Source organism: Hyperolius riggenbachi, chromosome 8 (assembly GCF_040937935.1).
Source record: "Hyperolius riggenbachi isolate aHypRig1 chromosome 8, aHypRig1.pri, whole genome shotgun sequence".
Lineage (NCBI taxonomy): Eukaryota > Metazoa > Chordata > Amphibia > Anura > Hyperoliidae > Hyperolius > Hyperolius riggenbachi.
The window spans coordinates 50,490,205-50,562,293 of NC_090653.1; the positions used below are offsets into that span (position 1 = coordinate 50,490,205).

General features: G+C 44.5%; 1 protein-coding gene and 1 long non-coding RNA gene across 2 annotated transcripts; both read left to right on the plus strand.

Annotated features, from left to right (window-relative positions):
* The first annotated feature begins 5,879 nt into the window (after positions 1–5,879).
* On the plus strand, positions 5,880–22,947 carry LOC137528138 (uncharacterized). The gene is made up of 3 exons (XR_011023283.1): positions 5,880–6,011; positions 10,892–10,972; positions 22,804–22,947. It is a non-coding gene; the product is annotated as an uncharacterized lncRNA (long non-coding RNA).
* Positions 22,948–31,878: 8,931 nt separating this feature from the next.
* Positions 31,879–57,142, plus strand: LOC137528139 (uncharacterized). The gene is made up of 4 exons (XM_068249414.1): positions 31,879–31,995; positions 38,988–39,512; positions 46,765–46,841; positions 56,491–57,142. The coding sequence occupies exons 1-3, from the start codon at positions 31,935–31,937 to the stop codon at positions 46,824–46,826; spliced, it is 648 nt and encodes a 215-aa protein (XP_068105515.1). The 5' UTR covers positions 31,879–31,934; the 3' UTR covers positions 46,827–46,841; positions 56,491–57,142.
* Positions 57,143–72,089: the final 14,947 nt, after the last annotated feature.

Here is a 72,089-nt window from a genome sequence, read left to right on the forward strand (position 1 = left end):
CAAAATTAGCATAGCACTGCAACTGCTGCGATTTGTTTGTGCTCTTATGATTTCTACAGGAGCACAAACACACAAAAAATCCAGCAGGGGCAAAGTTCGCAATCAGACAAAATCGAGCAGTTTCCATTGGCTTAGGAAGAACCTATTGCTTTGCGATCCACAAGCGATCAGAATCCTATCGCAAAACATTGCTGGGGGGAAAAGGACCTAAAAGTTCCATTTATGTTAAAGCGGTATAAATCCTGACATAATATTCAATAAAAACACGTTTCCTACTTTTTATATGCCATAAGGTTATCATATTTGCTTATTATTATTAATTTAGAAATTACAAGTTCTCAAAGTACACATTTTTTTTCACTGAGAGCTGCCTTTGCATTTTATTCATAACTGGTTTATTCATCTTGTAATGTATGCAGAAATGATTTCTGAGTGTCTAACTGTGTTCAGAAGTGTCTGCCCAGTCAGAGAAGTATTTACTTAATTGTATCAAGTGAGGAATGTAAACGCAAGATAACATTATCTCCAGTTCGGATGCGTCCAGCTTTGCCTACAGGGAGCTTGTAAGTCCTATGTTTAACTAGTTAAACGCTGTTCTAGTAAATAAAAAAATGGTGGTAGTATATAATATGCTGTAAATAATCTTTTAGAGCAAAGGGTTTACTTTGTTTTCAACAGCATTTCCTGAACAGCAGTTTAACTGCCAAAATAGAAAGATACCAGCCAGCCTCCCTACTCACTTGCATGCTATTTTGTCAATGCGTGCACGGCGGGCAGGTGTGCGCTGTGGAGGCGGTGACAGACCTCCACAGCGGCATCCAAACTACGAATTAACACAATTTAGACAAATGGGTCCTAAAAGTTCCAGCCGGAATCTGATACACCTGTGCTTTTTTACTAGGATGTCTTTTTCCATTTAGGTCCTGGACACTTGGCCTTTAAAACCAATGATATATTTTTCTCCAAGGTTTTTTTGTTTCAATGTTACCTGCTAGGAGTCGCTTCCCCCTCTTTTTGCATTAAGATATTTGATGGATTGCGCACTATCAATATTTTCTTTAGGGGATCCCCTACATCTTTCCATCTGGCCTAGACATGGTGGCACACCTGTGTGTTCTGGTCAATTTTAAATAGATTTACATATATATGTGTTTGTATTTTGGTCATTAATAAAATGTGTACTTTTATATATAATTTATTTCCTCCTGCTTCCTTAGTCTTACGAATTAACACATGTGGAAGTATAGTACATAACCAAAAAGTGTGAAACAACTGAAAAAAGGAGCTAAGTAAAGAAAAACGAGTGGCCATCATTACTTTAAGAAATTAAGGTCAGAGAGTTTGAAAAATTGGGAAAACTTTGAAAGTGTCCCCAAGTGCAGTCTCAAAAACCATCAAATGCTACAAAGAAACTGGCTCACATGCGGACCGCCCCAGGAAAGGAAGTCCAACAGTCACCTCTGCTGCAGAGGATAAGTTCATCCGAGTCACCAGCCTCAGAAATCGCAGGTTAAGAGCAGCTCAGATTAGAGACCAGGTGAATGCCACACAGAGTTCTAGCAGCAGACACATCTCTAGAACAACTGTTAAGAGGAGACTGTGTGAATCAGGCCTTCATGGTAGAATATCTGCTAGGAAACCACTGCTAAGGACAGGCAAGAAGCAGAAAAGACTTGTTTGGGCTAAAGAACACAAGGAATGGACATCAGACCAGTGGAAATCTGTGCTTTGGTCTGATGAGTCCAAATTTGAAATTTTTGGTTCCAACCACCGTGTCTTTGTGCGACGCAGAAAAGTTGAACGGATGGTCTCTACATGCCTGGTTTCCACCGTGAAGCATGGAGGAGGAGGTGTGATGGTGTGGGGGTGCTTTGCTGGTGACACTGTTGGGGATGTATTCAAAATTGAAGACATACTGAACCAGCATGGCTACCACAGCATCTTGCAGTGGCATGCTATTCCATCCGGTTTGCGTTTAGTTGGACCATCATTTATTTTTCAACAGGACAGTGACCCCAAACATACCTCCAGGCTGTGTAAGGGCTATTTGACTAGGAAGGAGAGTGATGGGGTGCTGCGCCAGATGACCTGGCCTCCACAGTCACCAGACCTGAACCCAATCGAGATTGTTTGGGGTGAGCTGGACAGCAGAGTGAAGGCAAAAGGGCCAAGAAGTGCTAAGCATCTCTGGGAACTCCTTTAAGACTGTTGGAAGACCATTTCAGGGGACTACCTCTTGAAGCTCATCAAGAGAATGACAAGAGTGTGCAAAGCAGTAATCAAAGCAAAAGGTGGCTACTTTGAAGAACCTAGAATATGACATATTTTCAGTTGTTTCACACTTTTTGGTTATGTACTATAGTTCCACATGTGTTAATTCATAGTTTGGATACATTCAGTGTGGATCTACAATGTTCATAGTCATGAAAATAAAGAAAACTCTTTGAATCAGAAGGTGTGTCCAAACTTTTGGTCTGTACTGTATATATATATATATATATATATATATATATATATATATATATATATATATATATATATATATATATATATATATATATATATATACACACACACACACACACTGTGTGTATGATATAGATATATAGATGTATATAGATATATACACACACACATATATACATACACCCCCTGGCTTAATAAATGAGATTTGTCTAAATAACTTAATTGATAGCTCCTGAGGTGTGATCAGTAGTTCACCTGTTTGACAGATGGGATCCTTTCTTTGTAGAAGTTGGTGAAAAATATTCTCTTTGTTGGTTCAATTGGATCATTTCCAGGCAATTATTTCCAATTGATCAAATCCATTGTTCGATTTTTGTGAGATAAACCGATATGAGGAGATAATACATGAGATAGAAAAGACAAAGGGAGATGCATCATAAATGAAGATAGATAAAGAGGAGAAAATTCATGTGATAAGACAGACAAAGAGACATCATTAATAAGCAGCTATAGATAAAGGCCCATATGCAATTCACTTTTTCTCCTGAGTTTTTTGCCTAGATGTTATTTTCAAAATTTGCCATAAAATGCATTTCCTACCACCAACAAGCAAGAAAATACTCAAAATAATTTTGGTAGTATTTTTTCTCTTACTTTTAGGAACTTTTTTCATTTGTAAAATGCTTAAAAGTTATTTTAAACAGAATATAAAAATTATCTCCTAGGAGATAAAACGGGAAAAAAGTGAATTGCAAATGGGCAAAAGAGAGATAATTATCAATTAAGACAGATAAAGGAAGATAATTAATGAGATAAAAAGGTAAAGAGCCTGATGCATGAAAGGCCAGTGAATTTTCCAAGTGGTGGCAAATGGCAATGCACAGCAATTTTACTGGTACTAAGGCAAAGGAAACAAACACATTACACTATTAGTATGTTGTGCATTTTACCGGTTGCCATGGTAACAATAGAACAGGCAGTTCCTCCCTTGCCTTAGCACCAGTAAAATTGCCGTGCACATGGTGGTGAATTTACCAGCCTTTCATGAATCAGGCCTGAAGCCTGGAACCCACTACAAAACGCTATCGCTAATTGCAATCGCTAGAGTTTTGTATGAGCGGTTTGCAAGCGATTTCATGAGCGTTTTCAGGAGCGATTTTAAAAAGTGTATTCTGTTTGCCAGCGGTTGTGTAGCGATTAGCGTTTTAATTCTGATTGGTCCTTTCAATTAATTTTACATTTTGTTACAGTGTGCAGTAACTTCAAAACGCTAGCAACATCGCTCTGTGCAGGTTTTGATGAGCGATTACGCCAGTGTTTATATACTTTACATTGCAGAAACGCTAATGCTAGACGCCAAAAATGCTGCATGTCCTGCATTTTGCGATTTGGTAATCGCAATCGCTCCAGTCAGGGCCGGGCCGAGGCATAGGCTGGAGAGGCTCCAGCCACAGGGCGCAGTGTAGGAGGGGGCGCAAAATTCATTCAGCTGTCATTCCTAATTGTGTATGAAGCAGAGAGAAATAAGAAAAGGGGATACATAGCAGTGACTGCAAGCCCGATAACTAGATATTAAGGTGTTGGGGAGGTTGTGGGCCCTGGGGCACCTCTTAGTCTAATAGCAATCAGTGTGTGACGGCTGGGGTGGGAGGGATGGAGGGGCGCACTTTGGTGTCTCAGCCTTGGGTGCTGGAGGACCTTGTCCCGCCTCTGGCTCCAGTGGAATTTGGCTCATCCATTAACATTAGCTGAGCGTTTAGGGAAATCGCTAGCGGTTTGAATCGCTCCTTTAACGCTCATAAAATCGCTCTAGTGGGTTCCAGCCCTAAAGGATTGTATGTCAGAAAAAAAATATATATATATATACATACACATACACATACACATACACCTACACATACATTTTGCTTTTAAGCAGGCAGCATTCAATTATTTGTCTACCTGAGGATGAGTGGATGTTATACGTCAGGTTCCCTACATGACAGGTCACAGCAGAGATCTGATGTACCGCCTGCTGTGCCAATTTTTTATTTCCTGGTGTCCTTGGTAACGGACATACCATATGCTATCTATGACATGCCCGTGCTCCATGCATGTGCACCCTCAGGACTTTGCGTTCCACTTATGCAACAATTGCATAATGGACACGTGACAGATCCTGTAGATAACATAGGATTCGTTGACAAGTCTGTTTGTGCGTTGTGGTCCATAGCAGAAAGCGGTCTGCAAGTGGGTGTCATGTGGACCTAGCTTAACAATAATATGGGGTGTCAAACTTTCATGATCATGACGTTTCATTGTAATTTATCCTTGACTTCAGCCTACTTGATCCACTTCGCCCTTTCTTAAAGAACCACTGTTGTGAAAATCTTAAAATACATGTAAACATACAAATAAGACATTTTTCCAGAGTAAAATGAGCCATAAATTACTTTTCTCCTATGTTGCTGTCATTTACAGTAAGTAGTAGAAATTTGATAGAACCAACAGGTTTTTGATTAGCCCATCTCCCCATAGGAGGTTCTCAGGGCTTTCTTTATTTTCAAATGCACTTAGTGAATGGCAGTTGCTCCGTCCAACTGCCAAAAAAGTGTACAGTGAGCAGGAAGGCTGGCCAGCATCTTTGTGTAACTCTTTTTCAGGTAGTGTCTTTATAAAGAATAAAGGTCATGCTGAGAATCCCCTATGGCAGTGATGGCTAACCTTGGCACCCCAGCTGTGACAAAACTACAAATCCCATCATGCCTCTGCTTCCCCGAGTTATGCTTAGAGCTGTCAGAGTATTGCAATGCCTCATGGGACTTGTAGTTCCACTACAGCTGGAGTGCCAAGTTTAGCCATCACTGCCCTATGGACAGATGGACTAGCCCAAAACCTGTTGGTAATGTCAGATTTCTAGCACTTACTGTAAGTGACAGCAACTTAGGAGAGAAGTAATATATGGCTCATTTTACTCTGGAAGGAAAGTACTTCTTATTTGTATGCGTTTACATATATTTTACATTTTAAGATTTTCACGACAGTGGTCCTTTAAGAAAAACATTTGTATTGGTCCCTAAGCCAACTTGAAACCTAAAGACATTTCTACAATGATAGTTCCCTCAAGGAGGATGTGAAAGGTTGGCTGAGGGATACCAAGAAGAATTCCTTTATTCCAGTGGCATTAAATCACTGTAGGCAACGTTGGCCGAGAGTGTTATATAGTCCAGGGAAATTAAATGATCCTGTTAAAAGAAATGCATACATTTAACATTTTATTATTCTCCAAGCTGTTAAGACGCAAAGCACCACCAAAGGAACTACAAAGCATTCAACTACCACCACAACAAGTACAAAGCATCCACCTATCACCACCACTACTAAAGCCACAACAACAACAAGTACAACGCATCCACCTACCACCACCACTACTACTAAAGGCACAACAACAACTACAAAACCTAAACTCGCCACCAATACTGTCACCAGTGCAGCAACCAAGAAGACAACGGAGACAACCAAGCAGATCAGCACACAACACCATAAAAATAACGCGTCCAACCAAGGTAAGATGAAAGCTCTTCTGATTAGTCTTTCCTAAAGTGCGATACATGCAAAACAGGTGCTGATAGGTGCGAGAGCTTGCGGCCAGTTGTGTTTCTTTACTGAACATTGCTGCACATACAAGAGAACCATGCTACAGTGGTAGCCAATAAAATGTAGGACTCTTTTTTTCCAGAGAAACTCCAAGGCCCTTATTCTTTTTCTGTAAGTTTTCTCAAAGGTGATATTTTAACACATTATCAATAAAATGCAATTTAAGGCACCAGCAAGCAAGAAAATACTCAACTAATTTTGACAGTACTTTTTTGGTAGTGATAAGCACAAATTTTGCATAGTTGTAATTTTGCATCAAAATTGTAGTTTCGTCTGTAATTGTAATCAGGAACCATCATTTCGCATTTTCACTTAATTTTTGCATAATTTCATGCCAACTTTAGCGGTAAATAGCACAGCCTCCATACATGCTATTGTCCCGAAAATGGCTACATTTGTTAAGTAGAATAGTGGTAAGTGGTAATAAATTTTTGAAAAATAAAACTGCAAACATTTTAAAAATGCAAAGGAAAAATGGTTTTTAAACTCAGAAAAATAACAGTTTAAAAACCATTTTCCTTTGCATATTTAAAAAATCGATATTCTCAAAAACGACAAAGTGCTTTAGAAAAAAATATTTTTTTGACTTATTCTCCTTAACATATATCACAATTTTGGTGACAATAGCATTTATGTGGGCTTTGCTAGTAACCACTAAAAACAGCATGAAATGACAAAAATTACGCACAATAACGAATGGATGACATGAAATCAATTGATTTTACACATCTTAATTACGTAGAGGTGAAAGTGCAAAAATCGTAATTCGCTGATTACGATCATCACTATTTTACATCTATTTGTGGTACTTGCAGAGTGCTGAACAGTTATTTTAAACAGAAGATGAATAATTATCTCCTAGGAAAAAAACTTAGGAGAGAAATTTTAATAAGTGCCCTCATTTATAATAGGGGCATGGAATAAAGTAGGCCACATCGATCGATCATTTTGCTACTTTGGCAAGAAATTGAAGCACCTTATGGGTACACTGACATTTTGAAGCTTTTTGCACAATGGCAAAGTAGCTCTTTATAGCAATCCACTTGATCCTTTTCATACAATAGATGATATCAATCCACACAATTTGGTCCTACCAACTCTATGCTACTTGTAGCGCTAAAGCAACTGTAAATGCCTACTTACCACGCAACACCTGGAAGTGTCATGGGGGCATCTTCTAATGGAGGACAGTAGAAACCCACCCAGCACAAGAGTACTTGCCTCAATAGCAGGTTAAAGGGGCTGATTGCTGAAAACCAATGGGGAAGTTACTATAGAACAAGTGGAAAAAAGTGAAGTGTGGTCCGGTGGTAGTCGAGGAGCAGAAATGCAGACATCAAATCAACAAACATTGATTCCGGTAATACCTTTAATGACAAACTGTACAGTACATGCTTTATTGCAAGCTTTCGAAATGTTAAGTTTCTTCTTCAGGCATTATACAGAACTGGATCAGAACCATACAAAAAAAAACTATTACAAATATATTTTTGTATGGTTCTGATCCAATTCTGTATAATGCTTGAAGAAGAAACTTAACTAAACTTAAAGTTCCGAAAATTGCTATAAACCATGTACAGTTAGTCATTAAAGGTGTAACCGGAATCAACGCTTGTTGGTTTGATGCCTACATTTAATAAATGAAACATTTCCAATTTTTTTGGTTTTCTCTAAATAAATCAGCTCTATGAAGTCTTGGACTAAGCAACTAAAATAATGGTCCTCAACCGTTTTAACCAGAGACATCTCCAAGCTTTAGGTACCTCCTGTGTATTTAGGAGCTTGAAATCCTTTTTTAGTGAAATTTGACTTTGTAGACGTCTGCTGATCCCATATTTAGAGATTGACTATCTTCTGTTAAAATGTATCTGAACTTGGTATTGTAACTTACTGGTAATGGCTACAATTTCTTAAGTTATAGCAGCTGTTGCATTGATAGATAACTGTTTCTTTATTGGAATTTTGTGATTTACCCCCCAAATGACAAAGGGATGTGGAGAGCATTGATGTTTGGATACCCCCAATCATGAATTCGAGGGATCACGAATTCGACTCAGCCCCCTTATGAATTGATTCGTCATCACGATCACGAATAGAAACAGATATCTGACTCAAGTGCAGTTTTGAGTCGAATAACTGCATGTAATCACGAGTCGTAATTCGTGATTAAAAACCCGCTGACTTTAACAGTCAATAGCAAAGTCCCCTTAAAAGCTAGAAACACCAAATTTGCCAGATATGTTAAGAAGAACTGTGGGAACAAGAGGAAAAAAGTATACATTTAAATGTGGTAAATACATTAACTGACATTAACAGAGAATCTGTACTCTAAAATTCTTACAATAAAAAGCATACCATTCTATTCCTTATGTTCTCCTGGGCCCCTCTGTGCTTTTTCTGCCACTCTCTGCTGCAATCCTGGCTTGTAATTGCCAGTTTTAGGCGGTGTTTACAAACAAAAGACATGGCATGTTATAGGCTTAGAGGAGCTCACTCTGTGACTCACACAGAGCCTGCAGGGGGCGTGGAGAGGGTGTGTATAGCTTCTACCCTATCACAAGCAGAGCTGCACATTCCAGCCTGAGTGCCTGAGCCCGACAAAGCCGTCAGAGGAAAGAAGATTAGATTATATAACAGAGATAATACAGCCACTGTGCAACTAGATAAGGCTGCAGTAAGACAGACCACATTAGAACAGGTATAGGAAATTATAAGATAGAAGAAATAAGGCTGAAAATTTTGTTACAGAGTCTCTTTACCACATTTAAATGTATATTTTTTTCCTTTGAAACTTTAAAATCAATTTTCTCAAAAACTATAAGGTCTTTTTGAAAAAAAAATGTTTCCTCTTGTTCCCACTGTTCTTCTTAACGTATCTAGAAAATGTAGTGTTTCTAACTTTTAAGGGGGCTTTGCTATTAACCGCTAAACTCGGCGGGTTTTTAATCATGATTTGTGATCACGAGTAACTCATGCAGCCAATCACGAGTGCCGATCATGATTGCCGATTACAACCTCATGATCAGCAAAAACGACTCGTGATCACAAGTTACTTGTGATCACGAGGTCATGATGAGCAACCCTGGTGGAGAGAGAGTGGCTTGAAGCACAGTGGTTGTGCAATCCATCTTTTACAGTAGAGCAGCAGACTTGATTTATAACAGTGAGAAACACACCTAGCAAGTTCCGCCAACTGAAATACCGCCACAGTAGCTTTCTGCCTTGCTCGGGGATTATGGGTTACCCTCATCTGTGGGCGAATTTGGAACTCCCATGTATGGACATTCAAGACATGTTGCATCACCAAGGCGTTCTCCACCCGTCTAATTTTGGTGAGCACCCAGCTGGCTGTCATCAGCTTGCCTCCTTATTCTCCTCGTAATCTGGAAGCAGAGTTTCACCGGCCCTGCATTTCCCCATCGTGCCCCACCCAGCTGGAAAAAAAATTGGGAGAGCGAAAAGGGAAACACTATAATGAACATTATGATGGAAGCATTATTATGGGAACATTTTAATGGTGAGCACAATAATGGGGGTATTATAACAGGGAGCACTATAATGGTAGCATTATAATAGGGAGCACTATAATGGGGTAATATAATGGGAACATTATAATGGAAGTACGATAAAGGAGAGTACTAGGTTTATGGTCTAGCACTGCGTAATATGTTGGGGATATATAAATTCAGTACATGATAATAGTCATGGAGTTATTATAATGGGTAGCATTATAATGATGGGATGATGAAAAGGCACACTATGATTGGGATATTATAATCTGGTATTAATTCCATTTTCTTTTTGACTCCTCTTTTCATCCCACTAACAATCGGTGAACAGTATAGGGCTTTGGGATCACAATTGTTGCTATAATGAAAATGATCCCAGGATGAGGAAGGACTTAGTGAGCAGTGTTGTGCACTAGGAGTAGCAAGGAGTACATAGCTATTCGTAATGGAAATTTAAATTAGACAGCGCAGAGGGAGTGTTAACTTACACATGCCGCCGCTGCCTTAACCAAAGAGCTCCACATCACTCCCATGCTTCTCTCTTCTGGGGTGAAGGCGGAAGCATAGGAGTGACATAGAACACAAGTGAATGGGAAGCATATTGGCAGTAGGAGGCTGCAAGGGTAAGATAACACCCCCTCTACCACGGGTGGGGGTGGGGCTGTCTAATTTAAATTTAAGTTTAAATTATGAGTAGGTACGTCAGGGCCGGATTTACTATAAGGCATTGCAGGCACGTGCCTACAGGCGCATGATGATGGAAAGGCGGCTCACTCCCCCCTCGAAGCGCCTTTCAATCACCAGATCTCCGTTCAGTCAGGGGTTCCTCTAGCTACCTAATATTGAGGTTCCTCTAGCTACCAAATACTTGGTGGCACCTCTAGCTACTTAATATTGAGGGTACTTCTGGCTACCTAATACTAAGGGGCACTTGTAGCTACCTATGAGAGACAAGAAAAGTAAGGGAGAAGTGCCAGCTGGGACAGCCAGCACACATGCAGTGCAGTTAGGAGGAGGTTTGTTGGTTCATGGAGGGCGGAGTCTAGGGTGCCAGAACATCTGTGCCTATAGGCTCCTGGGATGTAAATCCGGGCCTGAGGTACGTCATCGTGAGTACTCATAGTGCACATCACTATTAGTGAGAGAAGAAATTTACATTGTGAGCCCTATTTCCATACAACAGTAAACAACACTTTCCTCTTGATATATTAACAAAAGCAAAACGTGCCAGAAGTTTTCAAATACTGTGAACTAAAGACTCTTTGTAAATTTTCTTTTAGGTCATGGAGCATTGTGGGGGATAATTCTGATGTTTCTGACGCAACTATTTCTCAAATGATTCCGTTGTACCTGCTTTTCCTGTAAGTGAATCAAAATGACATTTTTACAAACAGCTATGGTTTTACAGAATATCATGTTTTCTGATGGTTTGATGGCAAATATGGATGCCGCCATGATTTGAACTTCGTAAGGCATGCTGCGTTTTCTAATAAAAGCATGTATGGAATAATCCTCTCTAACAGTGAAGAGCACATAGTTAGATTCACTAGTAATAAAAGGGAATGCTTTAATGGGTTATCCCTTTGGTATCATTGCATTCCAGCGGATTTGGAGGTGTGTTTAGCTTCTAAAGCTACTGTTGGATTGACTTCTTATCAGTCTTATCAGCTTTTTGAACAATAGCAAGAGACTTTTTTTAGTTACTTTAACTTGTTCGACAACAAAAGTATTTTGACAATTGTGCTGCATAAAAGACCGCTGTTGAGCGTGTGTATGGGGCTTAACCACTTAACGACCGTCTAACGTCGATAGGCGGCGGCTGGTCGTAAGTGGAATTACATGGAAGCCGTTCCATGTCAGTTCACGGAGGGTGTCTCCGTGAACAGTCTGCTAGCCGCCGATCGCGGCTCGCAGGCTAAATGTAAACACGCGGGGAAGAAATCCCTGCTGTTTACATCATCATCTTCTGATTGGAAGATTGGATTGCTAAAGCCTATCCTAGGCGGTGCAGGACAAATATCCGTCCTGCACAGCCCATATCGTGAGGGAGAGGGAGGGAAGGGCAGAGAGGGAGGAAAGCGCTACGGAGGGGGGCTTTGAGGAGCCCCCGCAAATCACAGGCAGCCGGCGGCGATCAGAGCCCCCCAGCAGGACATCTCCCTAGTGGGGAAAAAGGGGGGGGGGAGTCTGATCGCCCTGCTGCAAACCTGATCTGTGCTGTGGGCTGGAGAGCCCACGCTGCACAGATCAGGCAAAGAGAGCCTGGTCCTTAAGTGGTTAAGGACGACAATGGTTAGTTTGCATATTTCAGCAGTGATGTACTGGGAGACATCTCAGAGCTAACTCCAACCTGAGTACTTTCTGTTTTAAGAAAGTGAACTTTTGCCTTCAGTATAGATAAATGATGTAAATGCAGGTATAATCACACTTTTACTATCTTTTGACCACCCTGTACTTGATTGTGGTCAAGTTGGTTATTTAGGGTTCCCATACATCTAGCGATGATGGCAGATTCCACCAAGAGACAAATCACTCACTTATTAGAGAGAGATTTGTCAGCTGAACGTACACCACAGGCCGATTCCCGATTGATTTCAGCATGAAAACTCCCTGGAATTGTCTGCCGCGTCTGCCACATCCACCACCTCGCCACTGCTCCCCTAGTGTATAAATGTACCCCCATATGTGCATTTATACATTACCTGTCCTGTGTCATCCATTGCATGGTGCCCATCCATTAGGGATGGTCAGAATTGCCGATTTCTGATTCCGCAGAAATTCCGCCAATGCAGATTTGTGCTGCTGCTGTATTCTGACGGTATTTAGCAGTATTCTGACGGTATTCCGATTTCTGCAGATTTCCCTTCTCCATGGAAAATTCTGCCTACCACACTACAAATCCTCATTTTCTGATTGGCTTATTCATTCTGAGTCTTCTGATTGGCTTGAAATTACTGACTATCAGTACAGCTTCCGCATTAGTTAGTTCTGCGTGCTAATTTCCGCGTTCTGCATTCCGAAGCGGAAATGTGATTTCCGGTCACAAATGCGGAAGTTTCCCTTTCACGGAAATTGGAATGAGCATCCCTACATCCATCTTCAGAATCCCCCACTCTTCCGTTAGCGCTATACACGTTGCCGACGTGTAGCACATGGCGCATGTGTGATGTCACACACGCGCCACGCCCCCAGCATGTATACCGCTAACAGAAGAGTGGAGGATTTTGCAGTAGGCAACACAGGACAGGTTATGTATAGATGCACACATGGGGGGAAGCACAGGGTGTTCCATTGCGCTTGTTGCTCGTCCCGATATCGCTTGAAATCGCTGCTACCCCCACGCACCCGATTGACCACAATAGCCCGCCATCTTTCAGCGTGTCCAATCAATACATGCAACAATTCGGCTTAAAATTGGTTGGCTCATTGATAGGGCATGCTACTGGCGGCACCGATTTTCATCCAATTCAATAATATTGATTTGGATGGTCGTTTAGCCGCCAAATTGAGAGATGAACGGCTACCTTTAGTTACTCTCTTCCAATTCCCCTCCGTTTTCAGCTGGTGACCTAGTGTGTGTCAGTCAGACCTGAGATCAGTCCTGGATTTCCGGAGAGGCCACAAAGGCCTGGACCTTGAGCAAGGGGTGGCCGGGCATGGAAGAGTTGCTGCATATGAAAGAGGAAGTTGGTAGTGTAAAAGGGTAGACGCTTATGGCAAACACTGCATGGAAGACAGTGGCATAACAATAGGCCCTGCAGCCCCCTGGCAGCCTTTGCCACAGTCGGCGGGGAGAGGGGAAGTTCCCCCCTCTCCCTCACCTCGGGGCTCTCCCCTCTACGCTCCCCTCCAGCTAGTTACAGTGTGCGGGCAGCGGCGAGCAGATACATACCTTCTTCCGTGCTTTCCATCGCAGACTTCTCGCTCTAGCGGCTGACGTCACTTCCGGAAGTGACGTCAGCCGCTAAAGCGAGAAGTCTGCTGTAACTAGCTGGAGGGGAGCGCAGAGGGGAGAGCCCCGAGGTGAGGGAGAGGGTGGAACTTCCCCTCTCCCTGCCGACTGTGGCAAAGGCTTTCCCCTCATGCTGCCACCCCTCCAGCCCCCACAAAACGGCCACGAGCGGGCCCCAGGGGAGGGGGGGCCGCTCTGAAATTCTGCAGGGGGGCCCGGTGAGGCCTAGTTACGCCCCTGAAGGGAGCTGCTGCCCAAGAGAACCATACATAAAAGAGAACTGGTTTACATGAATGTTACACTTAGATGGGGCTTCACATGGAAAGGTTGAACGAATGTTGCCATAGAAGAAGAGTCACAAGAAAATTGGCCTAGGGGCATAAAAAGTGTGAATCCAGCCTTTCCTGGGATAGGGTATCTGAACCCTGAGTTTGGCTTCAACAGTCCATGTATGTAGTGTAAGAGGCGCCCAGTTTGATAAAAAGATAAAATAATAAAATTATGTGGGGAGGTTGCTTAGCGCTGATGTAGGAAAATAACTCACTATGAGAAGGTTTTTATGAAAATAAGAATAAAGACTATTTCAAAACCTATTTCACTGGACTATGCCAGTTTCCTCAGTTCTAAAAAGTCTTTGAAACATCAGTGAATATTGTCACCACCTCTGTCCAACTTTTTAAATGTTTATTTTATCATCCTGGCCGTGTCTTGCACCATATCCAATAGGGTCTAGTGACTAGTCTCTTTTACTTGGCTGGGACAGAAGAGGAAGAGTGCATCGGTCCTATGTAAGTCACCCAGCAATTGATATATAGACACAGTCACGCAGTTATTGACCAGAATGATCGATGGCATGGGTTGGCAGTGATGACAGTGAACAGTGTGCACAGCCAGGTGTCTGAAGACATTAACCTCCTACTTTTTGGCACACAAATGAGTTGGAAACTTCTTGGCCAAATACCATTATGTTACCAGATGCAGCTTGGAATGAATATCAATTACTTGTTCTTCACCAATTTCAGAAGACAATCCATGCTAGTCAGATGGAAGCAGGGCACACATGAGTACATATGCTCCAGCCTATACTAGGGGCACCTATACCTAGCTACCTGTATTGGGGGAGCCTATAGCCAGCTTCCTATACTGGGAGCACCTATACCAAGCTACCTATATTGGGGCAACCTATAGCTGGCTACCTATACTGCAGGCACCTATACCAGGCTGCCTGTACAGGGGGGCATCTATACTGGGGGCATCTATACCTGGTTACCTATCCTGTAAGTATAGTTTATCTTTTTAGTATCCTGCCTGGCCTGCCTTTCCAATTTCTAGGGAATTTCTAGTTACGCCCCTGCTTTAAGGCTTATTTCTGTTTAGAATGACAAAGAATCTTTTGCAAACTATAGGGAGCTCAGATAAGCAGCGATCTTCATCTTTCAGATATAGTTCACAGCAGCTCAGAGGATTTTCCTGTGCGGACTCTAGGCTGTACTCATCTTTAATGCTAGGAACAGTACATGATGCGTTCGATAGATAATTTCCGCCATGTCCGATATTACTTTCTAGAAAAACAAATCGTTTTAATGGAAAATCAACAACAACAAAAAAAAACGCATCATGTGCACCTAGCATTACAGCAGATGCTGCTTTTCACTGAAACACAACTGGGGTGATAGCAGGAACGTACATCTGCAGAGACAGGGGGGTATTCTATGTCCCGCACATTTTCTAACCGCCAGGGAGTGTGCACCCAGCTGTGTGTACAATATACTGTCTAGCAAATAATACAATAGTGAAAGGATCGCCGGTAAGGTCTACAAATCAGCAAAAACAGAAGCCTGAAGTCATGGGACTCCAAGATCAGCTCATGCAGTGATATCATTCCTGTTATCTAATCACCACTGGTAGTGAGCAAAGAAAGTTACAGGAAATCTTAAAGGGCCAGTTCAAGTTCACCTCTGACTGCCAATCCAGGTTTTTTTTTCTCCCTCCGGATGCTGGAAGGTTAAAAAGGAACCCGAAGTGAGAGACACATGGAGGCTGCCATATTTATTTCCTTTTAAACAACACCATTAACAATTCATGTTAACCTACCAGGTATATAATTTTCCAGCAATTTTGTACCAAGAGCAGTACAATTTTTAATAAAAAAAAAAATTATATATACACACACACACATTTTTTTTTTTAACTTTATTATTTGCTGCTATGGACAGTAGTGCTGATGACACTGTGCACCCCCGACACCAGGCAGCGCACGCAGCAGCATTAGAGGGACATATGAATGCCAAGGGACCCATGCCTGCTCCTGCACTGCACCGCCATGTCTGCCCCCACGCCTCCCCGTCACTTACACCTCAGATTAGATTAATTCTGTTATCTGGGGCACATGGCTATTTAATTTATGTATGCAGCATGCAGAACACTGAGCATTTGGCTTAATGTTAGAAAAGAGGAGAGAAAGGAAATAAAAAGATATTTCCAAAAAAGTAACTTTAGCAATATCCCGAGCCAAATAACACAGGCAACCATTACACTTGCACGCAAGAAAGGATGCTTTTTTAGAATAGAAAGAGTCTTTGACCGGTAGGGGGCGCATTTTCAGTGTTTGCCATAGGCTCTATATTTATAATGGTACAGAATGCGCCCACCCACTAAAAACTTTCCCAAGATTAATTAGTAATTATGTCCACAGCAAGTTCAGAGTCTTCGCTATCATCAATCCACAGACAGTCTATTGATACATATGCAGACAGCGCTCCTCTTCTGATATCATAACCTGCAGGATAAAAACCTGTACATAGTGCATTACTGTTATATTTTCACACTGACACCCCAGTGATTTAAAGTGCTCCACACGTGCTCCACACTTGGTGTAATAATTGCCACGACCCCTTCAGAATGCAGGATTTCCTGATCGAAGCGGGCGGGGGGATGCTGCTGAGCAGCGGCTATCATGTAGCGAGCCCTGGGCTCGCTACATGATTTAAAAAAATTTTTTTTTAAAAAAACTGCTGCGCTGCCCCCTGGCGGTATTTTTCATACCGCCAAGGGGGTTAAATGAAAAATTCCTTGTAACTATGGAGGACTCTATCCAGTACCATTATAAGAAATGGCGTCCATGTGTGTGGGGGAGGGGGGGGTGTTTACTAGGAACAGATTACCCTTCCAATTAGAGGTGTCAATGAGACGGCAATAACTGCGGCTTTTACGCAAATCTACTATGAATTGTATACAGCCCTGAAAGTGGCAGGAGGTAGCCAAGCTCCAAGCTGCATACAATTTGCATCAAATTTGCATCCACATTGGAATTATTATTATCAGCATTTCATTGACCATCTCTATACAAAAACTATAAGTCCACTTAGTTCTTAAAAGTAACAGGTGCTCATAAAAAGGCATCATAAAGTATTTAAAAATATTTCAGGCAGCACCAGGGGGGGTCTTAGGGTTAGGCACCACCAGGGGAAATTTAGGGTTAGGCACCACCAGGGGAAATTTAGGGTTAGGCACCACCAGGGGGGTCTAAGGATTAGGGATAGGTAGAGGGAGGGTTCTGTGACAGAGTAGGGTTAGGTTTAGTTAGTGAAATGTTAGTAATCTATATATATAATAGACTAAGTGCCTCAACCTTGGAGCAAGAAGAAGAAGTACTTTGCATGAGAAAATTTATGCGTGCTCAATTACCAAGTTTAAGGCCTCTTTTCCACGGACTGTTGAGCTGTGTGCTCAGCAAGCAGTTACCAGGCAGCAGTGAGCAGTTACCAGGCAGCAGTGAGCAGTTACCAGGCAGCAGTGAGCAGTTACCAGGCAGCAGTGAGCAGTTACCAGGCAGCAGAAAGCTGTTAACAGGCAGCAGCAAGCAGTTACCAGGCAGCAGCGAGCTGTTACCAGGCAGCAGTAAGCAGTTACCAGGCAGCAGCGAGCTGCTAACAGGCAGCAGCGAGCTGCTAACAGGCAGCAGCGAGCAGTTACCAGGCAGCAGCAAGCAGTTACCAGGCAGCAGCAAGCAGTTACCAGGCAGCAGCAAGCAGTTACCAGGCAGCAGCAAGCAGTTACCAGGCAGCAGCAAGCAGTTACCAGGCAGCAGCAAGCAGTTACCAGGCAGCAGCAAGCTGTTAACAGGCAGCAGCAAGCTGTTAACAGGCAGCAGCAAGCTGTTACCGGGCAGTAGTGAGCAGTTGTAAGAGTTTGAGAGGCATTTTACTGCCTATCAACTGTCCGTGGTAAAGAGGCCTACCCTAGCAAGTCTGGCTTTGCAAATCTGGCCTAATTGGCTATTCATGAGGCAATGCTAATGCAAATTTGCTTTTGCATGCCAAACTATGCAGGGTCAAAAAACCAATACCGCAAAGCGGTCGCCCTGCTACATGCCAGTGATGAGCGAAAATGCAAAAATTTGTTTCGACAAATTTTTACCGAATTTTCACCTAATTTCGTTTTGACAAGCAAATTTTCCATCTAATTTTTTCGTGTTAATTTTCGCCTAATGCCAGTCATTTTCGCGTTACTTGCGTATTATTGCTGACATTTTCCGCATAAGGGCATTAGCGTCCGCATTCATGGACGTTTCTTGCGCATCATTGCGGACATTTTTCCGTATAAACTTCCGCATAGACTGAATTTCCATGCGGATTATTGTGGACATTTTTCCGCATAAAGGCATAAGCATCCGCATACAATGAATTTTCGATGCTGGTCGAAAACGCAAATATTTCTGAAGATTTTCGTGAAAATTCGCTAAAAACGAAAATTGGATTTTCGATGCGAAACTGCTACATGCTACATTAGCACTATCCAGGAGCGCCACAGGGAGGATTCCCAATGCCCCCTTTTTATACAACCGGGGGGACCGCGGGACCCAGGCTCTCTCACTGCCTGGGAACCACAGCGGCATCCCGGAGGGGGAGGCTAGGTGGTGCAGGCGACCCCCTCCCCCAGCCTGGCCAGTGCCGGGAGAGCCGTCTGCACCCACCTCCCAATATTAGAAACAGGCACTTACCTTAACGTCCATTGCGTTCTGCTACATGCGCATTAACTTGGGGGCACCACATGAGAAAGGAGTGAAGCATGGGTCACCCCAAGCTTTAGAGCTCAGGGCTGGTTCACATACAACACTCCAGGGGGGGGGGGGGGAGGACAGGCGCAGACTACTCACTCCAGGGCTCACACCACCAGAGCAAGCCATCCACCACCTGCCTCCAAAGGATACAAACTGCAAAAAATGCTTTCCATGAGAAAATTAATGCGCATGTAGCAGAACGCAATGGACGTTAAAGTAAGTGCCTGCTTTTAATATTGGGAGGTGGGTGCGGACGGCTCTCCCTGGCGCTGGCCACACTTGGGGGGGGTCGGCTGCGCCACCCAGCCTCCGGGGTGCCACTGTGGTTCCCAGGCAGTGAGAGAGCCTGGGACACTGCGATCCCCCCGGTTGTATAAAAAGGGGGGCATTGGGAATCCTCCCCGTGACGCTCCTGGATAGTGCTAATGTAGCATGAACTTATTCCCGCAGGGCGACCGCTTTGCAGTATTGGTTTTTTGACCCTGCATAGTTTGGCTTGCGAAAGCAAATGCATATTTGCATGAGCATTGCCTCATTAATAGCCAATTAGGCCAGATTTGGAAAGCCAGACTTGCTAGGGTTAAACTTGGTGTTTGAGCACGCATACATTTTCTAATGGAAAGCCTAAAGGTGGGTACACACATCAGATAAAAGTCTTTGGAAAATGAAAGATCACAGACCAATGTTACCCCCTTCCATGTAGTATGAGAGCCATACCTACACAGTCAAACAAGGTGTGTATTATGCTGGGCATTTTTTGCAAGATGCTGCACACAAAGATGCTGTACACATGCAACAGATCAGTATCTGCAAAAGATCTGTTCCTGCAAAAAATCAGTTTCTGCAAAATGCATTCATAGTCTATGATATCTGCAGATCTCATGCTGGGCATACACGGTATGTTTTCTACCATGTAATCGAGCCGCTGATGGCTCGATTGATAATTTCCAACGTGTCCGGTACCCCGCCGGATCGATTCTGCGCTCGATACCGGCGGGCAGGACAAAAGAAGAAACGAGTGGAAAATAAGAAAGCGCTCGATTACACGGTAGAAAATGTACCATGTATGCCCAGCATAATACACACCTTGTTTGACGGACATTCATCTGCAGATCCAAAGATCCATCCTGGTTGATCTGATCTGCAGATGATTGTCCGTTAAACAAGGTGTGTATGAGATCTGCAGATATAGACTATGAATGTATTTTGTAGGTACTGATCTTTTGCAGGAACTGATCTTTTGCAGATACTGATCTTTTGTGTCTGTACAGCATCTGTCTGTGCAGCATCTTGCAAAGATTTCTATCTGATGGGGAGTTCAGCTCAATAGAATAGACTGTGTAGAGTATGGCTCTCATACTACATGAAGGGTGGTAAGATTGGTCTGTGATCTTTGATTTTCCAAAGACTTTTATCTGATGTGTGTACCCACCTTTATTCTTCTTGCTTCAAGGTTGAGGCACGTACTCTATTAGATAGATAGAAGATGCGGCGTATGCTGCGACGCGGGTCAGCTAGTATTAACTAATGTTTTACTACAGCACAGTTATTACAAACTTACTTATATTTTTAATTATTAGATTTTTGAAATATATGAATAAAGTTTTAATTTTTACTTAATGACTTTTTAAAGGTTTATCAATTTTATAATAAAAATGTATACAAAATATAACTTAGAAACGTTATAGTAGTATAAACGTATAAAACGTAAAGATATGTTTTTGGATCCTGATCTGGTTAAATAAAAAAAAATAAACAAAATTAACAAACAGTGATTAAACATCGTTTATATAAAATCCGATTTGAATCATAATAATTACAATCATTGTGAATATACAAACGTTATTGTAAGTTTCCGTCTATAATTACAGAGAATAGTATTTTACAAATACAACATTTCATAGACATTATTTAATGATTGGAATTTGTAAAACATTATTGTAAACAAAATATTAAAATACAATTTTTGTATAAACGATATTTCAGATTAACGTTTACACCAGGCGCCATTTTTTCCCGCCGCCCTTTTTTTTTTATATGTACGTGACAATGGGGGTGTCACAATGGTCTGTGCTTATGAAATTCTAGTGTGGTGGTGTCACCAGCCACACTACCTCTGCAAATTGACTTTACATTGATGCCGGCTTTACACTTAATGTGTCCGTTGCAATGCGATGCCCCACCCCTTCGCACCGAAAAATGCAAAAACCAAAACATATGACCCTGCAGCAGAGTAAGCTGACAAGGTCATTTGTACAGCACCGTCCCGCCCTTCCCCTCCCCCCCCCCCCCCGACCCACTCCCCCCCTCGCCCAGTGATGTACTACTCCCTGCTGGACAGGAAGTAGGTCACTGGGATCCACGGTATTCCCCATCGCATTCCTGTCATTCAGCGCATCGGAAATGCCAACAACCTTTATAAAAGGTATGCGTCACCCATTGATTTACATTGCTTCCTCCACGCTGCATCGACATAGTAACATACTGTTGTCTCAGCGTTACCTCCTTTGCACTGCAATGGGCAGCAATAAGCCTTGCATAGGCCTCGATTCATAAAGCATTTCCGCATGAGGAAATGCAGAAAGCCGCTCGCTTTACCGACCACACAGCAAAATATGTATTCATAAAGGCTTTTTCCGCATGAAAAGCCGACATCCACGAGCAGAGTGATCAATCACCGCCTTGCGCGGTGATTATCACAGCAAAAGTAACAAATGTCAATTCATAAAGATTAGAGGTAGCGGTATGCGGACGGGTATTACCGCTACCTCTGATGTGGCGAGAAGCGTGCGGAATCCGTTGCAGTGAATGGGACAGACCTCCCAAGCAGCTGCAGAGAGAACACCGCACGGAGGGATTCCGCCTGCTTCTCCGGCTTCCGCATGTCTCCCGACAGCCTAACGCCTGCCTACAGCGGAGTATCTCCGCACGCCTGTCAGAACAGGCAACATTTTTATGAATTACCACCCTGAAGGCGGAAATACCGACAGCGGTGTTTCCCCGCTCCACTTTCCCCGCTCGCAGGCACTTTTATGAATCGAGGCCATTGCCTTTGCGGTCCCTTGTGGCAACATAGAGGAATGCAATGCAGGAAACCTAGGTGAGTGTAAAAGAGGGGATCAGTGAATAATGGCGCACAGCGCCTATGCATAAAAATGGCGCCGCATTAAAAAGATATGCTTATCGCTATTTATCGTTAGTACTGCATAATAATGGCGCACAGGGAAAAAAGAAGAAAAATGGCACACACTAACGTTATTTATCAATAGTGGCACACACTAACGTTATTTATCAATAGCGCCCTACATAAGCCAAACTGCAGACGTTATTTAACTGCAAAACGGGGAATGGATTTAATGTAACACTGTCAAGGTTAGGGTTAGGCACCACTGGGGTGGTCTTAAGGTTAGGCACCACCAGGGGGGTCTTAGGGTTAGGCACAACTAGGGGGGTCTTAGGGTTAGGCAGCACCAGGGGGGGTCTTAGGGTTAGGCAACACCAGGGGGGTCTTAGGGTTAGACAACACCAGGGGGGTCTTAGGGTTAGACAACACCAGGGGGATAGGTACAGAGAGGGTTCTGTGTGTTAACGGTAAATAACAATAAGGCTTTAACGTTAAATAACAATAAGGCTTTAACGTTAAATAACAATAAGGCTTTAACGTTAAATAACAATAAGGCTTTAACGTTAAATAACAATAAGGCTTTAACGTTAAATAGCGATAAGCGGCAAACGGATTAGCGGCAACACCGTGCGCCATTATTCGCAGGCGCCATTTTCAGATGGATGCGTAAAAGAGGCCTCAGTCAGCGGACGGAGGAAACAGGGCCAATTCTAGACTTTTTGCTGCCTGAGGCAAACTTGTGATTAGGCGCCCCCACCCTCCAATTTGGAATGATCGCACAGCACCTGACAATTTACTCTGCTTCATTTAATGTTCTCACATGACATGCTGCAGCTCAACACAATAACACACTGGCTAACTGAGTCTGTGACAAACACACTGCTCACCCTCAGCCACTTCATTCCTCCTCAGGAAGGTACACACAGTATAAACATGCTGCCCCTGAAATCTCTGCGCCTGATGGAAATGTTTCACCTGGCTTCATGAGAGAACTGGCCCTGGGAGGAAAGACATGAAACAACAATAATACTGATTCTCCTGCTTCCATTTACAGATTACGGTGATTCTATTAGCCCGTAGCTGTCTTGATCAACAGATGCATGCAGTTAAAATCACAGCAAAGGACTCTGGGAGCTACAGGCCGAAGTCTTTGAAACATGGATAATGAAGCTTTATCTGCTGGGAGATTTTTGAGTGTGTGAGAAGCCCATACATATCATACTGATCAGTCTGACTCTGAATCATTTTTAATAAAGAGGAATAGACTCATAATGCCTTGTGTCTGCCTATCCGGTTACTACAACTTATATAATGAAATGCGTGTGATATTTATAATTGTTATTTAGTTGGAGATACACATAGTGTTTCAGTAGACTCCAAGAAAGCACTGATTAAAAAAAAATCAATAAAATAAGGAAGTAAAACATGAACACAGGTAGGTTCTAAGTAGGATTAGTACTATATCTTCCCTTGTTTGTCTCATCATGCTACATGGCACTTCAGTTACATACAAACTACCCCCTGAACTGTTTAATAAGTACCTCCTGGGTACATGTACCACTTCTTGAGGATCTAGTCTTTAACCCATAAGCAGCTTAATAACTGCTTTTGACCTAATTCAGCAGAACTTGATGTGCTGTAAATTCTTTGAATGCTTTGATGTCTCTCTGCTTGCAGAAAATATAGAAACTGAAAGCAGAAGTCCTATGTTATTATCTCACACTGCCTCCTAGTGATAAGTGGCCAAAAATACACATTAAAGCAGTACTAATTAGAAGCAAGGACATTTGTATTTATTTATTTATTATGTATTTATAAAGCGCCAACATATTCCGTGGCGCAGTATAATGTAAGAAAAACAAACAAGGGATACATAATGATACAGACAATGATATAAATCAAATGTGGACACTGGTACTAAATACAGAACTGCTGATTACAATAGCAGATTTAACATGATGACTAAAATGTATAACAGAATGCAAGCTATTAAATGAATAACATTCCAAGTCACAAAAGAGTGAGAGCCCTGCCCTTGCGAGCTTATAATCTAAGGGCCCGTTTCCACTTGTGCAATGCAAATTCGTTGTGGAAAACGTGAAAATGAATTTGCATGCAGATGCAAATTCATACGCGTTTGTATTCAAAATTTTCGAATTTTTGTAAGTTTTTGTGTATTTTTGTAAGTATGCGAATTTAACCATGTCAGTGCCTGTGTGCTTTTACATTCATTTTAGGCGAAAATGTACGCAAATTCGCAATTTAAATATAGCGAAAACACATGCAAATTTCCTATTAATTACATTGCATGCGAATCCCACACCGCCTTGTGGTGTGCAAATTCTGATGGCTCTGCTGTGCAGATTTTTCCTGCACAGCAAACCGCACAGATTTCCTGACAAGTGGAAACAGGCCCATTTACTATCATTGGCTATGCGAATCTGCATGCAGAAAACACATGCAGATTCGCTATAGTAGAAACAGGCCCTAAAGGAATGAAATGGAAACAAGAGGTGGGGGAAGTACACAGTATATATACAGGCAGTGCGTAATTAGCTTATTTAGTATGGAGTAAAACTAGATGCGAGGTTTAAGGACGTATGGCCTAAGATAGAGCATATGCTTGTCGGAAAAGGTGGGTTTTGAGGGATCGTTCAAAGATTTCAAAGGTGGGAGAGTGGCAGATGTGCTGTGGAAGGGCATTCCAGAGGAGGGGTGAGGCACGTGAGAAGTCTTGTACACGTGAATGTGAGGAGGTAATTGTACAAGAGGATAAAAGCTTGTGTGCAGATCTGAGATTGCGGTTGAGTTAGTATCTGGAAACTAGTGAGGAGATGTGCAGGGGAGAGAGATTGTGGAGAGCTTTGTAGGTTAGGGTTAAGAGTTTGAACTGGATCTTCTGGTTAATTGGTAGCCAGTGAAGAGCTTGACAGATAGGAGCAGCAGAGGAAGAGCGAGAGGAGAGATGAATGAGTCGAGCAGCAGAGTTCAGTACAGATTGGAGGGGTACTAGTCGGTTAGTTGGAAGTCCACCAAGTAATATATTGCAATAGTCCAAATGAGATATAAGAAGAGTATGTACTAACATTTTGGTTGTGTACAGAGAGAGAAAATGTTGGATGTGTGCTATGTTTTTGAGTTGGAGAGGACAGGAGCTGGTTAGGGAGTTTATGTGAGGAATAAATGAGAGGGAAGAATAAAATATTACCCCTAAGCACCATGCTTTGGGAACTGAAGTTATAGGTGTGGTATTAACATTTATTGTAATATCTGTCAAAGAGGTGGACAGAAATGGTGGAAAGACGATTAGTTCTGTTTTATTCATAATAAGTTTTAAGAAGCGAGAGGACATGAAAGAGGATATAGTGGACAGACAGTCAGGAACCCTTGTGAGGAGGGAGTTACGGTCTGGGGCCGAGAGGTACAGTTGTATATCATCAGTGTATGAGTGGTGTTGAAAGCCAAATAAGTTACCAAGACCGTGCATGTAGATGGAAAAGAGGAGGTGACCGAGGACACAGACTTGAGCTACCCCTACAGACAGAGGATGTGAAGAGGAGGTCTGATCTGAATAAGAAACAGTGAAAGACCTTCCAGAGAGGTAGGAAGATATCCAGGAGAGAGCGAGGTCCTTTATTCCTATAGATGAAAGGATCTGTAGGAGTAAAGTGTGGTCAACAGTGTCAAATGCTGATGACAGATCTAGAAGGATGAGTATATAATAATAGCCTTATGATTTAGCTGTGAGGAGATCATTGGTCACTTTAGTAAGGGTTGTTTCTGTGGAATGGGTTGGCCGGAAACCAGACTGGAACTGATTAAGCAGGGAATTAGCAGATAAATACTGGCTTAGCTCATGTGGCGTTCAAGTAATTTAGATGCCAATGGGAGAAGTGACACTGGGCGGTAGTTGTCGAGGGCAGTGGGGTCTAGAGATGCTTTTTTTTAAGTAGTGGTGTTACAACAGCCTTCTTGAGTGAGGATGGAAAAATTCCAGTGGAGAGGGATAGGTTAAACAGCAATGTTAGGGCAGGGATGAGGATAGCTGTGGAATGAGATGGGATAGGATCATGGGCGGCGCTAAAGCACCCCCTAAAATGGTCCAAGCACCCCCTGAGCACCCGCAGTGGATGCCGCTCGCCGCCCCGCTCTCTATCCCTTTTGTAGTGCTACAAGAAATTGGCTGCCCATGTCCACAAATGCGGACATCGACGGCCATTTTCTTGTAGCACTATAGAGGGAGAGGAGGCAGGGAGGTGCCTGACACAGGAGAGGAGGCGGTGGGAACAGGCATAGAGGTAGCGTCTGCCAGCTCAGAACGGATTCATGAGCAGCGGCCGCAGGAGCGGAGGGGGGAGCAGCAATACTACCTACACTGAGGCAGCTATACTACCTACGCTGGGACTACCTACACAAGAAAAAAGCAGGGGATGTAGGGCGGTAGATAATTGCAATCTGGAGGTTAGAGGAAGAGTATAGTCAGACTGCATAAACTTCAAAGGATGGCAGAGAAAGAGAAGAAATGGGTGTGAGCGGCTTAAAGGATCATCTATCAGAGAGAAGAATGCCCACACCAACTCCATGTTTATTCCCACTTCTAGGAGTGTGACTAAAGTGGAATCCCCCATAAGAGAGGGCAGCAGGTGAGACGGTGTCAGAAGGAGTCAGACATGTTTCTGTGACCCCAAGGAAGGTGAAGGCATCAGAATTGAAAAGGTCGTGGATGAAAGGAAATTTGTTGCAGACTGAGGGGGCATTCCAGAGAGAAGCAGAGATAGGTGGGGGAGGAGGGGGAAGAAGAGGAATATTAATGAGGTTCTGACGGTTGGGATGTGCACATGACTGGCTGTTAGCAGTGAGATTATGTATAAGTAAGGAGTGAGCTGGCAGAGAGGGTGCGGGGTTTGATGAAATGTCCCCTGCAGCAAGGAGAAGTAGGAGGAAGAGAGACTGGAGGAGAGGGTGGGATTTAGATTTATAGGTAGAAGGACGAAGAAACATATAGTGAGGTTGTATGAATAGGAAAGTCTCGTGAGAGGCAACCTGTGGAGAGGATAAAAGAGAGGGAGAAATGTACAGGGTGTTGCTGACAACTGGAGGATGCAGTGAGTGTACAGATCCGAGAATGGCAGGGGAAAGCAGGATAATCATGAAGAGCAGAGATAACATCATTGCACTAACTGTGAATCAGTTTGGTAAAGTCTTGTGTCTGTTCCTTCTGGTTCAATTCTGGTCTAATTTTGGTTGTTCTCTTTGTACTTAGAAAACCGGTGTACTTTGAAATCAGTGTATAAATCAACCAAGGTATAAATCGACTTAGTGCCACATTTATATAGCAAGACTGATAGCCTGTGCTTAGCAAGCCTGATTGTAGGCTGACTGGTGCAGGTGATGAACTGAGAGCTCAGCCTGTAGCAGATCATAGTATAACTCAGGTAATTAAGCAGGAAGCAGCTCAATTGTCCATAGGTGTTAGGACCAAATTAGCATGGAGCCAGAGGAGAGCAGACTAATTCATGAAATATACAAAGCCAGCCACTTAGATATACTAAAAATGCAAAGAGTTGCTGCACTTCATAATATTCACAGAAAGATTGCAGTTGTAAGGCTTGGTGGTATATAACAGAGAGTCAGAGTGTATGCCAAGGCTGTAGGCCTCACTCTTCACCTGGATCCCCTGCCTGGCACACCACTAACTGACCCTCACACTGTCCCTACCTGGCACACTACTAGCTGGCCCTAGTAGGACTTAGGCAAGACGGGCATACAAACTGACGTAGGAAGCAGATATACCACCAGAAGCCACTACTGAGGCTAGAAACAGTTCCGCAGTATCACATACACAGTTTAAAAATATTCAAGTATCATGCAAAACTATTAAACAGCAATAGTAATCAGATCAGGGTAGAGAGACAGTTCCAGCATACTTGCCTGCAGGGTAGCAGCAGATGATATGTGAAGTAGCTTAGAACACAGTTCCTGCAAATCTGCATACAAAGTAATGTGAACAGATAACAGCATCAAGGTCCAGAGTCTCAAACAGCAATCAGAGTGCGCACCCAGCAACTAGCCAAAGCTATGCTTATCACGGTCGATGATTGGGAGCACTCTGCACATTTAAATAGCAATCATTCACCAATCAGTGGCTGGCCACCTTCCGAACAACCAATCACACAGCAAGGCTCAGAGGTCAGCTGACACCGCTCCATCAGCTGAGTGGGTCAGCTGACTACTGTTTACTCCTGTGTAGGGCGTATTATCAGTTACAATGCCTCCAACTGCGCTGAAGGTCCTTTCTGACAGGACGCTTGAGGCAGGGCAAGACAGAAGTTGGATGACAAATTGTGACAGCTCTGGCCACAGGTTAAGCCTGTGCACCCAGTAGTCCAAGGGTTCATCGCTGCTCAGAGTGTCTACATCCACACTTAAGGCCAGGTAGTCGGCCACCTGCCAGCCGAGGCGTTGGTGGAGGGTGGATCCGGAAAGGCTAAGGCGAGGCGTTGGACTAAAGAATGTCCGCATGTCCGACATCACCATGAGATCGCTAGAGAGTCCTGTCCTTGCCTGCGTGGACATGGGAGAAGGATTACTGGCAGTGGCACCTTTATTCTGTTGTGCTGTGACATCACCCTTAAACGCACTGTAAAGCATACTTGCCAGCTTGTAGTGCAAGTGCTGCATCCTTTATGCCTTCTGGTGAGTTTGTAACATCTCTGCCACTTTGTGCTTATACCGAGGGTCTAGTAGTGTTGCCACCCAGTACAGGTCATTCCCCTTGGGGTTTTTTATACGGGGGTCCCTCAACGGGCTGGACAGAATGAAAGATGCCATCTGCACAAATTTCGATGCAGACATACTATCCATCTCCTCTTGCTCTTCCTCAGTGATGTTAGGTAAATTCTCCTCCTCCCTCAGCCATGAACAAAACCACGGGAAGGTTGCGTAGCACAAGCCCCCTACGACGCCTGCTGCAATTATTCTTCCGCCTCCTTCTCCTAAAAAAAAACGCCTTCCTCATCTGACTCCTCTTCCCCACACAACACTTCCTTCTCCTCCTCCCCCCTACTCTGTGCTGCCAGAGGTGTTGAGGAAACATCTGGTTCTGCTGATAATTGATCCCACAACTCTTCCTCCTGTTCCTGCTCATGCTCCTCCACAGCTTGATCCACCACTCTACGCACGGCACGCTCCAGGAAGAAAGCATATGGGATCGAGTCGCTGATGGTGCCTTCACTGCGACTCACCATGTTTGTCACCTCCTCAAACGGCCACATGAGTCTGCAGGCATTTCGCATGGGTGTCCAGTACTTCGGCCAGAACAACCCCATCTTCCCAGAGCATGTCCTTGTACTGTAGTTGTACAGATACCGGTTGACGGTTTTCTCCTCTTGTAGCAGGCGGTTAAACATCAGGAGCGTTGAATTCCAGTGAGTCGGGCTATCACAAATCAAGTGCCTCACCAGCAAGTGGTTCTTCGCTGAATATTGGCAAAGCATGCCATGGCCGTGTAGAAGCGCCTGAAATGCCCACACACCTTCCTGGACTGCTTCAGGATGTCCTGTAAGCCTGGGTACTTACATACAAATCTCTGAATTATTAGATTCAGCATATGTGCCATGCAGCGTACATGTGTCAACTGTCAGCCACTGATCCACCTGTTTGTTCAGAGCAGCCAGGAGAGCTGCTCCAGTGTGACTCTCGGCTTTGAGGCAAGACATGTCTAAGATGACGTGACACCGTCGTACCTGGCATGCAGCTTGGGCCTCGGGGAACTTGGGGTGTGTAGCTGGAGAGGCGATTGCAGCACCAGTAGAGTAGCAGGAGGAGTAGGAGGAGAAGGAGAGGAGGTGGCAGCAAGCCTGCCTGCAAGCCATGGAGGTGTCACAACTAGGTCCGCTGCACAGCCACGTACTCCCTGCTTGCTAGCGGTCACCAGGTTGACCCAATGGGCTGTGTAAGTAATGTACCTGCCCTGACCATGCTTTGCAGACCAGGCATCCGTGGTCAGATGGACCCTTGACCCAACGCTGTGTGCCAGAGATGACACCACTTGCCTTTCAACATCATGGTACAGTTTGGGTATCGCCTTTTTTGAGAAATAATTGCGGCCTGGTATCTTCCACTGCGGAGTCCCAATCATCACAAATTTTCGGAAGGCCTCAGAGTCCACCAGCTGGTATGGTAACAGCTGGCGAGCTAACAGTTCCGCCAAGCCAGCTGTCAGACACAAGGGGGTGACTGTCAGACATTGGCTTCTTCCACTCAAAGATTTCCTTCACGGACACCTGGCTGCTATGGGCAGAGGAGCAGGAACCGCTCAAGGTCAGAGGTGGAGTGAAGGAGTGTGGCTTTGCTTTTGTGTGCTGCTTTTCCTCAGGTGGTCTTCCTATTGCAGTTTGTGCTTTTTCGTCATGTGCCTATGTAAGGCAGTTGTCCCTAAGCGGGTCTTGGCCTTTCCACGGCTCAATTTTTGATGGCAGAGAGTACAGGTGGCATTGCTCTCATCTGAAGCAGACACACAAAAAGATTTCAGCACAGCTGAGACCTGGGGTGATAGCACTATGGTGGCGTCAGCAGCTGACGTTGAAGGGCATGTTGGCTGGCTGTCCAAATGTGGTGATACATGCCACCGGACACTGCCTCGAGCTGTTTCTGATGACGAGCTCCCCCTGCTTCTTTCAGCAACTCGTCTCCTCCTACTCCTCTCTGACTCCCCCTCTAAACTGTCCCCCTGGTCATCAAGTCTTTTAGGATCCCACGAGACATCCATGGCAGTGTCATCATAATCATCCTCCACAGCTTTGCTTGTATCAGACACCTCCAAAACTGCACTAACAGCAGGTACTTCATAATCCTCCTCACACCTTACGTCCATAGTACCGCCTATCTCAGACATATGAGGTGGTGTAACTTGCTTAGCGCCTTTATTTGTTGTAACAATAATGGCTGTGAATCAACTAATTCACCACCAAATAACTCCTGCGAAATGTCAAATGGAGCGGATGCGTTGCTTGTAGTAGCGCTTGTGGCTGCGGAAGATGAGGTGTTCTGTGTTAAATAGCCAACTACGTCCTGACAATCTTGGGAGTTGATGGCACGTGCCTTCTTCTGAGCACTGTACTTTGGTCCTGGGCCGCATGAAATCATGTGAATGGTATCAATACAATGTGCAGCTGTCACACACACAGATGCGGTGAACAGTTATACGGTAACTGGTATATAACACTGCGTGCTGTCTCGCAGCTGCAGTGAACGTAAACAGGTATGCAGTGACTGTCCTGTCCTGTCCTGTCCTGTGCAAGAGTTCAGGTCCACTTTAACCATTTATTCATACTAAGAGTTTCCTAGTCAGTTTCTGGGCATACACAGGATGAAATGTGGGTGCCCGGAAAAAGCCAATTGAATATCTGTAACATTTAACCATACACTACTATTTCAGTGGCAATTACGGTAGTAACATATCTGTAAAAATGACCAATATTTTACTACAACTGAACCTAACCCTATTCTCACAATATTCCCTCCCTCTACCAATGCCTAACTCTAACACACACACACACACACACACACACACACACACACACACACACACACGCCTAACCTGGAAAATCCCTCCCCTCGCCTAACCTAAACCATCCTCTCCACAAGTAGCCTTAAAAATACCTCCCACATGACTAACCTGAACCGCCTCAACCCCTGCCAAAAAGCCACCACAAAGAAAACCTACTTATCAGCACAGCCATAGGTGCACATACAATTATCAGTAATAGTGTGAATGTTGCACCCGATAAATAGTGGACAGCTGCCCTCTATGTCATGCATGCGCAATTTTCACACTATTGCTGATAATTGCATGGACGCCTATGGCAGCACTGGCAGAAGATATCCCCCCCCCCCCCCCCCCCCCAGGCGCACACAAGGGATAAAGGTTTGGTATTATCTGGTATCACCTGTAATGTTGAGTGTATGATGGTCTGATGAATCATCAGCTTTCACAATTACCAAATGTAGACAAAACATATAACGACACAGATGAAGCAAATGCATAAAGGAGGAAATCCTGACCAGTATGTTGCATAACAGGAGATGTTTTGGAGAGAGTGCTCAGAAGCACTAGCGGTGTCACCACACTTGGAGCAGATCTGTCCTGTACAAGAGACATTCTGAAGGAGAAATAACCCACGCATGAAGTCAGACATGGTCAAGGCACTGCAGATCTTCACTCTTCTGAGCTTATGTGCAACTGGTAAGACAAAGCTGGAACAGAATTTAAAAAAGGCAATTGTTATCAGAGATATAGGGACCATAGAAACCATGATACCTCCCAACTTTTTGAGATGAGAAAGAGGGACACTTAAGCCACACCCCTGCCACACCCCTAGTCACGCATACCATAAAGATTTCATAAGAAAAATATGTTGTTTTATAATTAAAACCACACTGGTCCGTTCTATCCTGGTTCTTTTTCCTTCATATTAATATTTTAAACTTAGTAATATATAAATTTAAAGGATAGGAATAAAGTTTAGAGTCAATCCACACATTTTTTTAGTAGAGAAATACAAATATTTACATAGAAAGAGGGACAAAGTTCTGAAAGAGAGACAAATGAGGAGGAAAGAAGGACAGAGGGACAGGGCTTCCAAAGAGGGACTGTCCCTCCAAGAGAGGGACAGTTGGGAGCTATGGCAACCATACCAGCTGCTATGGGGCCCGTAGCCAAGGGGAGCTTGTGGCAATCATCTGTGGTGATAATAAGGTCCCCAGTAGATAGCAGATAAAGTGCAGTTATGTGAGTGGAGCAAAGGAGAGACGTTATCTGTACTGGGGGCCAGTTAATATTGGGGGGAACCTCTGACTTCTTAAGCTTGGTGGCTACCTAATACTGGGGGAACCTCTGTCTACCTATGGTGGGGAGCACTTCTGCCTACCTATAGTAGTGGGGAGCCCTTATGTCTACCTATAGTAGTGGGGAGCACTTCTATCTACCTAATACTGGGGGAACCTCTGTCTACCTATGGTGGGGAGCACTTCTGCCTACCTATAGTAGTGGGGAGCCCTTATGTCTACCTATAGTAGTGGGGAGCACTTCTATCTACCTAATACTGGGGGAACCTCTGTCTACCTATGGTGGGGAGCACTTCTGCCTACCTATAGTGGGGAGCCCTTATGTCTACCTATAGTAGTGGGGAGCACTTCTGTCTACCTAATACTGGGGGAACCTCTGTCTACCTTTGGTGGGGAGCACTTCTGCCTACCTATAGTGGGGAGCCCTTATGTCTACCTATAGTAGTGGGGAGCACTTCTGTCTACCTAATACTGGGGGAACCTCTGTCTATCTATGGTGGGGAGCACTTCTGCCTACCTATAGTAGTGGGGAGCCCTTATGTCTACCTATAGTAGTGGGGAGCACTTCTGTCTACCTAATACTGGGGGAACCTCTGTCTACCTATGGTGGGGAGCACTTCTGCCTACCTATAGTGGGGAGCCCTTATGTCTACCTATAGTAGTGGGGAGCACTTCTGTCTACCTAATACTGGGGGAACCTCTGTCTACCTATGGTGGGGAGCACTTCTGCCTACCTATAGTGGGGAGCCCTTATGTCTACCTATAGTAGTGGGGAGCACTTCTGTCTACCTAATACTGGGGGAACCTCTGTCTACCTATGGTGGGGAGCACTTCTGCCTACCTATAGTAGTGGGGAGCCCTTATGTCTACCTATAGTAGTGGGGAGCACTTCTGTCTACCTAATACTGGGGGAACCTCTGTCTACCTATGGTGGGGAGCACTTCTGCCTACCTATAGTGAGGAGCCCTTATGTCTACCTATAGTAGTGGGGAGCACTTCTGTCTACCTAATACTGGGGGAACCTCTGTCTACCTATGGTGGGGAGCACTTCTGCCTACCTATAGTGGGGAGCCCTTATGTCTACCTATAGTAGTGGGGAGCACTTCTGTCTACCTAATACTGGGGGAACCTCTGTCTACCTTTGGTGGGGAGCACTTCTGCCTACCTATAGTGGGGAGCCCTTATGTCTACCTATAGTAGTGGGGAGCACTTCTGTCTACCTAATACTGGGGGAACCTCTGTCTACCTATGGTGGGGAGCACTTCTGCCTACCTATAGTGGGGAGCCCTTATGTCTACCTATAGTAGTGGGGAGCACTTCTGTCTACCTAATACTGGGGGAACCTCTGTCGGCCTATGGTGGGGAGCACTTCTGCCTACCTATGGTGGGGAGCACTTCTGACTATCTATAGTGGGGAGCACTTCTGCCTACCTATAGTAGTGGGGAGCACTTCTGCCTACCTATATTGGGGAGCACTTCTGGCCACCTATGCTGGGTAGCTTCCTAATACTGAGGGTACCTCTGGCTACTGATACTGGGGATTGCCTAGGCTAGGTCTGTTCAGCACTTCTAGCTACCGAAGCTGGTGTGAGCGTGTGTGCATGTGGGGGTGGGGGGGAGGGGGGTTATCTAACCAACATGTTCCCCTTGGTTTCTAGCTACGCCCCTGGTTGTTATTGCTATGTTTATTATTATATTACTTCTTTTTCTACACATCTTTTATTTCTAAAGGACCAGCATTTTACTATACTGCACATCACCGCACAGTAAATTACTGGGCGTGGCAATTAATAAACAGGAACTGTAGTGAAAATAATGTAATCAATAAAATTGCTTTTTTTATTTTTTTTTACTACATTAATTTATAAAAGAATAATTAGTCTATGTCTAGCAGATCCTACCAGGAAAGGGATTCTGTCCCTCATATATTCCATCTTGAATCAGCCCCCAGAAGGTTTCAGACATACCTACCAGCAGGACTGGGTAAAAGACTTAGGAAAGAGTTTGACAGATGAGGAGGAGTTGGTGGATTATATGACAACCCTGTCTAAGGGAAGTATTTAATATTCTGGTTTAAAAAGCTCTATCAAACTCCTTCATAGAACAAATTTGACTTACTTAAAGGACATGTCCGAGCTAAAAAAAAAAAAAATAGATCTACTTACCTGGGGCTTCCTCCAGCTCCTGGCAGCCTTTTTGTCCCTCACCACAGCCCGGGGTCCCAGGGTCCCCTCCACTGCACATGCTGACCTCGTCAGGGTCTACGTTTGCGCAGCTGCTTGCAATTGCGCTCAGGGGCAGAACTACTGCACCTGTGCAGAACACTTCAGTCCACGTGTGCTCGCACAGGGGCAGAAGATGCCGACCTGGCGAAGTTGGGATCTGCAACGGAGGTGACCCGGGAGTTGCCGCGAGGGACAGATGGACTGCCAGGGGCTAGAGAAGGTCCCAGGTAAGTAGATCTTTTTTGTTGTTGTTGATTTTTTTTAGCTTGGACGTATCCTTTAAGGGTTCATGGCTTTGAATGCTTTTGTGGATGTAACAAAGAAGGTCTTTTATTCCATGTCTTCTGGACGTTCCCTACAGTATTAAGTTTGTGGGATGAGGTTCCTGCCCTTATACAACATGATCTTGAGATACTGGTTAACGAAGACCCTGGAGTCAGGGGCATAATTAGGGGGGAGTGACTGTGACTGCAGGGGGGCCCAGAGGTGTGGGGGGCCCCGCCCCCAACTACTAACCTTTTCTTTGTATGATACTCCAAATCAGGTGTTTTGTGCCTAGCCTTCTTATGGCTGTGAAGATCACTGTGGCCACACTTGTTTAATGAGCCTTGCAAGATGGGCTTCCAGGCTGTGAGGGTCACCAAGGGGAGGCAAAGGAAGGGTTGTGAACAATAAGGGAACCCATCAAAGTTTTTCTGGGGGTACCTCATGATTTGTAGTTACGCCCCTGGTTCTGAGTGCCGGTGGGTCAAAGGCTAACCCCCCCCCCTCCCCAGAGCAGGCCTTATCTAACCAGGGATGATACACCTAATGGAATTGATCAGAAGTGTCTGCTATACCTGCATTAAGTTGTTCCCATTGCATAATATAGTAAATCTGGTCCTTGACTAAACCAAGCCCCAGAATTGGCTGAAGCCAAGTGTGGACAATATGCAGAGCCGGGACATGGTCCTCCAGCACCCAAGGCTGAGACACCAAAGTGCACCCCTCCATCCCTGTCACCCCAGCCATCACACACTGGCTGCTATTAGAGTAAGAGGTGCCCCAGGGCTCCCACCCCCAACACCTTCATCTCTAGTTATCTGGCTGCAGTCACTGTCATGTATCCCCTATTCTTATTTCTCGCTGCTTCAAACACAATAGGGGAATGATAGCTCAGTGAGTTGTGCGCCCCTCCTACACTGCGCCCTGAGGCTGAAGCCTCTCTTGCCTCTGCCTTGGCCCGACTCTGGCAATATGCAGTTTGGGTAGCCAAAGCCAAAAATTGTGCTAGCTTGTGTCAGGCATGTATTAATGCCAGTGGCTTAAAATCCAGGAGAAAGACTCCTGGCAGTGGCATAAGTAACTACAGTCTACCAGGCCCACAGTAAAGATCTGCCGGCCGACCCTCCCCTTCCTTGGGGGCCTGTCCTGCTGTGAGCAAGTGGAGAGTTAAATGCAGAATGACGGCAGCAGAGCGTACACATTAGCTGCTCCTGGCAGCGGGACAGATCCTCCTCACTCCTCTTCAGTTCAGTGTAGTGCATGAGCGAAAATGCTAATATTCTTTTCACATTAACTTTCGCAAAAATAGTGTTAACTTCGACTTTCGAGCAAAAATTGCATCAAAAATAATTTCAGAATAATTTTGTGATTTTTCACGCTAAAAAAAAATTTGAAAAAATTCTCAAAATCAAAAAAAAAATTTTTTCTATACAAAAGTGACTTTGGTGAGAATTCTCAAGCAACTCTGGCGTTCACCTGACAGCCAATCAGCAAACAGTAGATTGGGCTCCTTAGCCCCTGATCCCTCCCTCAGGATTGCAGAGGTTGCGGGGGCTATTAAAAGGAGCTTCCAGATTCAATAAAAGTCCCCACAAGTACCTTTTCACCTTGTTGGACACTAGACATGGGGATAACCCCCTTTTTCATAACACTGGGACAAGTGTGTTTTGTAAATGGTAGGAGGTTTGCTGCCTCCTCACTTGCAAAGTAACCTCCCTTTATTGGGATGAACCCAAAGACTTTTTGGCTCTGCTTAACGGCACAATCCGAGTTTGCATTGGGATAATGCAATTTCCCATTAGATTGATGGGTCGAATCAATAATTATTAACATGTCCAATAATAGGATCAATTTTCAGATCACTACTGAACAAAATTTATCCCGTTATCGATCAGGAGCAGATCAGATGTGTCGGAAATTATCAATTCGATCCGATGATCTGATGGGAAATTGCATGAGCAAGCAGGCCCAGTTTTACATCACAGGAGCCTATAGGCACAGATGTCTTGGCACCCTAGACCTTGCCCTGCCATCAACCTACAAACCCCGCCAAATCGCATCGCAAGTGTACTGACTGGCCCAGCTGTCACTTCTCCCTTACTTCCCTTGCCTGTCATAGGTAGCTACCAGTGTCCTTTAGCATTAGGAAGCCAGAGGTACCTCCCATTTATGCTCTGCTCAGGACTCTGCATAGGGAATGAGGGAGGGAGGCTCTCGGGGATGAGAGCAAGCCGCTTTTCCATCATCAGGCGTCTGTAGGCACGTGCCTACTTTGCCTTATGGTAAATCCAGCCCTGTGAGCAAGGCTTATGGAGGAATGTTTTTGTTTTTGTTTTTTTGGGGGGAGGGTTCTTACTTTTTCCCTAAAAAAATGAATAACCATGCATGGATATGTTATGACGTTTTTCCATACCATCACAGCAGCCTCACCAGCTATTTAGCCAGCAAGCAGTGGTGGTACTACACCGGGGCATGCTGGGGCACCGGTCCCCCCCTAGGAATCACTGTGCCCCACTGGGTGATGAGAGCCCAGCCACAAGAACACACCAACAAGCTCTTGTTGGATATTTTCAGAGGGTCCCAGTGATGGATTAGTGGGGTTGTGGAAGACATGCGAAGCCTCCAGGTTCTCCAGAGCCTTCCCTCTACTGAGTTAAGTATCTAATTTTTTTTTTTTTTTTTTTAGTCCTTACAAGCTTACTTTAAAGAGAAACTCTAATGAAACGGGTGAAAAAATATATCAATAAATTGCAAAGTGAGAAGGTAAAAAATAGAAGGGAGATCAAGAAATGATTGATATCCGCCATGTAATTTGTTCATGTGGTTTGATCCACAATCAGCCTGCACGTCATCAATCACCTTTACTACTGGCAGACATAAAATGAAAACAGACAGCATCAACTGCCATTGGCCTCAATTCACTAAGATCATGCTGGAGATAAGGCAAGAGAAAACTTACCTCCACACAGTAAGAGAGTTAAGGTGCCCATACACACGTCAGATTGGCAGCAGATAGATAAGAAATGCATCTGATGATCTATCTGATGCGTTTTTAGAACATTTTTTACCAGGATAGAATTCCAATAGATTTCAGTTTGAAATCTATTGAAATTCGATCTGATGGCATTTTTTTGCCATCAGATTTCCATTAAGGCCAATGCAAACTGATAAGCAATCTCATCAGATCGACATAAATTTTCCACCCTGCCAGTTCGATGGAAATCCATCGAAATCGATCAAAATCGGCCATCGATTGGTCGATTGGCCAACCGATTTGCAAACAATCGATCGATCGATCGGTCGGCCAGAAAATCGGCTGAGTGTATGGGCCCCTTTATCTTATCTCTTCATTCCTTAAGTTACCTCCTCTGTAGTTAATTTACCTCTGTAGTTAATTTACCTCCTCTGTAGTTATTTTCACACGCAGTTAATAAACAGCCAGTCTTTAACCGTGGAGTTATTTTAAGGATTGAAGAGTTAACTTAAAGACAGAAGAGTTGACTTTAGGGTTGCCTGAGGTAAAATGTTTCCTGAATACGACATGCCTCATCACCATGGTAACAGCTCTAGAAACGTTATTAAAGACAGGAGATAAGCTTAGTGAATTGAGGCCATTATCTATAAACTCACCCCCAACAATGCAATAGGAGATACTGATTGCTTGGCAGTTGGAAACAGCTGCTATTTCCCACAGTGCAACAGGACCTAGGTCCTAACATCACACTGTGGGAAGGCTTTCACCACAATATCATCCACACAGAGCCTCCTGGTGATCAGTTTGAGAAAAGGTCAAGATTTCTCATGGGGAAAGGGGTATCAGCTGCTGATTGGGATGAACTTCAATCCTGGGTTACAGTTCCTCTTTAAGCATGAACTGAATATCCTTACATTCTCTCTACAGCTCAAGCAACTCAGTACATCCATGAATTACACACTCAAGTCTCCGTACCCCAATCCCAGCTTCCCACCACAGTGATTGTGTCAGCTACAACAGAGAAAACGTCAGATCGCACTCTCTCGGTTACCATCACAGCTGAGATAAGCGAAACCATGTGCAATGCCAACTCCAACACTGCCAGCAACTCCAGCAATCCCACCGCAATGTCTTGTCCTGATCCGCTTCTGAACATCGCAATTTGGGTATCCACAAACTACGGCAAAACCTACAACTACTGCACTAACCACACCAGAGGCCTGTGGCTGACAATAAATATCGGCAAGACTGTTAGTTTTCATGAAGGTGCATTGCTGGGTGTGCCAACTGGAAAAGCCATAATAAATCTCGATTATGTGTATGAAGGCAGCACAACCATCCATCGTAACCCCCAAACACAACACAACACTTCAGCTGCCTCCTTTATGCTAGGGACTTCCACTACTGAGACCACCACTCTTAAAAGCGAGGGACATGGACAGCCGGCATTGTGTAAGTAGAAATCCATGTAAAGTGTCATTTACGGGGAAACTAAGCTTTTAAGAAGGTAGGTAGAAAATAAGAATACTTAAAGCATACCTGAAGAAAAAAAAATGATATAATGAGTTGTATGTGCAGTACGGATAATGAATAGAACATTAGTAGCAAAGAAAGAGTCTCATATTTTTATTTTCAGTTATACAGCTTTTTTTGTAACATTGCTTCAGACTGTCACATTTGCAGTTTTAAAACCACAATCTGCAATTTAAGCTATAAGCTGAAGTAATGGCCCTTTGAACTTTCCTGCAGTAAAACCTAATCTCAACCTGTCTGTCACTCTTTCTGTATTCGTCCCACGTTGGGTCAAATAGCTCAGAGCTCTTTTGCATAGATAACAACTGAAGTTTTTTTTTTAAACTCTGCCTGCACTGGAAAACAATGTAAGACTCTTCTTTGCTACTAATGCTCTATTCCTTAACTGTACTACACGTACAATTCATGATCTCCTTAGTCTATTTTTGCTTCAGGTGTGCTTTAACCACTTCTGTGCCAGGGATATTTTTGGTGATCGGTGCTGCGTGGGCTCTCCAGCCCGCGGCACCGATCAGGAGTGCAGCAGGGCGATCAGACTTCCCCCCTTTTTTCCCCACTAGGGGGATGTCCTGCTGGGGGGGTCTGATCGCCGCCGGCTGCTTGCGCTTGCGAGGGGGGGGGGGGGGCTCTTCAAAGCCCCCCTCCGCAGCGCTTCCTGGCCTCCTTCCCCTTCCCTCCCTCTCCCTCCCCCTGTGAGCGGCGCAGGATGGATTTCCGTCCTGCGCCTGATGGGATAGGCTTTAGCCTATCAGATGCCAGCGATCCCCGGCCAATCAGAGGCCGGGGATCGCCGATCTCCTCTTCGGCGCTGCTGCGCAGCAGCGCCATATACATGTAAACACCGGGGAAGATCTTCCCCGTGTGTTTACATTTACCCTGCGAGCCGCGATCGGCGGCTCGCAGGGTGTTCACGGAGACACCCTCCGTGAACTGACATGAAACGGCCGCTCATACAAGCGGCCGTTTCCATGCAATCCACTTCAGGATTCAGGGGCGTAGTTAAGCGTACGCAGAATCTTGAAGTGGTTAAAGAGAACCCGAGGTGGGGTTCTGATAATGCTAGCTGCACATAGAGGCTGGGTTTGCCTATACAGCCCAGCCTCTGTTGCTATCCCAATCCCCCCTAAGCCCCCCCTGCGCTCTACTATCCCCCATAAATCACAGCCACGCTGTCGACACGCAGCATGTTGCAGCGGGCTGTGTTTACCTCTATAGTGTCAGTCTGCTGCTCCCCCCGCCTCCTGCATAGCTCTGGTCCCCGCCTGCGTCCCTTCCCTCCTCACTGATTGGAGGGAAGGGACGGGGGGGGGGACCGGAGCTATGCAGGAGGCGGAGGGAGCAGCAGACTGACAGTACAGATGTAAACACAGCCCGCACAGCTCGGCTGTGATTTATGGGGGACAGCAGAGCACAGGGGGAACTTAGGGGGGATCTGGATAGCAACAGAGGCTTGGCTGTATAGGCTGTGAGACTGATATGGAGGCTGTCATATTTATTTCCTTTTAAACAATACCAGTTGTCTGGCTATCCTGCTGATCCTCTGCCTCTAATACTTTTAGCCATAGACCCTGAACAAGCATATGCAAATCATGTACTCTGACTCAGCTGACTCAGGTTTTACTGGATTAGTCATATGCTTGTTCCCAGTATTGGCTCAGACACTACGAATGCTAGAGGATCAACAGGACTGCCAGGCTTGGACCATCATTGCGTCTCCGCGCAGTGCAGCTGCGCACATACAGGGACAGGATCGTGGCTGCACGAACATATTCAATGAGCCCTTGCCCAATATGTGCGGAGGGTCCCAGCGCTGGATCGGTTGGGCGAGGAAGATGGCGGAAGCCCTCTTCTGAGATAAGTATCTAACTTGCTTTTTTTTTCTCTCTCACAGGTACACTTTAAAGTTTTTTGTAGGTCCCTGAATGGTGAAAACAACATCAGGCAGGATTTTGTAACCACATTTATTTTAGGAAGTTGGTGACCAGTCATGTTCCTCATTTGTTTATTCGACTCCGACTCTTCGTCACCATATGTACTTCTGCACGCCAGATGTGTCTGTCAATCACTGCTCCTTTCAGCTTTAGCATAGGCATGTTCATAGCTTTACACATGCTGTTTATTCATCTTAGCCTCTGCCATCCTCTTCTTTTGCTGTTATTTTTTCCAAGCATCAAGGATTTCTCCAAAGAATTTGGTCTTCTTATTATGTGACCAAAGTTTTTGAGTTTTAATTGTAGTATCAACACTTCTAGTGAACACTTTCTTTGAGTATTGATTGGTTAGATCTTCTGGCAGTCCAGGGAATTCTTAATAGCTTTCTTCACACCCATAGTTCAAAACCATTAATTATTCTAAGCATGGCCTTATTTTTATTTTTAGTCTCTAATAAGCATGGCCTTATTTTTTAGTCTTTTAAATTCACAGCCATATGTTACTACTATGGTATGAAGACCATAGCTCTAACTATCCTGATCTTTGTTGGTAAAGTTACATCCCTATCCTTTAGTATTGTCTAGAGATGGCCTGAACATCAGATTTTGGTTTCGTAAACGTCGAACGCGAACTTCCACAAAAGTTCGAGTTCTCACGAACCGGGCTTCAATGGGCAGGAACATTTTAAAACATACAGGGACTATTTCTGGCCACAAAAGTGATGAAAAAGTTGTTTTAAGGGCTCTAACACCTTGAGGGGGGCATGCTTGAGTGGGATACATGCCAAAAGTCCCTAGGAAAATTATGTATTTTATGCATATATCCTTTAAAGGGCAGAAATCACATTACATTCCTATATTGGAGGCTTAAAGTGCTTTAAAATCTTCATCTTGCGTGTGTATACAGGATCTTCTCAAAAAATTAGCATATTGTGATAAAGTTCATTATTTTCTATAATGTACTGATAAACATTAGACTTTCATATATTTTAGATTCAAATACACACAACTGAAGTAGTTCAAACCTTTTATTGTTTTAATATTGATGTTTTTGGCATACAGCTCATGAAAACCCAAAATTCCTATCTAAAAAAATTAGCATATTTCATTCGACCAATAAAAGGAAAGTGTTTTTAAAACAAAAAAAGGCAACCTTCAAATAATTATGTTCAGTTATGCACTCAATACTTGGTCGGGAATCTTTTGCAGAAATGACTGCTTCAATGCGGCGTGGCATGGAGGCAATCAGCCTGTGGCACTGCTCAGGTGTTATGGAGGCCCAGGATGCTTCGATAGCGGCCTTAAGCTCATCCAGAGTGTTGGGTCTTGTGTCTCTCAACTTTCTCTTCACAATATCCCACAGATTCTCTATGGGGTTCAGGTCAGGAGAGTTGGCAGGCCAATTGAGCACAGTAATACCATGGTCAGTAAACCATTTACCAGTGGTTTTGGCACTGTGAGCAGGTGCCAGGTCATGCTAAAAAATGAAATCTTCATCTCCATCAAGCTTTTCAGCAACTGGAAGCATCAACCCACTTTTGAACCAGAAACAGCGGCAGAAGCGCCTGATCTGGGCTACAGAGAAGCAGCACTGGACTGTTGCTCGGTGGTCCAAAGTACTTTTTTCGGATGAAAGCAACTTTTGCATGTCATTCGGAAATCAAGGTGCCAGAGTCTGAAGGAAGACTGGGGAGAGGGAAATGTCAAAATGCCTGAAGTCCAGTGTCAAGTACCCACAGTCAGTGATGGTCTGGGGTGCCATGTCAGCTGCTGGTGTTGGACCACTGTGTTTTATTAAGAACAGGGTCAATGCAGCTAGCTATCAGGAGATTTTGGAGCACTTCATGCTTCCATCTGCTGAAAAGCTTTATGGAGATGAAGATTTCATTTTTCAGCATGACCTGGCACCTGCTCACAGTGCCAAAACAACTGTTAAATGGTTTACTGACCATGGTATTACTGTGCTCAATTGGCTTGCCAACTCTCCTGACCTGAACCCCATAGAGAACCTGTGGGATATTGTGAAGAGAAAGTTGAGAGACGCAAGACCCAACACTCTGGATGAGCTTAAGGCCGCTATCGAAGCGTCCTGGGCCTCCATAACACCTGAGCAGTGCCACAGGCTGATTGCCTCCATGCCACGCCGCATTGAAGCAGTCATTTCTGAAAAACAATTCCCGACCAAGTATTGAGTGCATAACTGAACATAATTATTTGAAGATTGACTTTTTTTGACTTTTTTTGTTTTAAAAACACTTTCTTTTATTGGTCGAAAGAAATGTGCTAATTTTTTTGAGATAGGAAATTTCGGTTTTCATGAGCTGTATGCCCAAATCATCAATATTAAAACAATAAAAGGCTTGAACTACTTCAGTTGTGTGTATTTGAATCTAAAATATATGAAAGTCTAATGTTTATCAGTACATTATAGAAAATAATGAACTTTATCACAATATGCTAATTTTTTTAGAAGATCCTGTACATCAGTCAGGTAGTGTAAGTAGTATACTGCTTCACAATGACAGACAAACTCACTGTTTAACGCACCGCAAACAGCTGTTTGTGTAGTGATGGCCGTGCTGGTGCGCACCATGGCGAGAGTGCAGGCGATGGCGGTTTTCAAGCCCATATGGTCGCCGGGCTGTGGTAGCTCAATAACAGAACAACAGTGACTGCCCAGCTGATCGAATTAGGTCTGTCCACAATGAAGCAACGACCTTATTAACTTGGGTGGGCCCCCAACACACTCATATACGTCATTGCTTCATTGTGATACGCAAGCCCCTTCACCACGGCAAGGTAGCGATCACGAAGGGGAATTGACGCATGTACATGCCAATTGTTTTGTTGTTAAGGCGGGGCAAGCTAGAAGTTGGATGGCAAATTGTAACAGCTCTGACCACAGGTCAAGCCTGCGCACCCTGTAGTCCAGGGGTTCATCACTATTCAGAGTGTTTATATCCACACTTAAGGCCAGGTAGTCGGCTACCTGCCGGTAAAGGCGTTGTCGGAGGGTGGATTCTAAAGGGCTGAGACGAAGCGTTGGACTAAAGAAAGTCTGCATGTCCGACATCACCATCAGATCATTAGAGCATCCTGTCCTTGCCTGCGTGGACAAGGGAGGAGGAGGATTACTGGCACCTTTTTCCCATTGTGCTCTGACATCACCCTTAAACGCAGTGTAAAGCATACTTGCCAGCTTGTTGTGCAAGTGCTGCATCCTTTCAGCCTTCTGCTAATTTGGTAACATCTCCACCACTTTGTGCTTATACCGAGGGTCTAGTAGCGTGGCCACCCAGTACAGGTCTTTCTCCTTGAGTTTTTTCATACGGGGGTCCCTCAACAGGCTGGACAGCATGAAACCCCCCATCTGCACAAGGTTGGATGCCGACCTACTAGTCATTCCCTCTTCAGCTTTCTCACTGATGTCGGGTAAGTTCTCCTCCTCCCCCCAGCCACGAACAATACCACAGGTACCTGAAAGGAGAGCAGCACAGGCCCCCTGCGTCGCCTGCTGCGGTTCTTCTTCCACCTCCTCCTCAAAGCCACCTTCTACTTCTGACACCTCTTCCCCAGACGACTCCTCCTCCTCCCACCTCCTCTGTGCTAACGCAGGTGTTGACGACAAATCTGGTTCTGGTGATGGTTCCCACAACTCTTCCTCTATGGACTGTGGGCTGTATCCATGCAGTGTCACCCACACAGAGAGCTATGCTATAGGAAGTTCAATCACAAACACAGCCGAAAGATATGCACTGGTGGTAATACAGTCAGTGTGCTGGCGGACTACAAAGGTTAGCTGGGACTGTGCACTGTATCTATAAGTGTCACCCACACAGAGAGCTATGCTATAGTAAGTTCAATCCCAAATACAGTGGAAAGATTTGCACTAGTGGTAATACAGTGTGCTGAAACAGCAAGGGCCAGCTGCGACAGGGCTGTATGCAGTGTCACACACAAGAAAAAAAAACACATCAGAAGAATATAAGGGCTTTTCTGGGGGTGCTTTCAGCTACAAATTTCAGCATGGAGCAAGCTAACAACAACCTAACTAGCAATTTCCCTGTCTCCCCCAATGCCTCTACCTTTCTCTCACTACAGCAGCAGACAGAGACTGAGAACATGGCTGGCACTGCTGCGTTTCTATAGGGGGGCGGGGGTCCGTGGGGGAGTGCAGCCTGATTGGCTGCCATGTGTCTACTGACTGTAATGTAGAGCGTCAAAGTTTAGCCCAATGACAAGGTATAGGAGGTGGGTCGATTGCACTATGTGTTCGCGTTCCACTGCGGAAATTCACGCGAACTACCCGCCCAGCGAACCGTTTGGGCCATCTCTAATCTTGTCCAAATTTGCAATAGCTTTCCCCCCAAGTAACAAGCGTCTCTTAATCGCAAAGCTGCAGTCACCATCTGCAGAGATATTTGATCCCAGGAAGATGAAACCTGTGACAACTTATTATATATTATTAACAATCTGAGATATGCCAATGATACCCTTCTAATGGCTAAAACTGAGGAAGAATTGAAGAGCCTAGTCATGAATGTCAAACAAGAAAGTGCCAAAGCTGTTTACTGCTTAACATCAAGAAAACTAAAGTTTATGTTACTAGCAGGGACTACTCCTGCTGCATCCCCAGAGAGATCTTTATCAGCATTATAATTGTTGAACAAAAGTTTTCGGTACATGCAGTAGATCTGCTGCGAACTGTACCTGAACTCAGTACAAAAGCTATGAGGGGAGTCCATGACAATCATGATTTCATACACACCCTTTGAACATTTTCATTTATAATTGAATCATATTAGTGGAAGCCTGAACATGCAATTTACATTATAGAGCAAATAACCTTGCACTTGGCAGATCCCAAATTATCTTCAAAATGCAAAAAAGTGTTTACAGTACAAAAAAGCCTTAAAGTGAACCTGTAGTTTTGGGGGGACAAAAAGTTAGACACTTACTTTCAATTATAATTAGCCAATCAATGACCAATTCTACCATCTCTATGTATAGTATGAGGGCTCACCTACATAATCTACTCATAATATTCAATATCTGTTGACTCTAAAAGGTTGTAAAGTTGGTCAGTGATTGGCCACTCATAATTGAACATTTGTACCAGGCCTTAAGAGTGATAAAACATCTTCTCTAGAACATCAAAAGTTGCCGACTTGATGGTACCATATTTTATTTTATTTTTTGTCACAGGGGTAGGGATTGACTCTCAGATCTTTTCTCTGTAGGTCCTGGAGGGCTCCTGGGGATAATGTTACTGGCTCTTCTTCCAACACTTCTCCCCAAGTGATCATCTGGTGTAAATGTAAGTACCGAGAGAAAGGTTCAGATCATGGGTGGCCTTCAAGCCATTTAAAGGTCTATCCTTGGGTGGATGAGTGGCAATTTACCTCTACCAAAAAAAGCCAGCCAAGTTTGGAAAAGCAACAGAGTTTCACTTCTTTTGCTGGAGCATGGTCAGACTTTTCCTGCATCATTCTAGTCAAAACATTCACTTCTGCAATGTCTTTCTTATGGTGGCTACTAAGAAGTTTTCTGCTAAACGTCCACCACTGTTTGTCTGCTGCTACTCTGTGCCAATTAATTCCAACTATTTCCTGCCTCAAACTCTAGCTTACCTGTCTGGTTCAATGCTGCAGTTCCACTACCCTCCATGGTGCTGCTGACCCCTCCATAAGATTTCGACCAGTGGTGGGTTGTGTGCTTCTGCAAATGCATGGGCGCACATGTGCAGCATTCATGCACAGAAACCTGCAACCCTGCACTAATCTGCGATCTTATGGAGGGGACAGCAGCACCATGGAGGGTAGTGGAACTGCAGCACTGGACCAGAAAGACATCTAGGGGCTGGAAGCTCTTTTTTTTTCAGTTCGGATACGCTTTAATCAACCAAAATTGTTAGTAGAGTAGGCCTGATTGTCATAAACCTTTCCCATCAATTATCATTCTTTATTTTTTTTTTCTTAGAATGTTTGTCAGAATATAGTAAACAAAAACACTAAAATGCTGTTCAAACCAAAATAAAACATTCTTACCTTGATGTTTTATGATTTTTTTTTACTTGCTTAAAGGGAACCTAAACTGAGAGGGATATGGATGTTTCCTGTTAAACAATGCCAGTTGCTGGTTAGTCCTGCTGATCTTATTGGCTGCCATTGTGGCTAAATCAGAGCCCTGAAACAAGCATGAAGCTAATCCAGTGTGACTTCAGTCAGAGCACCTGATCTGCATGCTTGTTCAGGGGCTGTGGCTAAAAGTATTAGAGACACAGGATCAGCAGGAGAGTCAGGCAACTGGTGTTATTTTAAAAGGAAAAATCCATATCCTTCTCAGTTTAGGTTCCCTTTAAGGGACAACTGTAACAAGAGGGATATGGAGGCTGCCACATTTATTTCCTTTTAAACAACACCAGTTCCCTGGCTGTCATGCTGACCCTTTGCCTCGAATACTTTCAGCCACAGACCCTGAACAAGCATGCAGCAGATCTGGTGTTTCTGACATTACTGTCAGATCTGCTAGGATTAGCTGCATGCTTGTTTCTGGTGTTATTCAGACACTACTGCAGCCAAATAGACCAACAGGGCTGCCAGGCAACTACTATTGCTTAAAAGGAAATTAATATGTCAGCCTCCATATAGCTCTCGCTTCAATTGTCCTTTAAAGTGACACTGAAATGAAAAAAAAACTTATGATGTAATTATTTTTATGTGTAGTACTGATGATTAATATAAAATCTCAGATTTTAATTTTTAGATTATATAGCTTTTTTCATAACATTGCATAATTTTGTTATGTTTGCAATTACAAGCCATTATCTGTATTTTAAACTACAAAACAAGCAGAGATAATGATCCTTTCAATTTCCCTGCAGTAAAAATTGTGCTAAATCTGTCTCTGGCCTGGAGCACACCAAAACCCGCTAGCAGATCCGCAAAATGCTAGCAGATTTTGAAACGCTTTTTCTTATTTTTCTGTAGCGTTTCAGCTAGCGTTTTGCGGTTTTGTGAAGCATTTTTGGTGTAGTAGATTTCATATATTGTTACAGTAAAGCTGTTACTGTACAGCTTCTGTAACAAAAATGCCTGCAAAACCGCTCTGAACTGCCGTTTTTCAGAGCGGTTTGCGTTTTTACTATACTTTACATTGGAGGCAGAAACGCCTCCGCAATCCAAAAAATGCCTCACCCCGGTAGTATGCGTTTCAGCAAAACGCCTCCCCGCTGTGGTGTGAACCACCCCATTGAGATACATTGACCAAGCGTATCCGCAGCCGCGAGTGGCTGCAAAAACGCCAAAAAACCCGCTTGGTGTGCACCAGCCCTTTGACTGTTTATTTGAGGTGTAAGTGCTCCAGAAAAAAGGACCCAAGTTTGATGGTTAGAGCTCAGAGAAGCTCTATTGCGTAGATAACAAGTGAAGTTTCTTAACTCTTCCTGTACTGGAAACAATATGAGACTCATATCTGTGCTACTAATGTTCTATTTCTTAGCTGTACTACACATACAATTCATTATCTCATAAATATATTTTCACCTCAGATTCTCTTTAAATAATATGTACATAACCCATTTCAGACCAAAGCCTCTGATCCCTTTAACCTCCTTAGCGGTATGGACGACTTAATACTTCCATTACCGCCGGAGGTCGCCCCTCAGGCCCTGCTGGGCCGATTTGAATAATTTTTTTTTTAAACACGCAGCAAGCACTTTGCTTGCTGCGTGTCTCACCTGATCGCCGCCGCCCGCCGCCGATCCGCCGCCGCCCGCTGCGATGCAGGGCCCCCCCAGGCGAGACCCCGTGCGCTGCCTGGCCAATCAGTGCCAGGCAGCGCTGAGGGGTGGATCGGGTCTCCTTGTGACATCACGACGTCACCGACATCGATGACGTCACGACGTGCGTCGCCATGGCGACAGGGGAAGTCCTAAAGGAAATCCCGTTTCAGAACGGGATTTCCTTATGGCTTACAGCGCTGGCGGCGATCGGAGGGGTAGGAGGGATGCGGAAGGAAGGGGGGGAATCTTGTAGCTAGCGCTAGGCTAGCTACATGATTGAAAAAAAAAAAATAGCGCTGCGCTGCCCCTGGCGATCTTTAATAATACGCCAGGGAGGTTAAGGACCAGAGGCTTTTTTCTTTTTTTTATCATCCCACATGATTACTGTGAGCCAATCCCAGTGATCAGGAGGTCAGAAGCCAATGGAAATGTCTCCTGACCGATGTACAAAATGCCACAGAAAGTCTTTAGACAGCGGAGACCTTAGACAGCGGAGACCTTAGACAGCGGAGGCTTAGGCAGCGGAGACCTTAGACAGCGGAGGCCTTAGACAGCGGAGACCTTAGACAGCGGAGACCTTAGACAGCGGAGGCTTAGGCAGCGGAGACCTTAGACAGCGGAGGCCTTAGACAGCGGAGACCTTAGACAGCGGAGGCCTTAGACAGCGGAGACCTTAGACAGCGGAGACCTTAGACAGCGGAGACCTTAGACAGCGGAGACCTTAGACAGCGGAGACCTTAGACAGCGGAGACCTTAGACAGCGGAGGCCTTAGACAGCGGAGACCTTAGACAGCGGAGACCTTAGACAGCGGAGACCTTAGACAGCGGAGACCTTAGACAGCGGAGGCTTAGGCAGCCACAAGTGTGGCATAAGTTTAACCATGGGCGGTCCCGCACCGATAAACAAGCAGTTGAAAAAACAAGAAGTCATTCTTATAACTTGTAGAGCTTAAGAAACATAGAGGGCATAATACAAAGAAAGTCCGTCCAGTTTGCAAAATTGGAGTTTCACAATACCGCTTGATAGGGATAGGAATTTATTTTTTTTGTTTTTGTGAACTGATAATAGTTATTAAGGATTAACTTCTTCTTCTATCTTTTTTTACTAGCAGCACTTGTTTGCCCTTTCCTCAATTTCTTAAAATGTATTTATTTGTGAACTGGTGATAAGAGGGTCTTTTGACCCTTTACCAGTTCCCTAAATACTCTGCTATTAGGACTTTCAACTGCAGGATCATTGTTTACAATTATGCCTACTCAGCAGCAGATGGAATATTTAAGATCAACTTTTACCATAAGATTCGATCATGCCAGAGGCATAACTAGATGGGAGCAGTCCCTGCGACTCCAGGGGGGCCCAGAGCTGTAAGGGGACCCTAACTACTAATTCACTCCCTCTGGTAAGGGGGACAATCCTTCAAATCAGGTGTTTTTATGGCTACAGAAATCATGATGGTCACACTTGTTTTATGTCCCTTGCAAGATGGGCTCCAATGCTGTGAGGGTCATACGAGATTAGCAAGTGAAAGACTGTTGATATTGGGGGCCCCATAAAAGTTTTGTTGGGGGGCCCGTGATTTATAGTTACACCCCTGGATCACACTGATCGAATCTGCCAGTTATCAGGAACAAAAAAAACTTGCATTGATGGTACTTTATGATTGGACCAGACGGTAAATTTAAATAGATCGGACAAGGCAATGCTGCAGTTCAACAGAAATTTGATACTGAATTTTTCATATTTAAAGAGAGTCTGAAGCCTAATAAAATACTTTTTTACCTGCTACTTTCATTGAGCAATATCCGCCGTGCTGAAACGCTGCATTCCCGCGGCAGAATGAGGGCTTTATACCCCCAAACACCCAGGGCAAAAATCAGGGAGCGCTTCCTAGTAGAGGCAGAGCTTAACGCTGTAGCTCCGCCTCTACTGAAGTCAATCTCCGCCGATCGCCGCCTCTACCCACACCCCTCTCACTCTTCTTTCACTGAGAGGGTCGGGGAGAGGCGGAGATCCACAGAAATTGACTTCAGTAGAGGCGGAGCTACAGCGATAAGCTCTGCCTCCCCGGGCAGCAAAATCCACAACCTGGAAAGTCGTGGAATTTTGCCCCAGGATTTGGGGGGTATAAAGCCCTCGGGAAGGCGGAATTTCAGCACTGCTGATACTGCTTAACAAAAGTTGCAGGTAAAAAGAAGTATATTATTAGAGTTCAGACTCTCTTTAAATCTATAGAAAATCTGCGTGTCATGCAGTGGAATAACTACAATTCATTCGGCCCCCCCAGCAAGACTTTGATGGGACCTCCCAATTGTTCACACATACCTTCCTTTGCCTCCCTTTGGTGCCCTTCACGGCCTTGGGGTTCCATCTCACAGGGATAATAAAACAAGTGTGGGCATCATGATCTCTACACCCATAACAAGTGTAGCCACAAAAACACCTGATCTGAAGTACAGTCCCCTGTATCAGAGGAAGGGAAGGCTAGTAGCTGGGGGCCCCCATGGCTCTGGGCCATCGCAGTGGCTGCTTCCATCTAGTTACCCCCTGGTGCCATGTATGGGAGGATTTGATCCCTCTCTGATCAGATTCAGATCAGAGAAAGATTGATCTTTTTGCCATGTTTGGTGGCAATCTAAATGCGCATGGCCAACTTTAGATCTGTACTCAGAATCAGAATCAGAATCGTTTTATTTCGCCAAGGATGACTGGTCATGCCCGGAATTGGGTTTGGCACAATACATAGTTCCTGGTAAGTACATGACAAAAGGCACGGAGCAGCAACACAATACAATAAAGACATGACAGTAGAAACATCGCACTCAAAAACATAGCAAACTCAAAAAGGGAAAATGTATGTACACAATCTACAATCAGCGTCCGTGTGCATTCTTCCAGAACAATGCAGAAGTCAGCCAAGGTGCAGGGGATAAAGTCCAGTTAGTTAAAGGTTGATGACTGATTGCTTCAAAAAGCATATGTTTGCCGGCCGCTACTTTGCAGGTGGTAGGCCACTGGTAGAGGGTGGGAGAATGTTAAGGGAGTTCAGGAGGGAAGAAAGAGTTCTTGTGCCTGGAGGTCTTAGTGGGGATGGCCCGAAGTCTCCGGCCCAGTGTTAGTTGGGTGAAAAAGACGTGACCTGGGTGTGAGGGGTCCCTTGCGATCTTCAGTGCCCTGGCACACAGTCTTGTGCTGTTTAGGAGGTCCAGTGGAGGCAGAGGTCTCCCAATGATCCTCTCCGCCGACCTGATGATCCTCTGTAGTTTGTGTCTGTCGCTGGCAGTGGCTCCCGCATACCAGACCAAGATGGAGGAGCAGAGGATAGATTCAATGGTGCCGGAATAAAAACATGTTAGAATCTCCTGCGCCATGCCGAACTTCCGCTATTGGCGGAGGAAGAACAGCCTCTGCTGGGCTTTCCGCTGGGTTGCCAAGATATTGGCCTTCCAACTGAGATCGCTAGAGATGGTAGTGCCCAGAAGGCGGGCACAGGGCACTCTGGCCACCTCGGCGTGGTCAATGTAGATGGAAGGCGGGGTGGGAGCAGACTTCCTAAAGTCAATTATTAGCTCGACAGTTTTGGCTGTGTTGAGCACCAGACTGTTCTCCGTGCATCACTGGCATATTCCCTCCACCTGCTGCTGATACTCCTGAATATTGTCCTTGGTGACGAGACCCACAATGGTGGTGTCATCAGCAAATTTTATGACCTTGACAGAGGCCGCCTTGGATCTACAGTTATTTGTGTAGAGGGAGAACAACAGTGGGGACAGGACACAGCCCTGGGGTGCTCCTGTGTTGGTTGTCACTTCTCTCGAGTAGATGTCCCCCAGCCTGACAAATTGGGATCTCTTAGAGAGGAAGTCCGTGATCCATAAGCGTAGGGTGGGGTGGACCCCTAGTGTAGCCAGGACATCCTGAAGGATGCGTAGACATATCGTGTTAAATGCTGAGCTAAAGTCTAATAGCAGTACTCTGGCATACGCATCTGATCTGTCGAGATGGTTAAGGATGTATTCTAGACAAATGTTTAGGGTATCATCGGTAGGTCTATTTGCCCTGTAAGCAAACTAAAGTGGGTCCAGTAGGGGCAAGGTGGATAGCTTGAGGATGGATAAGACCACTCTCTCTAGTGACTTCATGATGACAGACGTCAGGGCCACTGGCCTGAAGTTGTTGAGGTCGGAGATGCCTTGTTTCTTAGGAACAGGTATGATGGTGGACCTCTTGAAGCACGCAGGGACTCTGCCCTCTGTCAGTGACTTACTGAAGATTGCAGAGAGGATGGGAGCAAGTTGCCACGAACATGTCTTGAGGCAGGCTGGGGACACGCCGTTAGGGCCTGAGGATTTCCTGGCATTTAGCCGAACATCTGCCTCTCCCACTGCCAGAGAGAGTGAGTCCTCACTTGGGTCGCTATTCGCGTGGAGTGGGGAGAGAGTAGGAGGTGGTAGGTGCTCCCCAGGCTCAGCCTGACTCTCCAACCTGCAGTAGAATTTGCTTAGTTCTTCAGCTAACTCAGCGCAGGGAGATGCATGCTGCAGTGGAGGCTTGTAGTTGGTGGCAGCCTTGCGCCCTTGCCATACGACTCGTGAGTCAATCCAGCGCAGGTTCTGCTTCATCCTCTCCGAGAACTCCTTTTTTTGCGGCTCTCATTTCAGAGTGTTCCTCGCCTTCCTGAAGTCCTCCTGGTTGCCCGCCTTGTGTGCCGCCTCGTTTTGTTTCCGCAGTAGCCGAAGCTTGTTGGAGAACCAAGGTTTGTTGTTTGGGTAGACCTTGAAGGATTTGGTTGGGATGCAGGAGGCATCACAGAAGCTGATATATGAGGTGACGTTGTCCGCCCACTCGTCCAGGTCTGGGGTTGCCAGGGACTTCCAGTTCGTACAGTCAAAGCAGGCTTGAAGGTGGAGCTTGGCCTCGCTTAACCACACCTTAGAGGACTTCACAACCGGTTTTGTGGATTCCAGGAGCCTCCTGTAGGTGGGGATGAGATGAACAATGCAATGGTCAGAAGAGCCAAGCGCTGCCCCGGAGATAGCCTTGTAGGCATCCTTCAGTGGCGTGTAGCAATGATCGAGTGTGTTCAGGCCTCTGGTAGGACAGGCAACATGCTGATGGTAGAGTGGCAGCTCTTGTCAGAGATTTGCCCTGTTGAAGTCTCCCATGACGATGAACAGAGAGTCTGGGAGGGATGTTTCCCACTGCGAGATGGTGTCGCTAAGGATACTCAGGGCGGATTTGACATCAGCGTCGGGGGGTATGTATACTCCGACAAGGACAAAGGAGGAGAACTCCCGTGGTGAGTATGCCGGCCTGCAGTTTACGAGTTGAGGTTCTAGGTCCGGGGAGAACCTCCTGTCGAGTACTGGTGGGGTGAGGCACCATGAGGAGCTGACGTAGAAGCAGATGCCTCCGCCTATTTTCTTTCCAGAGAGGGCAGGGTCACGGTCTCCTCGTATGAGGCTGAAGCCTGGAAGGAGTAGAGCGTTCTCCGGGATGTTCTCATGTAGCCAAGTCTCCGTGAAGCAGAGTACTGGGGTGTTCTTCCCGAGCTCCCACCTGCTGCAGAGGAGACGTAGTTCATCCAGTTTGTTAGGGAGAGAGCGGACATATGCCAGGAGTACCGAGGGGATGGCTGACCTCAGGCCCCTCTTCTTGAGTCTCACGTGGGCCCCTGCCCGACAGCCCCTTCGCCGCCAGCCTGCTCTGGTCCAGGGAGCCGAGTCCAAGACTTGCTGGATGTAGTTCTGGACCAGGTTTGGCAGGAGTTTGGCTTCAGGGAATAATGGGCCGTGTTTTCCCACTCAAGAAGTTGCTCCCTGGTGCGTGTGGCAGCATGGCTGCTGGCGGGAGTGGGGCACCAGCGGGGGGGGGGGGGTGAAGGAGCACGGCATTGCACAGGGTCGTCATCCGCAGAGACCAATCAGATCAATACTGATCGGATAGGTGGGTGCCTCGAACAAGGTTCAGACCCTGGGCAGTACAATAACATAGTTCAGAACAATACAGATCAGTTCAAAGCAATACAGGTCGGTGGATGAGCAATGAAAGCAGCAGTGGACAAGTAGATGAGTGAGTCAGTTGGGGTCAGAAGCCACAGTAGCAGTACATGGGATAAGCAATTACTGGTCAAGCAATTCTTTGAGCAGCAATAAAGGTAACAGTGGCAGCCAAGGCAAGCATAGCAGATTGTGCTTCAGTCAGGTCAGATAAGCAGAAGCAGTTCAGTGAGTGTGTGCAGGCAGCACGCAGGTGGTTGGTTGCAGGGGTTCTTACCATGCCATGATGTAGCTCATCAAGGAGGACGAGGTGGGTTCCGCGATGGGCAGGAGCCTTGGGGCAGGTGGGCTCCGTGGTGGGCAGGTTCCTTGTGGTGGAGTGGTGGGTCGACTGCTGGGGTGGTCTGGGCGTCCTGTTGATCCTGTGTCGGGGTTCAGTGAGGGGGAGCGCTCCTTTGTTGACAGCCTCCCCACGTGTGAGGCCTAGCAGAGGCGGGGCAGCGGTCTGACGAAGTCCTGAGCTGCCGGTGAAGGCCTTCCGTCACCAGCCCTCCCCGACATGTGCCGTCTGTGGGCAACAGCCGCCCTGGTTGGGGGCTGGAAGCAGCAGGCTGTTCCTGCTCATCTCCGTCGCGGCCCGGGGTACCTGGCCGGCGATGTCCTGGCCCGCATCCAGCTGCGGGAATCTGCCGCGGCGATGTCCTGGCCCGCGGCCGGCTGCGGGGATCCGCCGCTCGGATGTTACAGTGACCGAGCTGGGCTTGCTTCCACTGCTCAGCGGTCGTGGTCCGGGGGTTCTCCACCTGGGTGGCTTCCTTTGGTGTGCGGCCGCGCTCTGGGGCTAGTGGTCCTGGGGCTTCTGCACGTGGGTGGTTGGATGCGGGATGCGCCCACCCGGGCTCCTGTGGCAAGCCAGCCTGCCCAAAGGGAGCCTGTGGTTCCGGGTCTTGTGTGCCCTCATGTGCACTGTTTGCTTGAATGCACAGGCTAAAAAGATAGGGGGGAGTAGGAAAAAAAATGAAATGAAGAGCGGAGCTCTGTGCCGTGGCAGCCGACCAGCGCCATCTTGTTGCACGGAAAAAAAGCTGTGATTTGGAGGACATTTATATATAAACTCCATAAGCATTTTATTTGCTTTCCTTTTATCTTCATTGCTAATTCCATTTTTGTCCTTTTCTATTTACAGACCACAAGAATATCTGCATCATTCAGTATCGGGCAACAAAGGATTCCAATGCAGCGTCCTATAGCAAGCAATGCCATCACAGCAACGTGATAAAGTCTGCTTCCTTATTTTGGGAACAAGTATAAAGCTTTGCCTATTTGAATCTCATATCATATACAAGTTACGCTGGCCATACACTCATAGATTTCCACCCAAAACGATCGATTCTTTTCAGACGTGAGTTGATTACTTTTGCGCACAGAACATCGATTTTAAATAGATTCCAGCAGGGAATCCACCACTCCTGCCTCAGGCCCAATCAACCCAGATTTTCCATTATGTCCATTTGATACTTTTGATGGATTTTTGGGTCAAAATCGAGTAGAGTATTACAATGTATAAATGTGAAGACAGAACTCAGAACTTGCTATTTAGTAAAGTGTACCGCAGCAAAATGTCATCAGCGCTGCGTAATATATTGGCGCTTTATAAATACAATAAATAAATAAATAAATTTTGCCAAGTTTAAAAACCATTTTGCATTTACAAGCGGTTTGTATCGGTGGGTCGTTCGTACATTGGAGACTACCTGTATACAGTAGATAGTTACTGTACCTTGGCAAATATATGTTACATGGATTTCAAATAAACTAGATGGCGCTGCTTGACGTGATTCTAGTGTTGTTTCGCAATCCTCCCACCTGCAGCTACCTTATTCCAGTGATGGGCCCCCTAACCCCACTGGCAAAATTCAAGCACGGTTAATTCAAAAGTAAAGGAGCGCAGATGATTATATTCTCATAATTTTTATTTTTCTATATATATTCAAAATGCATTTAAGAAAATTCATCTAAAACAATTCGGGTTCCTCAAACCCTTGTCTCACATACAGACCACACAACACATACACACATGGGAGTTATGCGGTGCTCTGAAAAAAGGGAGGGAGGATAAAGAGAAAAACTGTATAAAAAAGTATGCACGCACATATATTGCCAAGTTCTAGATTGATCCTGTGAGTAAAAACCGAATGCAGAGACCACTGTCTCTTTTCCCAAAGGGATAGAGTCAAACTGTGCATATAAAGAGAGGAACAAACAGCTAATCAGCTTAAAGAGAATCTGTATTGTTAAAATCGCACAAAAGTAAACATACCAGTGCGTTAGGGGACATCTCCTATTACCCTCTGTCACAATTTCGCCGCTCCTCACCGCATTAAAAGTGGTTAAAAACAGTTTTAAAAAGTTTGTTTATAAACAAACAAAATGGCCACCAAAACAGGAAGTAAGTTGATGTACAGTATGTCCACACATAGAAAATACATCCATACACAAGCAGGCTGTATACACCCTTCCTTTTGAATCTCAAGAGATCATTTGTGTGTTTCTTTCCCCCTGCATCTCTCATGCACTGAAGTGTCAGGCTGCTCTTTTCTTCCTGCAAACAGCTTTGCCCTTGTCTGAATTTCCTCAGTATGTGAAAGCTCAGCCAGCTCAGAGGACGATTTATCCAGCTTGTAAAAGATAAGAGAGAAGAGAGAAGCTGCTCTAATCTAAATAACACACAGGCAGTGTACAGAGAGGGGCCAGGAGGGGGGAGATGCATCACAGAACCACAACACTGAAGAACTTGGCAGCCTTCCAGACACAGGCTGACAAGTCTGACAGGGGAAAGATACATTGATTTATTACAGAGATGGTGATAGTAGAATGTGCTGCAGTAAGCCAGAACACATTAGAATAGCTTTTGGAACTTGTAGGATGATAAAAAACAGGATGCAATTTTTGTTACGGAGTCTCTTTAAGACAAGGCAATGGTTGTCACCTAAGATTGTGAGCGTCAGTTCTTCAATGTTACTCCATATTACCTACTCCTTCCGGATGGTCGTACAGTCTGTCGTGCTGGAGTCACGCCTCCGCCGACATGCGGATTGTAGCCAAGACGGCGCGTCCACCGGGACCAGCGCAATACCTCGCGATCAGGCAATGTTCCTCCGTGAGTTCTTCCGGGTGTGACGTGTCATAGTTTGACTCTATCCCTTTGGGAAAAGAGACAGTGGTCTCTGCATTCAGTTTTTACTCACAGGATCAATCTAGAACTTGGCAATATATGTGCGTGCATACTTTTTTATATAATTTTTCTCTTTATCCTCCCTCCCTTTTTTTCAGAGCACCGCATAACTCCCATGTGTGTATGTGTTGTGTGGTCTGTATGTGAGACAAGGGTTTGAGGAGCCCGAATTGTTTTAGATGAATTTTCTTAAAGGCATTTTGAATATATATAGAAAAATAAAAATTATGAGAATATAATCATTAACAATGTTACATGGATTGTACGTTAAATTGATTTGATTTAATTGCTTGTTTTATGTGTCCAATACAGAAAATAAAAATATTAAACCCTTTCAGAGCCCAGCATTCTTTGGAAAACATGTCGGTCTGGCAAATCTAAAGGTGGCCACTAATCATACAAAAAAGAAACTATCAGCGCCAACAGGGACTATACAGTTGATCACAGCTGAGGATAGACTGTCCTAAGATAGAATGTCCAAAGTCCCAAGAATTATAGTACAAATCAGCGCAGATCTTCAAATACAGTGTAATACAATAAACAGACTGTAAGACTTCACCACGGTGGTATACAGGCCTCCTATGTTCTTGTAGTCACCCAAAGGAATAAAATGGGCTTACCAGCTCCAAACAACCCACATTATAAGGTTGTATATATGGCTTTGAATGGTAGAAGGCATGGGCCACAGTCCACCAGGGATCCACACGACCTCCAGTCCCTCAATCCAAGCGGGTATCGTATCCAGAAGGTTAATGTGAAAAACGACAAATGGCAACTCTAAGTGTAAACTGTTCATCTAAAAACCATATATGTAAACCATAAAAAGATAAAAGAATAAGAACTTACATACGGGGCCCTAGACTTTGGGAACCCTGAAATGAATGTGCACGTATGTGCTGGTCAACAGCTAAAAGGCAATAAAAGGTCCCACCCCTTCCTTTTTAGAGTAGTTTATAAATTTGGTGCCAGCCGCCTGCACTCTTGATACCCTGATGACACAAGATTGCGAAACCGGTCGAGTAGGAGACAGGTGGCACCTTGTGCCGACTTTCGCCCCCCAGTGAAAAACACTATTCGATTTTCTCTATCTCGAGTAGAGAGAATGCCATGGGGTTTTTCAGCAGTGATAGGGCTATGTGCTAGAAGTCGGTGGATACAGAGCCCTGGGACTGATTCACAAGAGGAAGGATCCAGCATGTAATTATAACTTTACAGGGAACTGAATCCATTGAATACAGTATGTGTTATATGCTGGATAACCACTTAAAGTGCCCATTTCCACTTAAAGAGCTTGTCGGTAATTTGATCTTTAAAGAAACACTATCGATTAACATTTTTTTTTTCAATTGAAATAGGAGATGCTTGGGAAGGGCTGCTAAATACTGCTGTATACATTTGAATTCATATATGTTTACTGTTATTTAATTCCTTTCACACTTTTCTGAGGGCAATTGTGACGGCAGACTGAGCCATGAGGGGAGGGGGAATTCCCCTGTTAACCCTGTGTGTGTGTGAGAGAAAGCTCTGCCTGTCACTGACTGAGCTCTCTACAGAGAGCAGAGGAAATTTATCTTATGTGCAACATAAACATTTGTAATTGTGTGTGTGAATCCTGACAGGCTTTTCATGTAACTCTGCTTCAATATTGCACTGCATGTCAGACTGCAGAGATTCACCTATGCAAAAGAGACGTTCCAAACGTAGCTAAAATCTAAACAATGAATTACAGCTTTTGCCTCTGATATTTAACATGAAAAGTAGGAAAATGTTTACACAGTTACTTGGATATTATTTGTGCATTGTCATTTTAGAACACTTGGTTTAATAGTGTCCCTTTAAGTACGAGTGTGGCTGTACTGCACCTGTGCGAGTACGGCCATGCTACTGCACAGGCAAGCTCATGCAGCTCCAACATGGCAGCACTCATGCCAGAAAAAGAGTATGGCCCTGATTAGCTGGAGCAGGGTCCACGGGCAGTGACTGGGGACCAGAGGAAGCCTCATTAGGCTCCATAGGCATCCCTATCCCTAGGAAAGTATCTGTTTTTCAAAATAAGTTTGGTCTCAAGCTCTTTTTAAAGGACTCATGACGCCAAAAAAAGATATCTATCTTTACTTTCCTGGGGCCTGCCCCTTGAAGTCATTTGGGTCCCTTGGCACAGCGCCAGTACTCTCCGCTTCGGCCCTTCTGCCCCGCCCCACACTACAGCACGCCCACATCACCGGGAACGTACTGCGCCTGTCTGTAGGCTAAGTATGCGCCCGCTGATGTGGACGTGTTACCATTGAGGGTCAGATATCCTTACAAGCTGCCAGCGGGACCCCAGAGAGGATCCGACGGACCCAAATGACTTCTAGGGACTGGATGAAGCCCCAGGTAAGTAAACATAGATTTATTTCTTGGGCTTAAAGCTATAGGCTTGCTAGACACCAGCAGTTCTGGATGCTAGCCTGGCTTTCAGGGGCATAAAGAGATCATTTGTATATTTAGTAGCGGTGCATTGTGGGTAACAACAGATGTTCACTTAAAGCTGAATCCCTTCTGTTTTAAGAAGGCACACCAACCTAAGCAGTTCTTGGCCTTGTGAGTTCTTTAAAAAGAAAACAAAAAATGATCTTCTAGGAAAAAAACTTATAGGCAGGGCAGGGCCGAGGCAGAGGCGAGAGAGTCTCCAGCCTCAGGGCGCAGTGTAGGAGGGGCACACACAGAGCTGGGCCGAGGCAGAGGCGAGAGAGGCTGCCGCCTCAGGGCGCAGCGTAGGAGGGGGCACACAACTCACTCAGCTATCATTCCCTTATTGTGTTTTGAAGCAAAGAGAAACAAGAAAAGTGGATACATGGCAGTGACTGCAAGCCAGATAACTAAAGATTAAGGTGTTGGGGCCCCTGGGGCGCCTCTTTGTCTAATAATAATCAGTGTGTGACGGCTGGGGTGGGAGGTGTCTCAGTCTTGGGTGCTGGAGACCTTGTCCCGGCTCTGCTCATAGGGGAAATGTTTTTTAAACAAACTCCACCACTGTTACCTTTTACCTGGCACACTATATAGTATAAACTTATCTGATTCACATGCTTGCCTGAAAAACATACAAGGTAGACTAGGCAGATCTGAAGTGTGAAGGCGACTCTTTTCCTTGCATTCTATTAAGCAATGCTTATCTAAATTCTGCTCAATAAACACAGATAGGTTTCGGTGTGGATAACATGCAGATTATTTCAGAATAAAAGAAAGCAGAGTAATAGTGTGATTTCCTAGACTCTGTTCTGCCTTTATCATACATCCACATGATGTAGAATACTGTTTAAAGGGTAAAGGTGCGAACACTGTGATTGTTGCACATTGGGATCGGGCCATTACTATATCTTCCTAGATCTGTGTAAGCACTTAAAGAGAACTTAAAAAAGACATACTCTCTGATCCGTGGGGGCGAGCCGGATCAGGTAGCATCCATCCCCGCCGCTTCCTGACCCCTCTGAAGCCTGTAATGGCTTACTTTTGGCTTCAAGGGTCACGGCGCTGCAATCAGAGCTCTGTGCTCTCATCCAAGAAGCACCGAGTTCAGGAAGGCGGGGATGGGCGGGCCGGGGATAGTCAACGAAGCACCAGTGAGAGGAGAGATGAGCGGGGATAGATGGCAAAGAGCCAGTGAGAGGAGGGAGATGGTGTCACTGATGCCCAGAGTGGGTGTTTTGCAGGAGTGCCTCTCCTGCAAGGGACGCCCTTTCCCTCTCGAAATTGCCGACAAGCTGCATGCCGGCAATCACAATTTTTATTTTAATGATTGCTTGTGTCATGTATAAAAAAAAATTCTCTTGATGATTAGTCAGTTCCTAACTAATCCCTTTTAAAGCATTCAATCAGGAGCCCAGTCACTGTCTACTTCCTGCAACACAGACTGATCTGAGGGACAGAGGAGAACAATAGAAGCCTCATTGGGATCCAGAGTCTTCCCCCTCCTAAGGCAAGTACGCCCCAGGGGAAGTTTTAATTTTTACGGATCCTCTTTAAGTTTAAAAAAACTTTAGTGACAACCCTAGAGTCAAAAGGAGTAATTAAAGGGAACCTGAACTGAGTACAATTATTTAAAATAAACACGAGGTATATTCAAATGAACATTACATAGTTACCTTGCCATCAGTTCCTCTCAGAAGCTCACCATTTTTTCTGACAATGACCCCTTCCAGTTCTGACAACATTTTGTCAGAAGTGAAATATATCAGTTGCTGTCAGTTATATATCAATTGCTGTCAGTTATAACTGAGATGACAGCTGATTTTCCAGGTAATGTCCATGTTTCCCTATGGCTCAAGTGAGCTATGTTACAGTTTAACAGTGAGCTGACCAGAAAGCTGTTATGGGGTAATAGCCATTTTCAAAATGGAGGACGGAAAATTCCCTTGATCCCAGTGGACAAACAGGATGCATGAGAGGAGAAAGTGATTGAAGAGTAGACTACACAGGAGGAAAGTATGGCCTGTGTATGTTTATTTTTTCTTTTAATTTTCAGTTCAGGTTTTCTTTAAGGTAGGTAGATGGAAGGGAGCAAACCTGACCCACGAAGGAGGAACCGTAACAAAGCTTCAATCCGAAATCTGTGCCAGCCTAGCTGACACAAAATATAGCCAAACATTAGCTAAACCAATACCTCTAGCATGTTTATGTTCATATAAAGTGCTTCCTCTTACTCTAGGAGGACAGGTATTCCAAATACATTTGTATTTTAAGTACAATCATCCTTTAACCACTGAAGTCTATCTGAACGACTATTATAGTCCAGACAGAAGCTCCTGAAGTCTAACTTGGAGCGTATGCGCATCCAGTTTTACTGGGCGGGTCCGCCCACATGTGTGCGAGCCTGCCGCTCGTTCCCGGGGGCATCTACTTGGTGGAAATTGGTGAAAGGGAACGAGTGTCCCCCAAGACAATTGCAGTGCCTGGAATAAATGGAGTTGACCCCTATCAGGGGCCATGTCCTTTCATAATACAGAAAGTAGAGAAAGTATAAAAATGTTAGTTAACAATTAAGAAAATTAATCCCCCCCAACAAACAAATACTTGCAACAACAACAACAAAAAAAGTTTAAAAAAGTAAATGAATACATTGTTGCCTTAAGGACTCCGCTTTTTTTATATGGATGTCTTATGACGGTATATTATTGTTATTTTACTAAGTAAGGGCTTGTAATTGTTGAATTGTTGACCACTTAAAAAGAATAAAAAAGACTCAAAACAGAAAAAATACACCTTTATTTCCAAATAGTATATTGTTGCCACACATTGTACAAGGAACATAATTTAAATGTTGTGATAGCCGGAACTAATGGGCAAATAAAATGGGCGGGTGCTATTTATAGCAGCATTGCTTATTTTAAAACTATAGGGGATGGAGTTGGAGAAATAGTGTACTTTTTCATTGCTTTTCCATATAAAATGCATACAAAATAAAGTAATTACTGAAAACAAGTACCGGTATCACCCACAACAGCCTAATTTGAGGCGGAAAAAAAAACAAGATATAGCTTATTCAGGTGTGAGAAGCAGTGATAAAGTTATGGCCAATTGAATAGGATCAGTGCTGACAGGTGAAAATGGTTCTTAGCAATGAGGGTAATATGGCCTGTGAGCTAAAGTGGTTAAAGTTGATATCAGTGTAATTCTGTTTTAACAAATTGTCAAATACATAATAAACTGATCACACTTAAATTCAGTTCCAGCCATCTTTATGTGGAATTCCGCGCTGAACACAGTAACGTTTTTACGTAGGCATACACAATAAATTGCATTGTATATTATCTAACAGATTGTAATGAAGTCTTATAGGGTTCGGCACTAGGAAAACAGACCTTACCTAAGGAAAATATACCTTATCATGCTTGCATAGAAGGGCTTTCTGCAAAGTAAAACTCCCTCCTCCTCCTTTCTAGTTGAGGCATCTGATATAAATATGTAATAAAGAGTCAGTCCAGTTGTCCAGTTTGTCCTTGGGGATATTGAGGTGTTACGGAGGTGACAGTGTGTACCAGGGACTGACCAATGGAGCGAGTGACAACCTTCCTTCTGCTGACACTTTGTGTACTTGGTAAGAAACATTTTAATTGAACAGAATATCATTTACTTCAAGGGCACCTGAAGTAAGTGGAATATGGAGGCTGCCATATATATTTCCTTATTTAGTTTCCTGGCAGTCCTGCTGATATCTTTGGCTGCAGTAGTATCAGGATCACACACCTGGTACAAGCATGCAGCTAATCCAGTCAGACTTTAGTCAGAAACACCTGATCTGCATGCTTGTTCAGGGTCTATGGCTAAACGTATTAGAGACAGAGGATCAGCAGGACAGCAAGGCAACTGGTAATATTCAAGAGGAAGTAAACATGGCAGCGGCCATATCCCTCTCAGTTCAGGTGCCCTTTAAGGATAATTTTCCATTGTGAATAACATTTTCACGTACATCCACAGCACACGTTTCTGCAGCGATTTTCTTGCTATCTGACCACTGTACGGCGCTACTGCAATTTGTGATGGGAGAAATGAATGAAAAAGGAAAAAGATTGAAATTGCTGGATCTAAAAAAAAAATTAGCATAGCGCCGCAACTGCTGCGATTTGTTTGTGCTCTTATGATTTCTACAGGACAAACACACAAAAAATGCAGCAGATATCAAGTTCGCAATCAGACAAAATCACATCGCAAACGCATTGCACTAATAAAAACTTTCCAGAGCAGTTTCCATTGGGTTAGGAAGGACCTGGTACTTTGCGATCCACAAACGATCAGAAACCTATCGCAAAACATTGCCAAGGGGAAAAGGACCGAAAGTTTAATTTCTGTTAACATTTGACACATTTAAACATTTATATATACAATTACGGTACATCACATCCAAACGTTTATAGTAGTACTAAGTAAAGTATAAGGCTGCTTTCACAGTGGGACGTTACAGGCGCACGTTAGAGCAGCCTGTAACGCAGCCCACCGCACAGTAATGAAAAGTCAATGGGCTGTTCACAGTGCCCATGTTGCGTTACAGTGTAACGCAGCATGTCAAGTTAAAGTGCTGCGTGCTGTACGCTATAAGCGGCTAAGCCGCGGTAGACTTTTTGCACATGCTCAGTAGTGTTGGAGGAGGAGGTCTCCCCTCCTCCTCCTCGGCCAACCACATGGCTAATTAGTATTCACTGCACGCTGTGACGTGCAGTGTTCACTTCCTGGAGCTGCACAACGCGGCTCAGTCTGACATCCACATCCAACACCACCAGGCGTTGCGTTAGGGGCACGTTATGCGACCATAACGTCCCCTAAAACGCAACATCCTGGTGGGAAAGTAGCCCAAAGTAAAAGATGTCACGTGGGCCCTGATTCTATTAACTTTTTTCTTAGTTGATGGTTCTTCTTATAGGAGCAAGGGAAGGTCCCATATACAGCATCAATAACAAATCTTAACCTATTTTGGTTTCTGGACGTAGAAACTACGTCCAGAAACCATGTGCGCTACCGCGCGCCCCCGCGGCCGATCGCGCGCGTGCACGCGCACTCCCGGCCGCGGATTCGGTAGTCAGGGAATCAATGTATCGGGCTATGGAGCCCGATCACTGATTCCTCTCCCCCGCTGAAAAAGCGACAGCTTCTCTCGGAAGCTGCGCCTTTTCTGGCCGTTCCCTTCCCGATGCGCCACTCTAAGCGTGTGTTACGCTTAGAGTGACGTCATGTAAACAAACTCATGGCCGCCATCTTGTGGCCAAAAAGTAATACTACACCTGAAAATAAAAATAAATTAAAATCAACACACATTTACATTATAAATCTATTGTTTACCCCCCACCCTCCCAAAACTACCCAAATAAAATGTTTACTATATAAAAAAAAAAACCATTACAATAAAAAAAAAAAAACATGTAAATATTTACCTAAGGGTCTAAACTTTTTAAATATCAATGTAAAGATGAAATATTTCTATATTTTTTTTATTTTAAACTTGTTAATAGTGATAGATGCAAAATGGAAAAAATGCACCTTTATTTCCAAATAAAATATTGTCGCCATACATTGTGATAGGGACATAATTTTAACGGTGTAATAACCGGGACATATGGGCAAATACAATACGTGAGTTTTAATTATGGAGGCATGTATTATTTTAAAACTATAATGGCTGAAAACTGAGAAATAATGAATGTTTCCATTTTTTTCTTATTCTTCCTGTTAAAATGCGTTTACAGTAAAGTGGCTCTTAGCAAAATGTACCCCCCAAAGAAAGCCTAATTGGTGGCGGAAAAAACAAGATATAGATCAGTTCATTGTGATAAGTAGTGATAAAGTTATAGGCTAATGAATGGGAGGTGAACATTTCTCTCGTGAAAACCACGGAACCTGAATGGGTTAAAGTGGACCCAAAATAAAAATACAAGATTTCAGAAATAAAATCCATTTTCTAACTTATAATAATAAATAGCTGCCTTTTTTCAGCTGCATGATGACAAATATAAAATATTTTACATTTATTGGAGGAACCCCTCCCTTCCTTTCATATTGCCGGGACAGAATCCGGCAGACTGGTGGACAAGATAAAAAACAAAACACAGGCTGCTACTGATGATGTCACCGGGGAGGTGATCCTGTGAGGGAGGGTAGCTGATGACAAACACACCCACGATCTAAAACCTCCTGCTAAGCTCAGAAGTAATGGCTGCCACCTGTATAACCCTAATTATGAAAAGAGAAGGGTGAAAAGCATGCACTGAAATGCTCATAGGCTTGAAGGAGTGTTTCTTTATCTTTGTATGTGTCAGAGTGGTGCAACTAAATATTTTGAATTAAAAAAAATGTTTGGTTTGGGTCCGCTTTAAAGGACCACTTCGCAAAAATATTTAAATTTTAAATAAATGCATACAAATAAGAAGCGTGTTTCTTCCAGAGTAAAATGAGCTATAAATTACTTTTTTCCTAGGTTGCTGTCACTTACAGTAAGTAGTAGAAATCTGCCATTACAGGTTTAACACACATAAAACCAATTAAAACCATACACACTGTCCTTTAGGTATCAATTAAACACGTAGGTATTAAACAGTGGATAGTTATGATTCCTGGAATTGCTAATTTACACTGTGTTCAAGTTGATACAGTGTGTGTTTTGAACCCGGGTTCAGATAAAGTGCAATAGTGAATAGTGACCTGATAACCAAATGCAAATACAATAAGACAAATAACTGCATAAGAACGGTCATATATCTCTAATGATGCTGGTGATGGCTAGTGAAGAGGATACATATACATCACCCAAGTTCAAGCAGACCAGGAAGGACCCGAGGGAGAGTGTGGCATCTCCAGTTATCATGGTGGACGAATCTGATAACTAAAGATGCCACACTCTCCCTCGGGTCCTTTCTGGTCTGCTTGAACTTGGGTTCCAGCAGACCAGTTAGAGTAGGCTTTCTCAACCAGGGTTCCTTGAGTACTCTGCAGGGGTTCCTACCATCATGGAGGAAGTATAATAGAGCACATTATAATAGGAGGTACTGTAAAAAGCAGCACTAAATTGGGGGTCAGAATAATAATGAGCACATTAATAAAAAGCACTAAGATATGGAGACAGTATAATGAATGTTAGTGTAATAGGGGGTAGTGAAATAAACAGCCTCGTCTACTTCTAAAGACCATGCCTCCTGCAAAATAAATGCAGGGGGCTCTTCGAGATCAAAAAATTGTTTGCAGGGTTCCTTGAGATCCAAAAGTTATTTGCAGGGTTCCTCCAGGGTACAAAGGCTGAGAAAGGCTGAGTTAGGCCCAGTGCACACCAAAAACATCTAGCAGATTCGCAAAATGCTAGAGGTGTTTTGAGGCAGATTTCAGAGCGATTCTAGGTTTGAGGTCTCTGCCATTAACAGTGTAAGAATGGTAGCAATGTAAATATTCCCCTTGAAAATCAATAGGTGAATTTTGATTGGCTGTTGTAGGCTCCACCCACTTTCTAAATATTAATCCCAGTCACCCAGTTAATCCCAGTTTTGAGGCAGATTTCAGAGCGATTCTAGGCATGTTTTCTAAACATGCCTAGCATTTTTGGAGAGTTTTTGTGTAGCAGATTAAAAATATTGTTACAGTAAAGCTGTTACTGAACAGCATCTGTAACAAAAACGCCTGGGAAACTGCTCTGATCTAGCGTTCTTCAGAGCGGGTTTCCACTTTCCTATACTTTAACAGTGAGGCAGAAACGCCTCAGAAATCCCAAAAATGCTGCAGCTCAGGAGTTTGCGCTTTTGGAAAAAACGAGCTGCTCTGGTGTGCACCATCCCATTCACTTTCATTAGCCAAGCGGTTTTCCCCCTGCAAGCGTTTTAAAAAACACTTCAGAACCGCTCTGGTGTGCACCAGCCCTTAGAGGGAATCTAAAAAAAAAACCAAAGTGTTCTCAAATAATATAAAAATGTCCCACAGCCTGTTATATACAAGAAGATTAATTTGTGCTTTTTTTGGGAACAGAGTCAATGGTAGACTCCAAAAGCAAGTTTTCAAATAAAATGAGGAAAAAATCTTTCACAAAAGGAATCTTGAAGTAATACACCTCCGCGTGAGATACACATTTGTGTCTACAGATCTAAATAGGGTTTTTTATGCGGTAACCAATATTCCTGTAGGTTTGCAGATAAGACTCTCTGACCTCCACTCCTCCTCTTTATATTTGTTAAATTCTTAAACATGAGTAATGCACTATTGAACTTTCCTCCTCACTTCTTAACCACTTGAGGACTCAGCCTTTACCCCCCCCCCCCCCCCCCCTTAAGGACCAGCGTGGTTTTTTATGATCTGTGCTGGGTGGGCTCTGCAGCCCCCAGCACAGATCAGGTTGCAAGCAGAGCGATCAGATCGCCCCACTTTCCCCCCCCCTATGGGGATGATGTGCAGGGGGGGTCTGATCGCTCCTGCCTGCCTGGGTGTTGCGCCCCTCCGCGGCAAAATTCCCCCCCTCCCTCTCCTCCCTCACCCCTGATGATCGGGGCTGCACAGGACGCTATCCATCCTGTGCAGCCTGTGACAGGCTGTCCTCTGTCACATGGCGGAGATCCCCGGCCGCTGATTGGCCGGGGATCGCCGATCTGCCTTACGCCTTAGCAGCAGCGCCGTTCAATGTAAACAAAGGAGACAAACGTCTCCTGCGTTTACATTTAGTCTGCGAGCCACGATCAGCGGCTCGCAGACTATTCACGGAGACCCTTGAGAAACAGGAAAAAAGAACCGAGAGCCAAATCTAGTGTAGTATGTTCAACAATGTGGTAAATGTATTTGAATGAGTTTATACTCACAAGTGTGGGTCACCACACAGGCGACCACTGTAAAGACGGGTGGGGAGAATTATTACCTGACCCCACTCAGGTTAAAAAGTCGCTCTCTATAGACAGGAAAAAATTGGGGATACACCCCTCCACCAAGGGTGGACAAGATATGTGTAACAATGAATAATAGAGGCGCCAAATTAGAATAAAATGGGTTAAAAACCGTTTAAAAAGAGGGGATGGGTGGAGCCACTCCCCTCCGTAAATGACCAGGCAAAATTTAGCCGTAAATATTGCAAAAATATTTATTTCACAGAACAATTTGTCTCCAAGTAAAGTGCAACGCGTTTCACGGGCAAAACCCCCGCTTCATCAGGCAATAAAAATAGGAGAACACAAGTGTGGGTCAGCATAGAGCCAGAGCGCCTCTATTATAGAGGCGCTCTGGCTCTATGCTGACCCACACTTGTGTTCTCTATGCTCTATGCTGACCCACACTTGTGTTCTCCTATTTTTATTGCCTGATGAAGCGGGGGTTTTGCCCGTGAAACGCGTTGCACTTTACTTGGAGACAAATTGTTCTGTGAAATAAATATTTTTGCAATATTTACAGCTAAATTTTGCCTGGTCATTTACGGAGGGGAGTGGCTCCACCCATCCCCTCTTTTTAAACGGTTTTTAACCCATTTTATTCTAATTTGGCGCCTCTATTATTCATTGTTACACATTCACGGAGACCCGCTCCGTGATCTAACAGGAAACGGCCGCTCGCGTGAGCGGCCTTTCCTGATTAATTAGGGAGGCACCTGGCGATGCAGATGTGCGTCGCTGATCCTCCAGCTACCACTTTGCCGCCGCACGGTATGAGTGTGCGGTCGGCAAGTGGTTAAAGGGCACCCGAAATGAGAAGAATATCTGACAATAATGTTAGAAACACCTGATCTGCTACATGCTTGTTCAGGGTCTATGACTAAAAGTATTAGCAGCAGAAGATCAGCAGGACAGCGAGGCAACTGGTATTTCTTAAAGGACATCCAAGGTGAAAATAAACGGATGAGAAGAACAATTGTATCTATCCTCCTTCTCCTAAAAAAAATCTTTAGATATCTCAAAGTTTTATTTTATATTTAAAGCTAGTTTTTAAATTTTTACTGTTTTTGTCTCTGCTCAATGAGAGACCTTTATTAAAGTGTGTCAGAGCTCAAATCTGTGAATGATTGACCCTTTTTATCTCTTTCCTGCTCTCAGAAGCCATTTACCGACAGGAAAGTGTTTTATGGCTGTAATTACTTATCAGTGACTTATAGTTATTTGTGTGTTTGGCACTGTACATATACATGTCTATCTCATCATGTCACCTTGGTTGTCCTTTAAAATACTGTATATGTATATGTATATATATATATATATATATATATACATATATATATATATATATATATATATATACACAGAGGCGGGACAAGGTCCTCCAGCACCCAAGGCTGAGACACCAAAGTGCGCCCCTCCATTCCTCCCACCCCAGCCGCCACACACTGATTACTATTAGACTAAGAGGCACCCCAGGGCCCCCAACACCTTATTCTCTAGTTATCTGGCTTGTAGTCACTTCCATGTATCTCCTTTTCTTATTTCTTTCTGCTTCAAACACAATTAGGAATGACAGCTGAATGAATTCTGCGCCCCCTCCTACACTGCGCCCTGAGGCTGGAGCCTCTCCAGCCTATGCCTCAGCCTGGCTCTGTATATATATATATATATATATACAGTATATATATAAATGTATTTGTTTTACTTTCAAGCACGCAGCATTCAATTATTTGTTGAGAAGGAATTCACATTACGTCAGGTTCCCTACATGACGGGTCACAGCAGCGATCTAATGTACCGCCTGTGTCCATCCTTTATTTCCTGGTGTCCTTTCTAACGGACATACCATATGCTGTCTATGTCTATGACTTATACATGCTCCATGCATGTCCAGAAAAGTTGTGCACCATCAGGACTTTGCGTTCCACTTATGCAGCAATTACATAAAGGACATGTGTGACAAATCCTGTATTTAATATGGGATTCCTTGACAAGTCTGTTTGTCCATTGTAGTCTTTTGACTAGAATATGGTCTGCAAGTGGTTGTGGTGTAAACCTAGCTTAACATTAATATGGAGGGGGGGGGGTCAAGCTTTAATGTTCATCACATTTCATTGTGATTTCCCCTTGACTTCAGACTACTTGATCCACTTTGCCCCTTTTTAACCACGTAAGCCTATCTGGACGAGCAAC

What these genes read in the sequence shown, in the direction of transcription:
- LOC137528139 (XM_068249414.1), top strand. Translation starts at nt 31,935, where the DNA reads ATGAAGTCAGACATGGTCAAGGCACTGCAGATCTTCACTCTTCTGAGC. An exon ending in TCTGAGCTTATGTGCAACTG is followed by an intron (nt 31,996 to 38,987) that starts GTAAGACAAAGC and finishes TTCTCTCTACAG; the next exon opens with CTCAAGCAACTCAGTACATC. An exon ending in ACATGGACAGCCGGCATTGT is followed by an intron (nt 39,513 to 46,764) that starts GTAAGTAGAAAT and finishes TTTTCTCTGTAG; the next exon opens with GTCCTGGAGGGCTCCTGGGG.